Source organism: Mobula birostris, chromosome 13 (genome assembly GCF_030028105.1).
Source record: "Mobula birostris isolate sMobBir1 chromosome 13, sMobBir1.hap1, whole genome shotgun sequence".
NCBI classification, from domain to species: Eukaryota; Metazoa; Chordata; class Chondrichthyes; order Myliobatiformes; family Myliobatidae; genus Mobula; species Mobula birostris.
The window spans coordinates 100312539-100384627 of NC_092382.1; the positions used below are offsets into that span (position 1 = coordinate 100312539).

Genomic DNA, 72089 nt, shown 5'->3' on the forward strand with positions numbered 1-72089 from the left:
TAGGGTGGAAATGCCTTAAAGTTCAAAGGGGATGCGAGTGGAACGTATTTTTTTACACACATGCAGCTCCCCTGGTAGCCTCAGGGTCGCTCAGATCACTTTCGGCTCGGTGGAGCAGCCTTCGGCGTCGCTAAACTTGGTATATCAAGTTTGTGTGGATGGTCTCCCACACCGCCGAGTAACAGACAATACACCATATGCGATTAAATGTTTACACTTTCTAGATCTTACTGGAAATATGTAATTAATAGAGATAAAATATAAAAGGAAAGTATAAGGCGCCAAACTTATCAAAGTGCAACCACTTCGTGCACAACTGTTGGAACTCAGTTAACGGAGTCATTTTCCCACCTTTCCATTCCTTCCGACCACCTCCACCCGCCGCCTGTGACCAACTGCCGACCAGACGCTCCACACGAGTCTCTCTTCGTCTCCTCTCCCCGCCGAAGACCCTGGGCCGCGGACTCCAGCTCGGGGTCCGTCCCGCCGCCCAGCTTACAGTACCGCATCTCCTCTCTCCGTCCTCATTGCGCCTTCTGCCCCAAAGCCCGCGAAAACAATAGCTTAGAGACACACAAGAAAGAATAACATCTATTCCAATTGGTTCGTTCTTTCTTTTATCAATAATATACCCCAAACAAGCAGAGGCAGAGAGAGAGAGAGAGAGAGAGAGAGAGAGAGAGACAGAGAGAGAGAGAGAGAGAGAGAGAGAGAGAGAGAGAGAAAGTTAGAGAGAGAGAGAGAGAGAAAATTCTTTACATCGCAGTTATTATTACAGAAAAAGCCTTTTTATTCTGACATAAAAAAGAGGCCATTTTCATTCGCCTCAGCAGTAACACAAAAGAAGAAACCACTTCCGCACAGAGAGCGGAGGGTGCTTGTAATGTGCTGTCAAGAGCGGTGGAAGGAGACAAGCGTTTGAGAGGGTCTCATGGATGCGCGGTTAATGGAGAGGTTTTGGAAGTAAGGAGGCTGTTTTAATCGGTGATCCCTTTAATTGGCTTAATCTTTTCTGTTTTGTACTATTGCAGAGAGAAACCATCAGTCACTCGCTACCCAACTCGAATACTACCACATTGAAAGGAAACGACGTAATGATGAGGCTTTATGGAGCCTACTGAGGCCTCACTTGTGCACTGAAATTGAGAATAATCACCCCAATTACCAATAAATCAATTTAATTTACTTTCTTGTTTCATAACCCGATATACAGCATAGAACAGGGACCTCTGTGCATCACCGGAACAAGCTGTTTGGATCATGATGTTCTTCCTAATCAATTCAACAAATAATTTAAATTACATGTGAAGTAGACCCAGCTGCGTATTCCATGCACCTGTATTTCTGTGTCCCTGCAGTCTACAACTCCCCGCTGAGGTCGTGCGTTTACTGTGTATGTCGTAACCTGGCGGGAATTCCTGAAATACGATTGGTGAGGAGCTGAGTTACCCATCCCCCAACACGGCGATGAACAACCGCGAAGAGAATGGGACCATAAGACCACAAAGCATAAGACAAAAATGCAGAATTAGACAACCAGCCCGTCGAGTTTGCTCCGCCATTCCATTGTGGCTGATCCGAGACGCCACTCAACCTCATTCACCTGCCTTCACGCCACATCCTTTGCGGCCCGGACCAACCAGGTGTCAGACTCGCTTCACTTAGTGGCATGATCTCGTGGGTGGCTCCCCCTCCCCGACCAAACTTTATCTCTCTTGTTTGGGTGGATGCTGCGTGTTGTGTCCCCTGTGTAACATCAGTACCCCGAAATAATATTCACGACACAATGTGCCGTTACACGATTAAGAGTTTATATTTAAGTATTGGGTAGGTAGAGAAAAAAAACGGAAAACAAATAAAAGGCGCCAATAATCTCATGATCATGTCCAGTGCACAATCGTTGAAGCTCACTGTTTTCCTGTCGCTGATTCTCCTTCGCTCTTCGTCGACCCCTGGGCTCCCGTCCCGAGCCCAAGCCCAGCGGGTCCGGCAACCATCTCCTCAGCCCACCTCTTCTCTCTTCATCCTCCTCGCGCCTTCTCCCCCGAAGCCCGCGCGAACTAACAGCTTTCACACAGACAGGAAGAATGACATCTATCCCCCTTGGTTATCAAATGAATAAAAGTCCCGTTATCACTAATTATAACCCAAACATGCTGCTATAGACAACCACTGCCTCAGCAGTTAACAGTACAGAAAGCCATTGTATTCACCTTAGCAGTAACATAAAAGGAAAAAAAAACCCTTACACAGGAAACTAATAATTTTCGCCTTAAATGTACCTACGGTTTGGTCTCCACCGCAGTCTGAGGCAGAGCATTCCACAGATCCATAACTCTCTGGCTAAAAAGGAAATCCTCCTTAACTCTTTTCTAAAAGATGTCCCTCAGCTTTCAGGCCGTGCCCTCCAGTTCTGGATACTCCCACCACGGGAAACATCTTCTCCACATCCACCTTATCTAGTCCTTTCAACAATAGATGGGTTTCAATGAGATCACCACGCATTCTTCTAAATTCAGTGAGTACAGACCCAAAGCTGCCCAACGCCACTCAAATGTTAATACCCTCATGCCCGAAATCATCTCCCTTGAATCCCCTCTGCACTCTCTCTAATGACAACGCTTCCATAACATGTAGGCCGATTGAGTTTGCTCCGCAATTTCATCAAGGCTTATCCAATCTTTCCTCTCAGCACCAAACACCTACCTTCACCCCGTATCCCATCATGCCCTGACTAACCTGGTCTGCGACTCCCGTACCATAAGCAACATCTTATCCACATCGCATCTATCGAGGTCTTTCAATATGCGATAGGTTTCAATTAAGTCACCACTTGTTCTTCTGAATTCAGGTGAATACAGGCACAAAACCATCAAACTCTATTTCTCTCCTCCACCCCTCCCCGTCACCGCCACCCTCCCACCCCAACACCGCTCCCCATCTTCGTCACCCCTCCCTGCCCTACACTGCTCTCCGTCTCCGTCACCCCTCCCTCGCCTACCCTCCTCCACGTCCTTGTCAATCTCTCCCTCCCCTACATCCCTCCCCATCTCCGTCACCTTCTCCCTCCCCTGCACCCTTCCCCGTCACAGGCACTCCCCTCCCTCCCCAACACCCCTCCCGGTCTCTTCATATAACAAACTTTTCAAGCGCGGACTCATTTTCGTGAGCGTCCTTTGAACCCTCTCCAACGTCAGCACACCCTTTTCCTGGATAAGGGGCCCTAAACTGCGCTCAATACCACAAGTGGGGCCTCGCCAATGCTTTCCACAGCCTCGACATTCAATCCTTGGTGCTGTAATTTTGGCCTATCGAAATCAATGCTATCATTGCATTCCATAGAACCATAGAACACTACAGCACAGAAAACGGTCCATTCGGCCCATCTAGTCTGTGCCGAAACATTATTCCGCACCGCCAACCGAAACTGCAAATTAACCATCAGGGAATCTTGCACGAGGACTCCAAAGTTCCTTTGCGCCGCAGATTTTTGAATTTTATCTCCGTTTAAAAATAATCTACACTTACGTTTTGCTGTTCGAGCATTCTATTTGCCACCTCTTCGCCCATCCTCCTGTTCTGAAGCATCTGTGCTTCCTTAAAACTACCTGAACTCCGGTTATCTTCATTTCGTCCGGAAAAGAGGCCACACAGCCATCAATCCCATCAACCAAATCATTCGAGAGAGAGAGATACAGTTTCTTCAGGGATTGTTGTGCTGAGGGTAAAAGTGGCAAGGAGAGATAGTGGTCATAGTCTTAGTCATAGCCATAGTCATAGTCATACTTTATTGATCCCAGGGGGAAATTGATTTTCGTTACAGTTGCACCATAAATAATAAATAGTAATAGAACCATAAATAGTTAAATAGTAATATGTAAATTATGCCAGGAAATAAGTCCAGGACCAGCCCCTCCAAGGGAGGAGTTGTAAAGTTTGATGGCCACAGGCAGGAATGACTTCCTATGACTCTCTGTGCTGCATCTTGGGGGAATGAGTCTCTGGCTGAATGTACTCCTGTGCCCACCCAGTACATTATGTAGTGGATGGGAGACATTTACAGAGTAGGACAGAGCGACAGAGAGAGAGAGAGAGAGGCAGAAGCAGAGAGAGAAAGGAGAGGGAGAGAGAGAGAAGGAGATAGAGAGAGAGAGAGAGAGAGTGTGTGAGAGAGAGAGAGAGAGAGAGCGCGAGAGAGAGCTAAAGATACGGCAGATAACATGAAATTCAACGGAGTACTGTAGATTACAGTGTTTCGCACCGAATTACATTGACTGTCACATTGATTCCGATTGGTTACATCAGGAGAAGGGGCGTGTCTTAACTCCGATATATAATGTCACAACCATCGGTAAAGAGCGAATCTGCCTAATCCTACCTCCACCTTACCATCTCTTCTCCTTCAATACTGCGAAAGAATGAATCGAGGAAAGATGTTTCTGTTACTGTGGGTCACGTCCTCAATTGGCTGTCAGTTGATTTTGTTCGCTGTCTAATTTCTCCCCTCTCTCGCTTCCACGCCCATCAGATATTCTATTCTCGATTATTTTTCTTCCCGGGTCCCACCACCCAGCCGCTGACTGATAGTCTCACTGCCCTGTTACACTTCCGTCTCTTTCCGCCAGTCGCTGCTCCCCACTCGGTCAACGCGTCTCTTATTCCTCACCGGTTTCCCGCTCTCTGTCCGCAGGTGGGAACTCGGTGACCGTCCGGCAGACTCCGCCCGCACTCTCCGCCATGCCCGGCAGCGGAATGGAGTTGCAGTGCACGGCGGAAGGAGGGGGTGATACTGATACTATGTACTGGTACAGACAGTACCCGGAGAGTGGCCCTGAGTACCTGCTTTACTCGATGTCCAACACGCAACTGGTACCGAAGGAAACAGCGGACGGGTTAACGGCGAAGAGGCGGGACAACCAGTTCAATCTGACTTCTCAAAGCCTGACTGCGAGTCACTCGGCTCGTTATTTCTGCGCCTGGAGTTTACACAGCCGCCCGAACAGATGGTGGAACCGAACAAAAACCTCCAACGCTGGGGGAGGGGCGCGACTGTCAATAAAAAGAGGGCAGGCGCCCTCCGCACTGAGGGGCGTGACGACAGAGGCTGTCAGTCAAATGATGGGGCGGGTCTTCCGGTCACAGCAAGGATAGCCACGGCGCCCCCCTCTGGTTAGCCTTGGTTACAACGTTTAATGTGCTTTCGCTCCGGAGGATAATAAACGAATTTCGCACAAATACGAATGAACACTATACAGCCGGCACGGAGCGATGAGGCTGCAGGGTCCGGAGTTCTGCCGTATGTCCCTGACATTGTGACCGCGACCACCCGCCACCAGCCCCTCTTCAAACGGTTCCTCTGAAGAGCGAAAGCGTCCGTTCTGCTTATAATCAGCAACCAGCCCCACCGAGAACAAATGCTGTTTAACTATACAGAATGTGTACTCCCGAAGTGCAGCGTCCTCGTGTAATCCGGATTGAAGTCGATCTGCCGTTTCTCCGCTCCCGAAGTCCGGCAATGTTTGTAAATTTTTAGCAAATTCGGTGGCAATTTGCCGAATGAGAAACGGCTTATTGTCTCGGTCACTGCGCGGAGAGAGAAGGTTGTTTAACATTCTCTTCCCCTCGTCCTCTCTTTCATTGATGGACCCCGTCCCCGCTCTGACCAAAAGCGTTCACACCGTTTTTGTGACAGACTCTCTTTCCCTCCTTTGCCTCTCTTTGGACTACTACCTCCCCACCACCCCCACCACGTGCACAGTCACGCCCCACTGTAACGTCACCATCTCGTGACGGGGCCGTGTGAATCTACGGAGCGAGGGAAATGATTGGCAGTCAGACCGCTGGAAGTCAAATTGAACTGGTAGTGCTGCCTCCTGGCGGTTAATGAGTCCGCCGTCAGTTCGGCCACCGAGTAAATCAGGTTCCGATGTCCCTTTCCCGGGGAGTAAGGTATTTAACAAAACTTCTCAGGAAATCCAGGCCATGATCCCCAGTAATAAATCATCTTTCTTTGATCAGTGGTAGTTTTAGAACGAAACACATCAGATGTGAACAGACAGATTCGCTGTTTACCTCTTACTGGAAGGTACTGGAAATTATTCAAGCCTCTTCCCTCGATTTAACCGATCGGCATCGACGTGTCCATCAGCGGAGATCCGTCCGAACTCTCTCATCAAAATCTGGCAGCGTTTTTATCATAGAAATAGTGGGAGAAAGAGCAAAATTCTTGCTGTTGTGATCTACGTTTTCTACGGCATGTATTCGAACCCCTGTCTGTCACTGCATAAAATTCTCTTAAGGGTTTTGCACTCATTCCCTCCCCTTTCTTTCTGTCTCTGTCAGTGGGTGGGTGTGTGTGTGTGTGTGTGTGTGTGTGTGTGTGTGTCCACAATTTGCATTCTCCCCAACTCGCTCTTTGGGAACATATAGATTTTTACTCCTCCTGTTTATGAAAGTCAATTCAATTCAATTCATTTCAATTCAATTATTTTTCTCCACTCCCACATGTCTGTCTCTCTCTGTCCCTCTCCCCATCCCGCTTCGGACTTGATCTCCCCCTGGTCAATGAAGCATTTAGTGTTCGGAAAGATGGAGCACAGTAACCTCATTTTTCATCTGCCTTCATTTGCCACGACTTTCCAACGCTAATCCCCTCACTTATCCACCATTTATCTCTCCTTCGAAGCCCTGCGCACTCAAACGCCCGATCCGTCTCACCCCTCCTTCCCTTCAGTTCCATTTCCGATGCAGCGACGTCACGAACGTGTGCGGTTTGTTAATGCGGTGCCCCGAACGTGATGAAGTCGACAGGCAACTGCAGGAAACATAAAGTTGTGGTGGTAGGGGATTTTAATTTTCCATACATTGATTGGGACTCCAATACTGTTAGGGGTCTAGATGGTTTAGAGTTTGTAAAGTGTGTTCAGGAAAGTTTTCTAAATCAATATTTAGAGGGACCAACTAGAGCGGATGCAATATTGAATCTCCTGTTAGGAAACGAGTTAGGACAAGTGACAAAAGTCTGTGTATGGGGAGCATTTTGGTTCCAGTGATCAAAACACCATTAGTTTCAACTTGATCATGGACAAGGATAAATCTGGTCCTCGTGTTGAGGTTCTTAACTGGAAGAAGGCCAAATTTGAAGAAATGGGAAAGGATCTAAAAATCATGGATTGGGACAGGTTGTTCTGTGGCAAGGCTGTGATCGGTAGGTGGGAAGCCTTCAAAAGAGAAATTTTGAGAGTGCAGAGTTTGTATGTTCCTGTCAGGATTAAAGGCAAAGTGAATAGGAATAAGGGATATTGCAACTCTGATAAAGAAGAAGAGGGAGTTGTATGACATGTATAGGGAGCAGGGAGTAAATAAGGTGCTTGAGGAGTATAAGAAGTGGAAGAAAATACTTAAGAAAATAATCAGGAGGACTAAAAGAAGACATGAGGTTGCCTTGGCAGTCAAAGTGAAGGATAATCCAAAGAGCTTTTACAGGTATATTAAGAGCTAAAGGATTGTAAGGGATAAAATTGGTCCTCTTGAAGATCACAGTGGTCGGCTATGTGCAGAACCAAAGAAAATGGGGGAGATCTTAAATAGGTTTTTTGTGTCTGTATTTACTAAGGAAACTGGCATGAAGTCTATGGAATTAAGGGAAACAGGTCGCGAGATCATGGAAACTGTCAGATCGAAAAGGAGGAGGTCCTTGTTATCTTGAGCAAAATTAAAGTGGATAAATCCCCGGGACCTGATAGGGCGTTCCCTCGGACCTTGAAGGAGACTAGTGTTGAAATTGCAGGGGCCCTGGCAGAAATATTTAAAATGTCGCTGTTTACAGGCGAGGTGCCGGAGGATTGGAGAATGGCTCATGTTGTTCCGTTGTTTGAAAAAGGATCGAAAAGTAATCCGGGAAATTATAGGCCAGTAAGTTTAACGTCGGTAGTAGTTAAGTTATTAGAGGGTGTACTAAGAGACAGAATCTACACGCATTTCGATAGACAGGGACTTATTAGGGAGAGTCAACATGGCCTTCTGCGCGGTAGGTCATCTTTGACCAATCTGTTGGTGTTTTTCGACGATGTTACCAGGAAAGTGGATGAAGGGAAGGCAGTGGATATTTTCTACATGGACTTCAATAAGGCCTTTGACAAGGTCACGCATGGGAGGTTAGTTAGGAAAATTCAGTCGCTAGGTATACATGGAGAGGAGGTAAATTGGATTAGACATTGGCTGAATGGAAGAAGCCAAAGAGTGCTAGTACAGGATTGCTTCTCAGAGTGGAGGCCTGTGACTAGTGGTGTGCCACAAGGATCAGTGCTGGGTCCATTGTTATTTGTCATCTATATCAATGATCTGGATGATAATGTGGCAAATTGTATCAGCAAATTTGCTGATGATACAAAGATTGGAGGTATAGTAGACAGTGAGGAAGGTTTTCAGAGCCTGCAGAGGGACTTGGACCAGCTGGAAAAATGGGCTGAAACATGGCAGATGGAGTTTAATACAGACAAGTGTGAGGTATTGCACGTTGGAAGGACAAGCAAAGGTAGAACAAACAGGGTTAATGGTAAGGCACTGAGGAGTGCAGTAGAACAGAGGGATCTGGGAATACAGATACATAATTCCCTAAAAGTTCCGTCACAGGTAGATAGGGTCGTAAAGAGAGCTTTTGGTATATTGGCCTTTATTAATCGAAGTATTGAGTATCAGAGCTGGAATGTTATGATGAGGTTGTATAAGGCATTGGTGAGGCCGAATCTGGAGTATTGTGTTCAGTTTTGGTCACCAAATTACAGGAAGGATATAAATAAGGTTGAAAGAGTGCAGCGAAGGTTTACAAGGATGTTGCCGGGACTTGAGAAACTCAGTTACAGGGAAAGGTTGAATAGGTTAGGACTTTATTCCCTGGAGCGTAGAAGAATGAGGGGAGATTTGATAGAGGTATATAAAGTTACGATGGGTATAGATAGAGTGAATGCAAGCAGGTTTTTTCCACTGAGGCAAGTGGAGAAAAAAAACAGAGGACATGGGTTAAGGGTGAGGGGGGAAAGTTTAAAGGGAACGTTGGGGGGGGGCTTCTTCACACAGAGAGTGGTGGGAGTATGGAATGAGCTGCCAGACGAGGTGGTAAACGCGGGTTCTTTTTTAACATTTAAGAATAAATTGGACAGATACATGAATGAGAAGCGTATGGAGGGATATGGTCCGTGTGCAGGTCAGTGGGACTAGGCAGAAAATGGTTCGGCACAGCCAAGAAGGGCCAAAAGGCCTGTTTCTGTGCTGTTCGCTCTATGGTACTATGGTTCTATCGACAATAAAACGGTGTCACCGATGGCGAACTTGCTGCTCCATGTGGGGCCGTGGGAGAAATCCGATAGATGCTTATTCAGTTATGAGATGCATCCATAGGTTTGACAGTCGGCAAGTCTCCTACAGTGTGTAAAGTTCAGGTACTGGCGTTCATAGGCTTATAGGGTGAGAGTGCGGGCGGCTTTGGGCGACATCCTGAAGACGGTTCACAAAACAATGCCTTACATTTCTTTTACATCTTCATTTTAGTTCAGATATCCTTCTTTTCCTGGCAGAGCCTGTTAGCTGCACTCTGGTGTGTGATTTCGGGCCGATCGGGCGATCTGGCGCTTTGCAGGTTCCGAGAGTGCTCCAGGAGGTTGTGACCAAAGCGTGCGGCCTGGAGGCCAGGGGTTCCGGGAGACGGACGGGTCGCGATCCCATGATCGACTGTCTAGCGATCCCGCCGATTAAAGCGCCGAGGAAGAATAAAATCGTCTCAGCGGGCGCGGGGGGCGAGCGGGCCTTCGGCGCCATCTAGCGGCCTCTCGCTCGCTGCTCTACCGGAAAAGGTGGCTGCGTGTGGCGGTCGCTCGCTCGTTGCTCCCGAGGGAAGGCCCTCGCGTTCGTGTGATCTCGCTCTACCTCGATGCTGTCGGCGGATGGGATCGGAGGAAGCTTTAATTGATGGGGATTGCAAATTTATACTCGCACGTGTCTGAGAGAGAGAGAGAGAGAGAGAGGGAGAAGGAGATCGAGAGAGCGAGATAGAGAGTAAGAGAGTGAGAGAGAGAGAGAGAGAGAGAGATTGAGAGTGAGAGAGCGAGATAGAGAGTGAGAGTGAGAGAGAGAGAGATTGAGAGTGAGAGAGTGAGTAAAAGAGATGAAGAGTTATATTACATCGGGTCAGACCGCGATATTGGAGAGTGGTAAACAAAACCTTATGTCCCGGCTCGGCAGTCTCCAAACTGATAGCTTGAATATCGATTTCACTTTCCGGTTTAAAAAGCCATCCATCCCACTCCTCTCTGTTTATCTTCCCCACCCTAGCCTGTTATCTCTTCTCACCAGCCTATCACCACCACCCCCGCCACCTCACGTGTCGGTCCTCCTTTCCTTCAATCACCTCCCACAACAGATCCCTTCATCACCTGACCTTCACCTTTCTCACCCACCTGGCTTCTATCTATCGATTTCTCGCAACCGCTCTCCTCTTCCCCTTATACTTTAATTCTGGCTTGTTCTACCTGTCTTCCCTGTCCTGGAGAAGCGTCTCGGCCCGAAACGTTCATTTCCTTGGATCCTCCCTGCGGCGCTGAGCTCCCCCAACATTTTGAGTGCGTTGCTTTGGATTTCCAGCTTCCGCGGAATCTCGGGTCGCACTAATTACGTCATCGATTCCGATTGGATAACTCGGCGGAAGAGGTATGACTACAGACGTAGGTGTCTCCTTACGCGCAAAGGGCAAATCCGTCTGCTCCTACCGCCGCGATTCGTCACCCTCTCTTTCAGTATTGCGTTAAAATGGGCCACAGAGAAGCATTTCTCCCTCTGGGGATCACGGCCTGGTTTACCTGTACGTAGGTTTAAATGAATTTCTTACTTTCGTCTTCTTCTTCTTCGTCCTATTATTATTATTATTATTATGCTCTCTCGCTCATCTAACGTTGTTCAGATGGCGATTACTTTTCTATCTCTGTAACCGCACCCGTCGTGTCTCTCCCTCAATTCCTGTTTCATTCCCTACATCTCCTTTCATTTCCCCTTTCTTGTTCCACTCTCCGCCGCCCTCCTCCGGACGCCGGTCACTCAGTTTTTCTTCCCTTCTGTTTGTTCCTCTCCCGGTTCACAGGCGCGATGTCGGTGACCGTCCGCCAGACTCCCGCCGCGTTTTCCGCACTGCCCGGCGACGGGATGGAGTTGCATTGTACGGCGGAAGGAGGGGGTGATACTGATCCTATGTACTGGTACAGACAGTACCCGGGGAACGGACCTCAGGGTCTGATCTACTCGACGAACAAAATGCATCTGGATCCGAAGGAGACGGCGGACGGGTTAACAGCCGAGAGGCGGGAGAAGCAGTTCAAGCTGATTTCTAAAAGTTTGACTGCGAGTCACTCGGCTCGTTATTTCTGCGCCTGGAGTTTACACAGCCGCCCGACCGGATGGTGAAACCGAACAAAAACCTCCAACTCTGAAGACAGCCTCGACTGTCAATGGGAGCGCAGGTGCGGGGGTGGGGGCGGGTGTTTAAACTGGAGTGTCGGGGGGAGAACGAACCCAGAACTCCAGAATAGACAGTAGAGTGGTTGTGGGGACAGATTTTGTGCAACCTACCGACAAGGTCAGGAATAAATTAGGTTGGGCATGGTGGGTCTAAAGTTCTGAGCTGCGTGTGCTTCAACGCAAGGAGGATCATGGGAAGTGTGACGGAGTTATAGTTTGTGTCCGCACGTGGATTTACCGCATTGCCGCCTTCAGTGAGACTTCGTTGGAGGAGGTGCAGTACCGGCAGCTCTGTAATCCGGGGTTTCGCTGTTGTGGGCGTGATAAAGCCAGAGGGATTAACGGGGGGGGGGGGGGGTTGTAGCACGACCTGTCGGGGGAAATATCACTGCAATGCTCAGTCAGAACAGACTGCAGAGCTCGACCACTGAGGCATTATGCATAGAAGTGATTAATCGGAAAGTATAACCACGTTAACTGGATCAGATTATAGAACGTCCAACAGTACGCGAAAGTTACCGGAGTAATTTTCTTGAGAGACTTTTGCAAGAAACATAAGGTGGTGATAACAGGAGATTTTAACTGTCCAAATATTGACTGCGACTCCGTTCTGTAAAAATGCCATGATAGGAAGCAGTTTTTTTCTCAAATGTGTTGAAGGAAGTTTCCGTAACCAGTGCATCTAGGTTCCAGTCAGAGAGAGATTCTGCTGTCTCATTCGTCTCACATGCGCTTGTAAATCAGAGAGCGAAAGATAGAGATAGATAGATAGAGAGAGAGAGAGAGAGAGAGGGAAAAAGAGAGAGAGATTATGATCTTAGTTACAGGAAATTAGACCGCGATTCCGAGGGTGCTGAGCGACAGCTTATATCCCGTACGGGCAGCCTCCAACTTGGTGACAGCAATATCGAATTCACTTTCGAGTTTAAACAATTCCTCCCACTCGCCTCTTCCGCCCACTCTAGCCTCTTACCCCTTCTCACCTATCACCTCGGCAACCTCCCCCCCCCCCCCCCACAAATGCCGGGCTTCCTTTCCTTTCTCCTTTCAACAGGAGATTCTTTCATCACCCTACCCTTCCCTTTTTCACCCACCTGGCTTAACCTATCCATTTCTCGCAATTCCTGTTCCTCGTCCCCTTAGGTTTTAATTCTGGCTTTTTCTCGCTTCCTCCCAGCTGCTGGAGAAGCGTCTCGGCCCGGACCGTTCATTTCCGCTTCTGTTTCTGCTTGGTACTGCGCAAGCGCAGCCGGACGGCTGTTACAACGCGCAGTCGCTGTTAAAGCTTTGTTGACTGGATCCCCAAAATCGATTTGATTTAGTTTATCTCTTAAAATTAGTCATATCAGAAATACTGCTCAGGTCTGGCGGCAGAAGATTCCACTCTTTTGTTGATCTTGGGTAGAGGGAGTACTGGTAGCAAATTCTATTCAATGAAGGGGTTTCCAATATGTGAGGTCCAGTTTCCTGTCGAGTAGAACTGACCCCTGTGTCGAATTTGGATGTTTGATGGAGTGATGGTGTGCACTTCTTCGAAAATGAAAATTAACCGTAGTTTAATACGCCGGTTTTCAAGTGGTTCTCATTGAAGGTTAGAGAGCATGTTGTTGACACTGGATTTCCTGCTGTAATTGTTTCACACAAAGCGAGCAGCACGACGTTGGATGTTTTTCGATGAACTTTTTATTGTCAGCTTGATGGGAATCCCACAAGGCCGCGCAATTCTCAAGCTTTGGACGGACGAGTGTCTCGTACGCCATGTCCTTGACGGACTTACCACATGAGTGGAGGTGCCTTCTCAGCATACACGCCATTTTATTTGCTTCGGCTGCACTCTGATTGATGTGGGATGCCCAGTTAAGATCCGTGCTAATTTCAACACCAAGATATGCTTCTATTAACGCTGCCAGGCGTGCTGAGCTCCACCAGCATTTTGAAGGCGTTGCTTTGGATTTCTAGAATCTGCAGAATCGCTGGCGTTCATAACAAGTAAAACTTTATGATGCGCCGAAGGGGCCGCTTTAACTACGTCATCGAATCCGATTGGTTAACTCGGCGGAAGGGGTGTGACTGATATCCCATGTGTCTCCTAACGCGCAAAGCGCAAAGCCCTCTACTCTTACCTCGGCGATTCGTCACCATCCTCTCTTTCGGCATTGCGTTAAAATGAACCACGGACAAGAACTTTTCTTGCTGTGGATCCCAGCCTGGTTTACGTGTATGTAGGTTTTATTTAATTTCTTACTTTCGTCTTCTTCATCTTTTTTTTCTTCTTCTTCTTCTTCCTCTTCTTCTGCTTATTATTATTATTATTATCATTCTACTCACTCATCTAACGTTCTTCAGATGTCGACTATATTTCTTTCTCTGTAACCGCACCCGTCGTGTCTCTCCCTCAATTGCTGTTTCATTCCCTACGTCTCCCTTCATTTCCCCTTTCTTGTTCCACTCTCCGCCGCCCTCCTCCGGACGCCGGTCACTCAGTGTTTCCTCCTTCCTTTTTGTTCCCCTCCCGGTCCAAAGGCGGGACATCGGTGACCGTCCGCCAGACTCCCGCCGCGTTTTCCGCAATGCCCGGCGACGGGATGGAGTTGCATTGTACGGCGGAAGGAGGGAGTGATACTGATTATATGTACTGGTACAGACAGTACCCGGGGAACGGACCTCAGTACCTGCTTTACTAGGCGAACAACGAGCATCTGGAACCGAAGGAGACGGCGGACGGGTTAACAGCCAAGAGGCAGGACAACCAGTTCAAGCTGATTTCTAAAAGTCTGACTGCGAATCATTCGGCTCGTTATTTCTGCGCCTGGAGTTTACACAGCTGCCCGACCGGATGGTGAAACCGAACAATAACCTGCAACTCTGAGGAGAGCCGCGACTGTCAATGGGAGCGCAGGTGCGGGGGTGGGGGTGGGTGGTTAAACTGGAGTGTCGGGGGGAGAACGAACCCAGCGCTCCAGACACTAGAGTGGTTGTGGAGAGGGATTTTTTTAATTGTACACACAAGGTCGGGAATAAACATAGGTTGGGCATGGTGGGTCTAAAGTTCTGAGCTGCGCATGCTTCAACGCAAGGAGGATCATGGGAAATGTGACGGAGTTATAGTTTGTGTCCGCCCGTGGATTTACCCCATTGTCGCCTTCAGTGAGACTTGGTTGTAGGAGGCGAACTACCGGCAGCTCTGTATTCCGGTGTTCCGTTGTTGTGGGTGGGGTACAGCGAGAGGGATTAACGGGGTTACGTGGCACGACGTGTCAAGGGGAAGGTCACAGCAATGCGCAGTCAGGGCAGACTGGACAGCTCGACGAATGAGGCCTAATGGGTATAACTGAGGAACAAGAAAATATAAACACGTTAACCGGATTGTAATATAGATGATAGAATGTCTAACCGTCGGCAGCGGTTATAGGATCAATTTTGTCGTGTTATAAGACTGTGGCCGTGTAAGCTCCAAGCGCACAAATAGCGTGCGAAGGGATTGGCAGTTAGGTCGCTGGAAGTCAATTTCATCTGTTTTTTTAGCCTCTTGGGCGTTAATCTGCCCGCATTCCCCCTCGGCTCTCGATGCATGTTGACCATCCGATAAATGAGGTTCTGGGGATCACTTTCCCGGATACTTCCTGAACAATGGGGTGCAACCAGGGCTGCTCCCACCTTCCGCTTTGCCTGCAATTTCATTTTGGCGGCGGGCGGTGCGCCGAAAGGGTCCGGATTCTGGGCGCACTGTCACCAACCTCTCACCAGAAGTCAGAGAGTTGGATGAGAGTAGGAGAGGGTGACAGGCGTCCCAGTGACAAAGGCGTTCGTTGAAAAGGGAAAGGGAAGTCGGAGACCCCGGTGTGGACGGACAGCGACCGAGGCACAGACAAGCAGAGGCAACGACCCCCTGACGGGCAGTGTTCACCTCTGTGCCCGATCAGGAAGAAATCTTTGGGAGATCAAGACATCAGAAGAAACTCAAGAGAGAGAGGAGTAAGATATTTAGCAAAACTACTCACAGGCAATCCAGAACATGATCCCGAGTAAAAAATTATCTTTCTTTGAACCGTTGTCCTGTTAGGAGGAAACACACTAAATGCGATGCTGGGGTTATTATCAGACAGATTCGCGGTTGACCGCTCACTGGAAGGCATTAGAAATTCGACCAGCCTATTCCCTCGATTTGACCGTTCGGAATAGACGTATCCATCAGAGGAGATCCGTCCGAACTCTCCCAACAAAATTTGGCATCGTTTTTAACCTAGAAATTGTGGGGGAAAGGGCAAACGGCCTGTTTTGGTCTTCGAGTTCTACGGTCTGTGTTTTAGCCTCTGTTTGTCACTTAACAATATTCTCTTAAAGTTCTTGAACTCATTCTCTCCCCTTTCTTTCTTTGTGTCTCTGTTACTGTGCATTTGTGTGTGTGTGTGTGTGTGTGTGTGTGTGTGTGTGTGTGTGTGTGTGTGTGTGTCGCACCAGGGAGTCAACGCCAAGTTCACTCAACCTACTTCCATAAGACGCTTTCTCCAACCCGGGAAACATCCTCCTAAATCTCCACTGCACTCTCTCTGTAGTACCCATATCCCTTCTGTAATGAGGTGAACAGAACTGAGCAGCGTACTCAAGTCAACTCTAATTGACGTCTTATATCGCTGTAACATTACCTCACGGCTCTTAAACTCAAACCCACCGTTAATGAATGCCAACAAACCATACGCCTTCTTAACAACATTATCAACTTGCGTAGCAGCTTTGAGTGTCCTATGGACACGGACTCCAAGATCCCTCTGATTCTGCACACAGTCAAGAGTCCTGCCTTTAGTCTTCTACGCAGATTCAACACCTTCTATCGATGGAATTTCTCCCTCATCTGTGGTTTTAAAGGGACGTCCTTCTGTCCCAGGGCAGTTCTCTTTGCATCCGAGACTCCAACCCTCTTCAGACTGACCAGGATAAGGGGCATAAACGGACGGAAGGCGTCACAGGGATTGAGTGGGTTTCCCGACACTACGGTGAGCTCTGATTGCGTGCTGGATATCAGATACGGACCGTCCTTTGTCATCAGGGACTGGTGTCGATCTACAGGAAGAATCTTTCAGTCGCTTTCACCGTGAAAGTTGTGGTTCCCTCCCTAGCTCTCCTTTGATCGGAGTCGCAGCGAAAAGATAAATGCCGGCTGAAGGGAACAATTGCCCCGCTCCCGGGAGCGCAGCGGCCGGTGCAGCGCTCTGCAGCCCTCGCGATCGGCGTTCCATTCCCGCTGCTGTTTAGAGGTTTTCTCTTTTGCGAACGTCCTCTCCGTGACGGTGAGTGTTTCCTCGGGGTTTCCCCGGTTCCTTCCGCATTCCAAAAACAAAGTGGGTTATGGATACTGGCTTTGTAGGCGAGTTAGAAGAGTGGGCTGACAGATGGCAGATGGAGTTTAATACTGATAAATGTGAGGTGCTACATTTTGGTAGGACTAATCAAAATAGGACATACATGGTAAATGGTAGGGCATTGAAGAATGCAGTAGAACAGAGGGATCTAGGAATGATGGTGCATAGTTCCCTGAAGGTGGAATCTCATGTGGATAGGGTGGTGAAGAAAGCTTTTGTTTTGCTGGCCTTTATTCATCAGAGCATTGAGTATAGGAGTTAGGGTGTAATGTTGAAATTGTACAAGGCATCGATGAGACCAAATTTGGAGTACTGTGTACAGTTTTGGTCACCGAATTATAGGAAAAATGTCAACAAAATTGAAAGAGTACAGAGAGGATTTACTAGAATGTTACCTGGGTTTCATCTCCTGAATTACAGAGAAAGGTTGAACAAGTTGGGTCTTTATTCTCTGTAGTGTAGAAGGGTGACGGGGGACTTGATAGAGGTATTTAAAATTATGAGGGGGATAGATAGAGTTGACGTGGATAGGCTTTTTCCATTGAGAGGTGGGGAGATTCAAACAAGAGCACATGTGTTGAGAGTTAGGGGGCAAAAGTTTAGGGGTAACATGAGGGGGAACTTCTTTACTCTGAGAGTGGTAGCTGTGTGGAACGAGCTTCCAGAAGAAGTGGCTGAGGCAGGTTCCATGTTGTTGTTTAAAGTTAAATTGGACAGCTCTATGGACAGGAAAGGAATGGAGGGTTATGGGCTGAGTGCAGGTCGCTGGGACTGGGTGAGAATAAGAGGTCGGCACGAACTAGAAGGACCGAGATGGCCTGTTTCTGTGCTGTTTTTGTTATATGGTTATATAGTTTTAAACATCGTGACACTGTCAGGCTCCACCTCCTCCCCAACTCCACAATCCTCAGACGTCGACGCAAAACGACGCACGTGATAAGAAAAGCTGATCTTATCACAGATAAGATCTCAGCCGTCTCTCAGAGAGTCACGCCCCGCCCCCCTTTCAGCACTCGCGGTTTTTGTTGTACGGCGCCGAATCTCTGCGTCGCCGTGTAGACTCCAGGCGCAGAGGTACAGGGCCGTGTGGTTCATCCCCAGGCCGGAGGCCTTCAAGTTAAACTCCCGGCCGTTCGGTCTCTCGGCCGAGAGGCCTTCCGCCTCCGCTGCCGGGACAGCGTGGCCGACGGTTGTGGAGTAAAAGAGGTTCTCCGGCGCCTTCCCCGCGCGTTGCCTGTACCAAAGCATCGTGTTAGTCCCGGCACCCTGCGCAACACATTTCAGGGATATTTTCTCCCCGGGACTCCCAGAGAAGGTGTCCGGGATCTGATGGATGGTCACTGCGTTCGCCCCTAGAGGAAAAAAAAATGAGAATGCAAGAAATTAGCTACCGATTTGCAGGAGTCGATCTCTCAAGTCTGCCCCAGTACCGGTTATGACAATGGGCTTAGGGTTTAGTTACAAAGGTAATTGTGCGCAGATCTGTTCGTGACGCTACATGGAGAATTTCGCTTGCACAGGGTGGGCAGAAATGATCCTGATAGAAATATGCACCGCAGAGGGAGGACTTCCAGGACCCCCGGGGAGTGTTGTGGTACAGTGGGGCCCAGGCGTGGCGAAGTTTGGCGCGCTGGCCTTGATCCGTCAAGACGCTGAGTACGGGAGTCGGGAGGTCACGTTCCAATTGGGCAAGACGTCGGTGAGACCACGCTTGGGGTGCGGCGTTCAGTGTTGGTCGCCCTGCTGCAGGAAAGATGCCACCGAGCTGAAAATATTTCAGAGGGAGATATACGAGGATATTACCGGGATTCCAGGGACCAAGTTACGGAGAGAGGTCGGGAAGGTTGGGGTTTTATTCCTTGGAGCGTAGGGGTGACCTTACAGAGGTGTGTAAAACCACGAAGGGCACAGTCTTCACAGTTCAGCCACTGTACTATTGATACGGGTGAACGAGTCTCCCCTGTGCTCCGACAAACATCTGAAGTGTCGTGTATCGTTCTGGTCGCCACTTCGCAGGGAATGGTTTCCCTGCTTAGGAGCGGGTGGCGAAGCGGTTCACCGGCACTATCATGGCTGCCGCTTTCTGGACAAGAGGGTCAGAGTGAATCGGATAGGAAACAAGCGGCAGAGAGCGGCCGCGGGGCCGAGGAAGAAAGATGGACCGCCGATGCGTGTGCAGATGGAGAGGTGCGCAGATTTAGAGAGACCCCGAGAGGCAGCGAGGGAAAGCGGCGGCGAAAGGGCGATCGTAAACAGAGAGAGCAGAAGGTGAGAGTGAAACGTAAGATAAATCTTTTTAAAGATGACTTACAGTAGAATGAAGCTAGCAGCGGTAGCAATGGAAGCATCTTTTCTAGCGATTACTTCACCCCGGCCGTCGAGACAGGGAGCGAGACGCAATAAATCCGTGTACGGCTCCACCGGAAACACGACGAAGGATTACACGGGTTCGCCACGCCCGTGCATCGTAGTGAACCAATCAGATTCGACGGCGCTGTCAGTCCCGCCGTGACGTATGACTTCATTCGGATTTATATTCTGCACACATCTCCCGTTCTCCCTTTCCGCCGGTGACTGTTCCCTCTTTAGAAATGTGTTACTATTACACGTATATTAGTATCCATCTCCATCTGTTTGCGGAACCTCGCTCATTCAGGGAGTTACCTCTTAATTACTGCGTTAATATCGCAGTGCGTCTGCATCTGCTCACTTACCCTTGTTTCTGTCTCAGTCTGTCTGCCTGCCTCCCTGGTCATCGGCGTCTTCTTTTCTCTCTCCCCCTCTCCTTCTCCCTCTCGATTGTATAGAAAACATAGAAACATCGAAACCCTACTACACAATACAGGCCCTTCGGTCTACAAAGTTGTGCCGTACATGTCCCCACCTTACCAATTACTAGGCTTACCCGCAGCCCTCTATTTTTCAAAGCTCCGTGTACCTATCCAAAAGTCTCTTGAAGGACCCTATCGTATCCGCCTCCAACACCGTTGCCGGCACAGTTCCACTCCACAGTTTCTCTCCTCTCTTTCCCATTCTCCGCCTCGCTCTCTCGCCATTTTCCCCCTTGTCTCTGACCTCCATTTCCCCTCTTCCTGTTCCCCTCTCCATCTCGTTCTGCTTCTTTCTTTCACTCTCTATCACCTTCTGAACGAATCTTATTGTCGCTTACACAGTACTCGTATCTCTCTCTCTCTCTCTCTCTCTATCTATCTATCTATCTATCCATCTATCCATACAACTCTCTATCTATCTATCTATCTATCTATCCATACATCTCTCTATCTATCTATCTATCTATCTATCCATCTACCTACCTATCTATCTATCTATCGTCATGGCAAGGCGAGGTTGACTAAGATTTTAACATGTTGAACGAGATGAGGCTATTTCAACATTGGGTGCGGAGTGTATAAAGTAGAGGGGTTCAGAGATTGCAGCGGGATCTGTACCAGCTGAGAAAATCGGGAAGAAAATGTCAGACACAATTTAACGCATACCAGTGGAAGGTGTTGCAGTTTGCCAGGGCAAAGCAGGACGTGAACCACATAGCGAATGGACAAGCATCTAGGAATGCGGTAGAGGACAATCGTTTGGGAATACGGATCCCCATTTCCTTCAAAATGGCTTCACAGGTAGGAAAGGGAACGTTTAGCAGGTTGCCTTTCAGAGCTCAGGCACTTGCCTATGTGCTCCACTCAACTCTCCAATCAGATTCCCCGCTTCTCTCCCCCCACCCTCCATTTGGTTTCACTCATCTCTTTCTAGCTAACTTCCATCCCCACCCCTAACTTTTTATTCTGGCGTCTCCCCCACCCCCAGTTTTCCAGTCCGAAAGGAGGGTCTCCGCCCGAAACGTCACCTGCTTATTCATTTCCATAGATGCTGACTACCCTGGATAGGTTCCTCCAGCAATTTGCATGTCCGCTGCTTTGGATTTTCAGCATCTGACGAATTTATGAGTTCATTGGGGTGCAGGAGTTCGAATATCATGTTGAAATTTGCATTGTTGAGGTCCGTAATTCATGGGAAGAGGCATCACAGGCAGATTGCGGGCGTAAAGAGACTCTTAGAAAGGTACACGGAGCTGAGGGAAATAGAGGGCTATGCGGGGGCGAAATTCTGGGCAGTTTCTAGAGTGGGTTACATGGTCGGTACAACATTGTGGGCCGCAGGGCCTGTAATGTGCCGTAGATTTCTATGTTCTAAGCATCACCGAAAGCCTCTAATGTATCTGCCTCTACCAACACCCCAGGCTGCACATTCCAGACACCCAGCACTGTGTGGGAAGACTTGCCTCTCACATCTCCTTTTCACTCCCCCCTCCACCTTAAAAATGTATTGGACATTTTGACCCTAGAGGTGAAAGTCTATTCTGTCTGTGCACTCCGTAATCTTATAAATCCTTACCCTATGTAGAAACAAAGAGAGACAGAAAACCTCCTGGACAATACGGGCCTTTCGGCCCACAAAGCTGCACCGAACATATTCTTACTTCAGAAGTTACCTAGGGTTACCCATAGCCCTCTATTTTTCCAAGTTCTATGTTATTATCCAGCAGTTTCTTAAACGACCCTATCGTTTCTGCCACCACCAACGTCGCCAGCAGCCCATTCCACGCACTCTCCACTCTCTGCATGAAACACTTAACCCTGACATCGCCTCTGTAGCTACTTACAAGCACCATGAAACTGCGCCCTCTCATATTGTCCCTTTCACCCTCTGACTATTCACACGATCCATACCTCTCATAACCTTATACACCTCTATCAGGTCACCTCTATGCAGGAAGGTCGTAAAGAAAGCTTTCATAAATTGAGTACAGAAGATGGGATGTTATGTTCAAGTTGTACAAATGTAGAAGAGGCCTAATTTGGAGCATTGTGTGCAATTTGGTCACCTACCTACAAGAAACATATCAATAAGATTGAAATAGTGCAGAGCAAACATCGAACCACGTGGCCAGGACTTGACCTGAGTTACAAAGAAAGATTGAATACGCGAGGACCTTATTTCGTGGATTGCAGCATAACGAAGGGAGCTTTGAGCGAGGGAAACAAGACCATGAGGGGTATAGATTGACTAAATTCAAGCAGATTCTCTGTTTTGGAAATAAAGTTGGTTGACACTACATCCTTGGCTTCCTTATCGGGAGACAACTTCTTGCTGAGATATAACACGTAAGTATAGGAGTAAAGAGGTCCTTCTGCAGTTGTACAGGGCCCTGGTGAGACCACACCTGGAGTATTTTGTGCAGTTTTGTTCTGCAGATTTGAGGAAGGACATTCTTGCTATTGAGGGAGTGCAGCGTAGGTTCACGAGGCTAATTCCCGGGATGCGGGTCTGTCGTATGTTGAAAGATTGGAGCGACCAGGCTTGTATACACTGGAATTTAGAAGGATGAGAGGGGATCTGATTGAAACATATAAGATTATTAAGGGATTGGCCACGCTATAGGCAGGAAACATGTTCCCGATGTTGAGGGAGTCCAGAACCAGAGGCCACAGTTTAAGAAGAAGGGGTAGGCCATTTAGAACGGAGTTGAGGAAAAAATTTTTCACCCAGAGAGTTGTGGATCTGTGGAATGCTCTGCCTCAGAAGGCTGTGGAGGCCAATACTCCGGATGCTTTCAAGATGGAGCTCGTAAAGATAGCGGAGTCAAGGGATATGGGGATAAGTCAGGAACGGGGTACTGATAGTAGATATTCAACCATGATCACAGTGAATGGCGGTGCTAGTTGGAAGGGCCGAATGGCCTACTCCTGCACTTATTGTCTATTCTCTATTGTCTATAATTCAAAAATTATTTTTCAAAATAATCTCATCATTAAGGTACTGGAATATGTCAGCCGATACTACCTTGAGATTCATTTCGTACACATATCTCCAGAATAATAAAGAAATAAAACAGAATTTATGGAACACCATACATAAACCAAAGACTAGAGGCAACCAATGTGCAGACGAGGAGAAATCATGTAAATAACAGAGGTAAATAAATCATACTAAGAACCTGATTGGTAGAGTCCTTGAAAGTCAGTCCATTGGTTGTGGAGTTAATTTAGTGTTGAGGTGAGAAGCGGTCCGTTCATTTTATTACAGCTGCATGGACCAGGCATTACCCTGAACAGGGTTTTTTAACACGGCTCGAAAAAGCGAACGGTGCTTTAATAAGGCGTTCTCATAAAACAACTTCCCAGCTGCGCGCCCAAAAGGCGATGTGCGCGGGGGCATTTCAGTCACAGCCCGGCCGTGCACCCGCACAGCTTGGAGGTTACGGTGGAGCTGAGTGAAGACATCCGCGCTGGTTCAGGAGCCAGACGGTTGTAGGACCTGATTGTTCTTTGGTGAACTACAGGGGCGTTGCTCTACACAACCGAGAAATAGAGAGCGAAGGCGAGAGAGATAGAGAGCGACAGAGAGAGTGAGAAGAGTGAGGCAAACAGGAGAGAGACAAGGAGTAGGGAGAGAAAGATGGAGTGAAAGAGTTAATGAGAGAGAAAGACAGACGGAGAGAGAGAGAGACACCGAGAGAGAGAGAGAGAGAAAGAAAGAGAGATAGAACAAGAGAGCGGGACAGAGAGATAGCTAGAGACAGAGAGATAGAGACAGAGACAGAGCGATAGATAGATAGATGGATAGATAGATAGAGAGAGAGAGAGAGAGAGAGAGAGCGCTAACATATGGCAGGTAATATGAAAAGCAACGGAATACATTAGAGTGCTTCGGTCCAAATTACATGACTGTCACCTTGATTCTGATTGGTTATATCAGGAGAAGAGGCGTGGCTTACCTCTGATATATAATGTCTGCCTAATCCTACCTCCTATTTACCACCTCTTCTCCTTCAATATTGTAGAGAATTAACCAAAAAAGGGTATGTTTCTGTTACTGTGGATCACGCCTTGGATTGTCGGTTAGTTGATTTTGTTCGCTGTCTAATTTCTCCCCTCTCTCGCTTCCACATTCATCAGATATTCTATTCTCGATTATTTTTCTTCCCGGATCCCACCACCCAGCCGCTGACTGATAGTCTCACTGCCCTGTTACATTTCCGTCTCTTTCCGGCAGTCACTGCTCCCCACTCGGTCAACACGTCTCTAATTCCTCATCGGTTTCCCGCTCTCTGTCCGCAGGTGGGAACTCGGTGACCGTCCGGCAGACTCCGCCCGCACTCTCCGCCATGCCCGGCAGCGGAATGGAGTTGCAGTGCACGGCGAAAGGCGGGGGTAATACTGATACTATGTACTGGTACAGACAGTACCCGGAGAGTGGCCCTGAGTACCTGCTTTACTCGAGAGCCAACGCGCATCTGGACCGAAGGAAACAGCGGACGGGTTAACGGCGAAGAGGCGGGACAACCAGTTCAACCTGATTTCCAAAAGTCTGACTGCGAGTCACTCGGCCGTTATTTCTGCGCCTGGAGTTTACACAGCCGCCCGAACAGATGGTGGAACCGAACAGAACCTCCAACGCTGGGGGAGGGGCGCGACTGTCAATAAAAAGAGGGCAGCCGCCCTCCGCACTGAGGGGCGTGACGACAGAGGCTGTCAGTCAATAATGGGGAAGGCCTTCCGGTCGGAGCGAGGATAGCCATGGCGACCCCCTGTGGCTAGCCTGGCTTACCAGCGTTTAATGTGCTTTTGCACCGGAGGCTAATAGGGGAATTTCGTACAAATGGGAATGAACACGATACGGCCGGCACGGACCAATGATTATGTAATTATGAGAGGTGTTGATGAAGTTGATAGTCACAGACGCTTCCACAGTGAAAATACATGTCAGTTCCTGGTGTTCATAGTGCCACGCACTGCGTGACGGAATAAAGCACCAGCAGAGATGGAAAACACTTTAGAGTCCAGTATTGCTATTAACTAATAATCATTAATCAGTACTTACGCAATACAGTAATATAGATGTAGATAAATCAAACAGGTTAGCAATGATTATGTATAAGTAAGTAAATCAGTAAGTGTGGAAATGTATATGAAAAACAAGCTTCTTCAAGTATCGGAGTAAAAAGATACAGTCTTACGATGATGAGCAAAGTTCAGTTCAGTTCGTGGTGTTGAGTTGAGTAGTGGTGGGGAGAGAGAAGGGGGAGAGATTTGAGTCTTCAGGTGAGCCTGATGCCGAAAATCTTCCCGTTGTCCTCCAAAATCCTTTAGAGGTCACCGACTGTGTCCACAACAAAGGGGACCGTTCTTCTGTGGTTGAATTATCCACCCAGGCAAAGGTTAGATACATGGACAACTCCCCACCGATCAATCCCTTTTCTCACTGTAAGAGCTAAACTGATCGATTCGCCTGATAGATCCTCCAAAATCCCGCCTAATTTCTGTGGGCACATCAAAGCTCATTCAATGTCCAAAACATGTGTCGGAGGTCTACATCATCGGATCTCCTATTTATCTCACCGTACTGAGAACCAACTGTCATTCAAATAACTCCTCCTTCCCTTCTCTGTGTAAGAATGTACAAGCAGGCAAAATGTCCTTGGGAAGTATCAACACGCTGCCGGAAAATGGTAACATCGATTGTCCATCAAATAACGCCGCCTTCGGTCACCATAGCAACTTACGAGCTGCTCGGTGCCATCTTCAACTCAGCAGAAATCCGAAAGTTTTTTCAGTTCTTTCTCGTACATTAAAGTGACAGTCCATCAGTTAGTCTCCGTCTCTCTCCCTTTCTTTCTCTCTCTGTTTTCAAAACAACATGTCGTTGTTAAATAACTCTCTCTCTCTCTCTCTCTCTCTTTCTCTCTCTCTCTGTCTTCAAAAGCAGTCCATGGGGGTAGTCGAGCACAGTTCATCATAGGCATTAGGTGAGAGTGTGGAATGTTTTAAGAAAGGTTTTTCTTGCTCAGAGGACTGTGTGTCTCAGAAGCGGAAAGCCCGGGCTAGGTGTGGATGTGTTTACGATAGAGGTGTTTCGATAGACACTTTGATCTTTTTCCAACCGACCATCAGGATTAGCTTGAATCGGGTACATGCAGTGAAGCTAATACAACACAGGAAGAAACTTCTTTGCCCATCTGATCCGCGCCGGCCAAGATGTCCATGTACGCGATTCCACTTGACGGCCTGTGGCCCATGCCCCGAGAAGCACGATACATCAACCTTAGGGGCGTTTTCTGTGACCCGCTTTTAAAAGGCTATGGAACGCTTCCCAGTCGACTGGCATGGACTCGTCTCTTCACAGTTTACACAGTTGTCTTATTGACTGCCTGTTCGTTACTTTTCCTGTGACGGTACCGCTCCGTTCTGAATTCTGTTGTTGCTTTCCCTCGATTCACTGCTGTATCATGCTGTGATCTGTCTGCATTCAGTCGCATAGTGGATGAGAGATACGAATAAACAGAGAAAAAGAGAGAGAGGGGAGACAGAGAGGGGGGAGAGGGAGGGGACGGGAGAGAGAAAGAGAGAGAGGGAGGTGGTGGTAGGGGCGAGAGAGAGGGGGAGTGAGACAGAGAAATAAAGAGAGAGAGGTGGGAGGTGCGAGAGAGAGAGAGACAGAGACCGAGACAAAGAGAGGGTGAGGGGCGAGAGAGAGATAGAGATAGAGATAGAGAGAGAGAGAGAGAGAGAGAGAGAGAGAGAGAGAGAGAGAGAGAGAGAGAGAAAGAGAGGGTGAGGGGCGAGAAAGAGAGAGAGACTGAGAGCTGGGGGGAAGAGGAGAATGACAGAAAAGGTTTTACCTTGTAAGTCGCACGTTTACGTAGCAATTGTAATCACGGTTTGCGCGACGCTTTTGCAACTCCGGGAGTTCCGGAGTTCGGAGCTCAAATCCGGTGCCAGCTGTAAGGAGTGTGTACTTTCTCCACAGGTCTACGTGTGTTTACTGCCCTCCCCCCCCACCCCCACTCGACCCAGGTACTCTGGTTTCGCCTCTCAGTCTGATAACGTGCCGCGCTGTATCTCTAAATGGAATGAAATAAAAGAAATGTAATTGACAGCAGCACCCGGGTGCAGGAATCTCAGGGACTTCAGCAATTCAAAACAAAAGAAAAGATGTATTAAAGAAATTAAGTTGCAAAAATAACCAGAGCTCAGGTAAACTACAGAATCTTGAAGAATTCAAAGCATTCATGATACAGCGACAGAGCATAGAGGGATTAGCAAGACAGAGCACCCCCAACCCTTCTCGAAATACACCCGTAAGAACTCACGTAGGAATTGAAGACTACTTGGAGAACTTCAATGTCTCGGCGAAGCAACGATCCCCAAAGGCAACAACTGCAATGACGGTCATTGAGAATATCGTGCTCAGTTAATCCCTGCAAGTTAAATAAAACTGTTAAATACACAGAGAGCTTCAAACACTCCACGTGACCAAACGGGACTCCTTCGAACCACAGTCAAAACCCAGAGCTTGTCCAAACATAAACAATTAGTCATAATTGGTAAACGGTCGAAGGAACTGCGCATGCCCACGTGGTTACATCTAGATACTACAATCCACATACCAACTGGAGAGAAATAATCCTTTCTGTTTTTCTTCACAGCGACCCCTGGTGGTGACAAGCAGAAGAACAGGCGTTCCGTCCACGTCGTCTTCTACAAACAGGATGCTTAATTAAAGCAAATAACGATTGCCATTACCGATTCCCTCCCAATCGCCACACATGCACGTGTCTATGAGAGAGAGAGAGAAGAGTGAGAGAGAGAGAGAGAAAGAGAGAGAGAGAGAGAGAGAGATTAAGAATTAATTTACAACTGTCTCGACTACGTTGTTGGACCGACATCTTATATTCCATCTGGGCAACGCAAACCTGATAACATGAGTATCAATTTGAGGATCAAACAGATCCCTTCCTCACCTCACCTTCACCTTTCTCACCCACCTGGCTTCTCCTATCAATATCTCGCAATCCCTCTTCCTCTTCCCCTTACCTTTTACTTCTGGCTCCTTCTCCCTTCCTTTTCGGTCCTGCAGTGGCGTCTAGGCCCGTAACGCTCATTTCCCATGATGCTGCCATACGTGACGAGCACCCCCAGCATTTTGAGTGCGTTGGTTTGGATTACCAGCATCAGCGGAATCTCTGGCGTTCATGATAACGCCTGAAACTTCATGAGACGACGGAGAGTCTGCACTAACCACGTCATCGATTCCGATTGGTTAACTCGGCGGAAGGGGTGTGACTAATGTCCTCTGATTCTTCTGACGCACAAAGGGCGAAGCCGTCTGCTCCTGCCTCCGCGATTCGTCACCCTCCCTTTCAGTATTGCGTTAAAATGGACCACGGGCAAGCATTTCTCTTACTGGGGATCACGGCCTGGTTTACCTGTACGTAGGTTTTATTAAATTTCTTTCTTTCATTTTCTTCTTGTTCTTCTACTTATTATTATTATTATTATTATGCTCTCTGTCATCTAACGTTCTTCAGTTGACGATTAGTTTTCTACCTCTGTATCCGCGTCCGTCGTGTCGCCCCCTCATTCTCTACATCTCCCTTCATTTGCCCTTTCTTGTTCCACTCTTCGCCGCCCTCCTCCTTACGCCGGTCACTCAGTTTTTTCTCTTTTCTTTTCGTTCCCCTCCCGGTCCACAGGCGCGACGTCGGTGACCGTCCGCCAGACTCCCGCCGCGTTTTCCGCGCTGCCCGGCGACGGAATGGAGTTGCATTGTACGGCGGAAGGAGGGGGTGGTACTGACTATATGTACTGGTACAGACAGTACCCGGGGAACGGACCTCAGTCTCTGATCTACTCGATGACTAAAATGCACCAGGAACCGAAGGAGACGGCGGACGGGTTAACAGCCGAGAGGCAGGACAACAAGTTCAAGCTGATTTCAAAAAGTTTGACTGCGAATCAGTCGGCTCGTTATTTCTGCGCCTGGAGGTTACACAGCCGCCCGACCGGATGGTGAAACCGAACAAAAACCTCCAACTCTGAAGACAGCCTCGACTGTCAATGGGAGCGCAGGTGTGGGGGTGGGGGTGGGTGTTTAAACTGGAGTGGCGCGGGGGAGAACGAACCCAGAGCTCCAGAACAGATAGTAGAGTGGTTGCGGATACAGATTTTGTGCAACCTACCGACAAGGTCAGGAATAAACATCGATTGGGCATGGTGAGACTAAAGTTCTGGGCTGCGTGTGCTTCAGCGCAAGGAGGATCATGGGAAATGTGGCGGAGTTATAGCTTTGCTCCGCAGATGGATTTACCGGATTGTCGCCTTCAGTGAGACTTGGTTGTAGGAGGTGCAGTACCGGCAGCTCTGTATTCCGGGGTTCCGCTGTGGTGGGCGGGATAGAGCGAGAGGGATTAACGGGGTCTGTGGCACTACCTGTCAGGGGGAACGTCACGGCAATGCTCAGTCAGAACAGACTGCCTAGTTCGACTACTGAGGGTTTGTAGGTAGAATTGATTAATAAGTAAGTATAACTACGTTAATTAGATCATATTATACAACGTCCAACAGTCCGCGGAAGTTATCTTCTTTCTTATAGAGGAGGGGAGCAGAAGGGGCCATGCACAATCCTGATTTGATGGAGACAGACGTGAAGAAACACGGAAGAACATCTGTAGAAACTTCTGGAATGCCTTCTTCGCTGCCGCTGCTACTGTGCGATCGAGAATCTCCGGATGGGAAGGCCCCAAATCCTCGGCTTTGCCAATGGCCGGTTGCCGGGATCGGGGTCGAAGGGCTCGGCAGAGGCGGTGCTCGGTGCTCGGTGTCGGAGAGCTGGTCGGAGGCTCGAGGTTTTCGGACGGACTCGGAGTCGGGCTGTGGGCGGGTGCTTCCAGGTTGCAGCATCGGCAAGTTTGCGGTGCTGGAAGCTCATTGCAGGAAGCTGTTTTTTCTTCCTTCAACCGTCTGCGTGCGATGATGGGTCTTTCGAGAGACTTTGAGACTTTTTTTTACCGTGCCCATGGCCTGTTCTTCATCAAGTTACGGTATTGCTTGCACTGCTGTAACTATATGTTATAATTATGTAGTTTTGTCACTATTATTTAGTCCTGGTTTGTCTGTGTTTCTCTGATATCATTCTGGCGGACAAAATGTGTAACTTCTTAATGCATGCATTACTAAATGACAATAAAAGAGGACTGCGTGTCCTCATAATCATAACCACAATCTTACCTCAGATAAATATTATGTGGAGATTTGTGACAAATATGACTATATGATATATATGTGCAGTATCTGAAATACATCTCATGGAAATGTTTGTTTGATGATGAACTTCAATAAAAAAAATAAATTACAAAAAAGAATTTAAATCAGAACGCTGCAATGAATATCCACCTCGCTGAACAGAGCGCCAAAAGAAGCAGAATGTCGGGATCTTGTGGCTCTGGAGACTGGGGATTCGGAGGTCGGCACCTCTGCAGCCGATCGGTGTGCCATTGGAGACGGAAGATCTCTAGCTGTGTGCCGAGAGACCTGAGATCCTTGGGCACAGAGCTCGGAAAAAGCGCCGTAACGGACATCTAACATCATAAACCAGCGAGTTGTTTGCGGTGTCACCACTCCCGCTGTGAAATGGAGACAACTCTTTTTTTCCTTATTGGGGGGGGGGGGGGAGAGAGAGAGAAAGAGAGAGCCTGTGGTATGTCGAATACCGGGTGAACAATGAAGTCTTTGAAGAGCTGCCCTAAGATAGTCTTTGGAATCTTTGGAGTACTATCTTTGCTGTGGGTGCTCGGTGGGGGGTCTCGATGCTTTTTTTTGTTGGTGGGGGGAGGGGGGATTGTTGCTTGCTGCCGCTCACGCGCGGGAGGGAGGGAGCTGGGGGGGATTACTTTGGGGTTCTAACATTTCACTGGTCATTCTTTGGGGGCTCTCTTCTGTTTCCGTGGATGGTTGCGGTGAAGAAGCATATCAGGATGTATATTGTATGCATTTCTCTGACAATAAGTGTACCCTCGAAACCAAAAATGTATTAAAAGCGGTTCGCACGACGCATTTATAGTAGGGGTCGTTCCAGAGTTCGGAGTTGAAGTCCGGTATCATCTCCAAGGAAGTTTCAATTTCCCCCCTTGAAGCGGAAGTTTTAGCGGGTGCTCCGGTTTCCACCGACAGTCCAAACACCCAGCCGTTAGCAGTGTTAATTGGTAATTGTAAAGTACCGTGAGATGAGGCTGTTGGTCAAGAGGCGGGCTGGAGGGCCCGCTCCCCCACATAAATGAATTAAATCCGAGAACAGGACATGAAGGTCTGGTGTACTCCAAGGTCTTGCGGAATTCACAGTGTTACGTAGCAGCAGTTGTGATGGTTAGAGCTTAATTGTTGTCAAACAATTGACACTAGAACGTACAATCATCACAGCGACATTTGATGCTGTGCTTCGCTCTCCTGGAGTGCAAATCGATAGTAAATATTAAATATTTAAATTATAAATCATAAATAGAAAATAGAAAAGGGAAAGTAAGGCAGTGCCAAAAAAAACCTAGAGGCAGGCCGGGATATTTGGAGGGTAAGGCCCAGATCCGGGTCAGGATCCGTTCAGCAGTCTTATCACAGTTGGAAAGAAGCTGTTCCCAAATCTGGCCGTACGAGTCTTCAAGCTCCTGAGCCTTCTCCCGGAGGGAAGAGGGACGAAAAGTGTGCTGGCTGGGTGGGTCGATTTGTGCTCCAGGGAGCGCGAAGTGCAGAATCAAATATCGTGTGATGATTGTAAGCTCCAGTTTCGCGACAATAAAGTAAAATAAAGTAGGACGACGTTTCCGGTCTGTGATGTCACGCGTAGGGAGCAGATTGTCCTTCCTTCACTTCCCTGAACGCGCCATCGTCTTAACGGCCGTTTAGCAGGCTCTGACTGAAAGCCGCGCCCCTCCCTTTGAATGACAGGCTCACGCGATCACCGCGCGTCCCAGGGCGCCGGGCACCTGCCGCCTGTTGGTAATCGCGCCGTCCCTGAGCGTTGTATGTGTTTTTGTCGCTCTTCGCCGTCTGCCCGCCTGGCTGTGTGATCTCCAAGCGCAGAAATACCTGGACGAGTGATTCGTGGTCAAATTGCTGGAAACCAAGTTGAACTGGCGGTCCTGTCTCGTGGCCGTCAGCCCGTCCGACGTCTCCTTCGGCTCTACGTGCATGTAGTTCGTCGAGTAAAGCAGACTCCGAGGCTCCTACCCCGGGCTACCCACTCCTTCTGCCGTACACTGCAACTCCACTCCGTCGCCGGGCAGCGCAGTGAATGCAGCGGGCGTCTGGCGGACGGTCGCCCATCTCCCAGCTGTGGACACAGAGCGGAATTTAAGAAAAAAGTATGGAGAGACACAGAAACTTGAAGAAAACAGTTTTTAATTATTTATCTAAGGAAACCGCGCGCAACATGCAGTTCCGGCCCAACGAGACGTTCGGCCCAGCAGCCCTCCTGCTTACCACCGGACCGTAAGACCATAAGACAAAGGAGCAGGAGTCGGCCATTCGGCCCATCGACTCTGCTCCGCCATTTTTTCATGAGCTGATCCATTCTCCCATTTTGTCCCACTCCCCGGCCTTCTCACCACAACGAACCACAGGACGCTTTACAACGACCATTTCAACCAGTAACCGGTAGGTCTTCGGACCGTGGGGAGAAAGCGGAGCACCGGGAAAACCCCACCCGGTTCACGGGGCGGAACTTACAAACTCCTCCTCGAGGGCGCCGGAACTTAACTCCGGACCCCGGAACGCCCCAAGCGGTAATAGCAGCGCGCGAACCGGAAGGAGGACGGCGACTAGCTGGCGGGGTTGCGGTGATGGTGGCGTCCACCGGCCGGTCCCCGACCACCTACACGTGGACAGAGAGCGGAATAAAAAGTAGAAAGACAAAGGTGTAACGAGGCTGTACCTATCAGAGTTCATTTGGGGGCCCGAACAAAGGAATAAAACATAAAAACTGGAGAACATGACTGAGAAGGCGATTAGAGAATTCTGAATAAAACCCACTTACGACTCAATCAGGACACGATCCCCAGCAAGGCCAATATCTTCCCTTGAGCCAGTTTTCGACTGTTAGTGAAAGACAAGAGGTCGGTGGCGGAGGGAAGATCGAAGAGCTTTGCTCTTCACGGGCGGTTGGGAGATAAATCGGAGAGCAGACACGCCCCCTTATCCCGAGTTCACCAATCCGAATCGACCTGGTAATCGCCGGAATGCCGTCCGCCACGTCATAGATTTTCTAACCTCTCACTGAACGAGTTGTTATTTCTGCGCGGATCTCTCTCTCTCTCTCTCTCCGGAATTCGCACTTAATGCTCCTAACTCTCCAAATGTCTCCCGATACCACGCATTCTATCTATCTATCTACTGATCTATCTCTTTTACTCCCGTACGCACTGTCATCTCCCTTTCCTCTTTCTTTCTCTGTCCCTTTCACTCTCTCGCTCTTTCTCTCACTCTGTCATGATCCATTTCTCTCTCTTTCTCTATCTCTCTCTCTGTCTCTGTTTTATGAGGAAGTCCCACTTAATGCTCCTTACTCTCCCAATGTCTCCCGACACCACGCATCCTCTATATCTATCTACTGATCTATCTTATTTACTCCGTTATCCACTATCATCCCCCTTCCCCCTCTCTTTCTCTGTCCCTCTCTCTCTCTCTCTAACTCACTCTCTCCGTTTTACTGAGGAACTCGCACTTAATGCTCCCTACCTTCCCAATCTCTCCCGATACTACGCACTCTTTATGTCACTTTTCGAGGGGTGTCATCTCACAGTTCTACGTCCCTCTCTTTCTCGATCGACTCTTCTTTACTATTTCATTAGGATTTCTCCCTGCATTTCCCGATCTATTGGTCACTGCACGAGCAATTACCCGCTAAATGAGCCGAGCCATTGTTGAAAAGAAACTCACATGTAATCAGGGCTAGAGTTTGCCAGAAGACTTGTGGGAGATTCTGAAGTCATCTGGAAGAAGCTTTTATGGTCCGATGAAACCAAAATTGAGCTTATTTGGCAATCGGATTGAAACGCTATGTTTGGCGTAAGCCACATGCTCACATCATCAAAAACACACCATCCTAACCGTGAACCGTGGTGGCGGCTGCATCATGCTGTGGGGATGTTTCACTGTAGCAAGCCCTGGAAGGCTTGTGAAGGTAGAGGGTAAAATGAATGCAGCAAAATATAGGGAAATCCCGGAGAAAAACCTGATGCAGTCTGCAAGAGAACTGCGGCTTGGGAGGGGATTTGTTTTCTAGTAAAGCAGTGACCCCAGGCATAAAGCAAATACTACACAGGAATGGCTTAAAAACAACAAAGTTAATGTCCTGGAGTGGCCAAGTCAGAGTCCAGACCTTCATCTAATCGAGAATGTGCGGCTGGACTTGAAAAGGACTGCTCACTCATGATCCCCATGCAATCTGACAGATCTTGAGCAGTTTTGTAAAGAAGAATAGGGAAAAATTGCAGTGTCCACATGTGCAAAGCTGCTCGAGCCCCATCAACACAGACTCAAGGCTGGAATTGCTGCCAAAGAGGCATCTACTCGTACTGACTTGAAGGGGGTTAAAACTTGGACAATCAATTATTTTTTGTTTTATGTTTGTAAATAATTTAGATCACTTTGTAGCGACCTGATTTCACACGGAAGAGTCTCTTTCTGTCTATCAGTGTCAAACTAGCCAAACTGCATCCACACTGACTCAATGCTGTAAAACAAAAAAACATGAAAACTTTCAAGGAGGGGTGCGTAATTTTCGCAGGCACTGTGTCCGACCATAAATCGGTAACGTCGAGGAGCAGAATTAGGCCACTGGCCCATCCATTCTGCTGCGCTATTTCATCATCCATTTTCCATCTCATCCCCAATCTTCAGCCTTCTCACCGTATCCCTTGATGCCCTGATCAATCAACTATCTATCAAGATCTGCCTTAGATGTTCAGCTGCGTGTGACAAACAAGTCCACCGATTCACGACTCCCTATCTAAAGAAATTCCTCCCCATCTCCTTTCTGAAAGGACGGCCCTCCATTCTGAGGCTGTGCCCTCTGGTCTTAAACTTATACTTTATACTTTATTGTCGCCAAACAATTGATACTAGAACATACAATCATCACAGCGATATTTGATTCTGCGCTTCCGCTCCCTGGATTACAAATATTGAATATTAAAAATAGTAAAAATTAGTAAATATTAAAATTTTCAATTATAAATCATAAATCGAAAATGGAAAAACGGAAAGTAAGGTAGTGAAAAAAAAACCCAGATCCGGGTCAGGATCCGTTCAGCAGTCTTATCACAGTTGGAAAGAAGCTGTTCCCGAATCTGGCCGTACGAGTCTTCAAGCTCCTGAGCCTTCTCCCGGAGGGAAGAGGGACGAAAATGTGTTGGCTGGGTGGGTCGTGTCCTTGATTATCCTGGCAGCACTGCTCCGACAGCGTGCGGTGCAAAGTGAGTCCAAGGATGAAAGATTGGTTTGTGTGATGTGCTGCGCCGTGGTCACGATCTTCTGCAGCTTCTCTCGGTCTTAGACAGGACAACTTCCGTACCAGGTTGTGGTGCACCCTGTACTCTATTATACTCTACCACCATAGGTAACATCCTCTCCACGTCCACTCTATCAAGGTCTTTCAACAAGCTTCGATCAGATCACCTCTCGCTCTTCCGAATTCCAGTGAATACAGGCCCAGAGCCATCAAACACTCTTCATATGACAGACCATTCAATCCTGCAGTCATTTCCGCGAACCTCCTTTGAACCCTCTCCGGTTTCAGCACGAACTTTCTAAGATAAAAGGCCCAGAACTGCCCATAACACTCCAGGTGAGGTCTGGAGAGTAACCTTTAGGGAATCCTCCACAAGGACTCCCAAATCCCGTTGCGCCTCAATGTATATTTCTATTTTCTCTCCATATCGACCGCCAAAGTACATGCCCGTATATTTCGCGACACTGTATTCTGTCTGTAACTTCCTTGCCCATTTTCCGAAGCTACCTTCTGCACCTATTTCATTTAACCTTCCTGCCCCGCCACCTGCCTTTGTGTTGCCTGCAAACTTTGCAACAAAGCCAACAAGGCCATCATCTAAATCACTGACGTATAATGTACAAGTAACTGGTCCCAACCCGGATCCCTGTGAAACACCAGTAGTCACTGGCAGCCAATGAGAATAGGCTCCCTTCATTCCCACTCTTCGCCTCCTGACATTCAGCCACTGCCTTGTCCATGCGGGAATCTTTCCTGTCATGCCAGGGGCGTGTAGCCTACAGAGCAGCCCCGTTTACAGCACCTTGTCAAAATCCTTCTGAAAATCCAAGTATACCACATCGTCTGACTCTTTCTTGTCTATCCTGCTTGTTATTTCCTCAAGGAATTCCAACAGGTTTGTCAGGCAAGATTTTCCTTTGAGGAAACCATAGTCTCTAATGCCTACTCCATCGTGTGCCTCTAAGTACCCCGAAACCACATCCTTAACAATTGAGTCCAACATCTTCTCAACAACTGAGATCACTTGAGACTGGGGTGACTTTTCCAGTTTGCCAGTCTCCGGGAGTCATTCCAGAATCCAGTGATTCTTGAAAGGTCATTACTAATGCGGCCACAATCTCTTCGGCCACCTCACTCAGAACCCCTGGGGTGTAGACCTGCTGGTGCAGCCGACCTATCTCGCTGCAATCCTTTCAGATCCCCAAGGATCCTAAAGCACTTTCCGTGCATCTACCCCTCCACCATGTCTGCTAATTTCTTTCTCTCTCTCCCTCTTTCTCTCTCTCTCTTTCTCTCTCTCTCTCTCTCTTTCTCTCTATCTCTAGCTCGCTCGCTCCTTCTCAACAACAAAGAAAGACAGATAGATAGGTAGAGAGATAAGCAGGTAGACAGATAGAGAGATAGATAGATTAGATAGATAGATAGATAGATAGAGAGAGAGAGAATAGATAGATAGATAGACAGATAGACAGATAAGCAGGTAGATAGAGATAGATGGATAGATAGATAGATAGACAGACAGATAAGCAGGTAGATAGAGATAGATGGAAAGCTAGATAGATAGATATATAGATAGATAGATAGATAGATAGATAGATAGATAGATAGATAGATAGATAGATAGATAGATAGATAGACAGACAGATTGTTAGGGTCAACATTGCGGGCTATGTTTGGTTGACCTGCTTCCTTTCTACCCCATCCAGACTGCCCTTTATTTGTCAATACGCTTATTTGACAGAAATTGCGCTTTCAACAATTTCGCGGAGGAACTGAGAGCGGCAGAAGGGCCGGATCCTCTTCCTGTCGCTGCGGTTACCTCTCTGTCCCTGTTCCTTGGCGTGGCGGAGACGGTTGAATTCGGTGCTCCGATGTCGCCTCCTGCTGTTGCTGCAGGGAAACACCCACTTTGTCAACACCGCACAATGCACCCAAGTTCTTACTCCCGGTCAGTCCACCTGTCCCTTGATCTCGATCAACCAATCAATCTATCTATCTATCTTTTACATATCAATCCAACTGTCTATCTATCTATTCATCTATCTGCTGGTCTATCTACCTATAGTCATCTCTCTCTCTCTCTAACCGTCTCTCTCTCTATCTATTAATCTATCCATTAATTTATCTATATATCTTTTCGTCTATCTGTTTATCTATCTATCTATCCATCCTTCTATTTATCTATTTATCTATCTCTCTATCATTCTATCCATTAATCTATCTCTCTTTATCCATCCATTACACTCAGTCTAACTGTCTCTCTCGATCTGTCTATCGATCCATCCATTCATTTATCTATATATCTGTCTATCAATCTACCAATCTATCTCTATCTATCTAATCACCTACCTAGCTATCTATCTGTTTACCTTTATATAACTATATAACAAATACAGCACGGAAACAGGCCGTCTCGGCCCTTCTAGTCCGTGCCGAACGCTTAATCTCACCTAGTCCCACCGACCTGCACTCGGTCCATTACCCCCCATTCCTTTCCTGTCCGCATAGCTGTCCAATTATACTTTAATGACAATATCCAGCCTGCCTCACACACTTCTGCTGGAAGCACGTTCCACCCAGCCACCACTCTCTGTGTAAAGAAGTTCCCCATCGTTTCACCCCTAAACTTTTCCCCCTAACTCTCAACTCATGTCCTCTTGTTTGAATCTCCCCTAATTTCAATGGAAAAAAGCCTATCCACGTCAACTCAGTCTATCCCCCTCATAATTTTAAATACCTCTATCAAGTCCCCCCTCAACCTTCTACGCTCCAAAGAATAAAGACCCAACTTGTTCAACCTTTCTCTGTAACTTAGGTGCTGAAACCCAGGTACATTTCAGTAAATCTTCTCTGTACTCTCTCTATTTTGTTGACATCTTTCCTATAATTCGGTGACCAGAACTGTACACAACTGTATCCATCTATCTATCATTCCATCTAGCTATCTAGCTAAGTAAATTTTTTGCACCACTTCTACAAGAAAGAACCCATTGGTTTTCTTTGGCGATACACCGGGGAAAAAGTCCTTCCCGAACCCTTCAGTAACCCACCGATTGAACACCAGCCGAATCAGAGGGCAGTAACCAACTAACCGGCAGGTCTGGCCACTGTGACTGGGAAACCGGAGCTCCTGGTCACGGGAAGAGCGTGCAAGCTCCGTAGAGAGAGCGTCGGAATTGACCTCCGAACCCTGACGTCACGATCTGCAATAGCGTCGCGCTCACGGCGACTCAACCCTGGCGCTCTTGGATTATGTTTAAACTGGTGGTGTGCTTGCAAGTGCTACTTATGACATGCTAGAAGCTATTCATCGCGACCCTTATCCGCGCCTCCTTGAAACCACCCCGCGCGGAAGGCCCGGCCCCCTTCGTTTGAGTGACAGCCCCTTTCTCCCCCGCCTCTGGGGCACCTCTCCTATTACCAATGTGCAAGCCTCGCTTCAGCGTTGATCGTTTTTGTTCGGTTTCACCATCCGCTCGAGCGGCTGTGTAAACTCCAGGCGCAGAAGTAACGAGCCGAGTGGTTCTCAGTCAAATTGTTGGCAGTCAGCTGCAAATGGTAATCACCTCTCCTGGCCGTCAATCCATCCTCCGTTTCCTTCGGGCTGACGTGCATGCTGCTCATCGAGTAAAACAGGTTCCGAGGTTGTTTCCCCGGGTACTGTCGGTACCAGTACATGTAGTGACTGCTACCCCCTCCTTCCGCCGTACACTGCAAATCCATCCTGTCGCCAGGCGGTGCGGTGAATGCGACCGGAGTCTGGCGGACAGTCACCGACGTCCCGCCTGTGGAGAGGGAGCGGAGGCCAGGGTGAGGAGGGTACTTCGTGACGGACCTCAGGGGTGAGTGAGGCAGGATCTGAAGGAGGGGCGCGCCTGAGGGAGAGGGACGTTGTATTGATGCTGATCAATTGCGGCACACACTGAATATCAGAACTCCTCTGGGTTCAGGAATCATGGAAAGGAAAAGATATGTGGTGGCGAGCACAGGAAATGAAGATCACGTGGGGACAGAGAAGACAGACTTTATTTAATAGAACCCCCAAACACCGAAACCAGGTCAGGGTCAACAGCAAGACCAATGGCCTGCTTTGAGTCATTTTTACTGAATAATGAGAGAGAGATGTGAGAGAGAGAGGGAGAGAAAGAAAGAGAGAGAGAGAGAGAGAGAGAGAGAGAGAGAGAGTGAGCACGAAGACAAAAAGTGGCCACATTTCCCAGAGCTCCCTTGGGTGCAGGAACATGGGAAATAACCATGAGGAGAAGTTAGGTAGTAGATGAAAAAGAAAGCGGAAAGCAAGATATTAAATAAAACCCACTTTTTACTGTTAAACCAGGCAGCGATCCCCAGTAAGAGCACTGCCCCTCTTGGCTTCATTCTACGTAATAATAAAAGAGGGAAGGTTGAATGGCCGAGGTAGAAGTTTCGCTCTTTGCCGATGGTGTGGCGATATATCCATGATTAGACACGCCCTTTTCCTGAGGTAACCAATCAGAATTAGTGTGGTCGGTCGTATACCGTTTCATTGTCACATTTCACTCGTTCAACCGCAAGATGTCTCTTAAATCTCCCCAACTCTCACACTCACTCGACACCTTTTCTCTTTCCGTCTTGTTTAAGGTAGAGATCTCGTCATTTACCCATCCATCATCCATTTCTCTCTGTTAAGGGAGAACTATCGCGTTTTCCAAACCTCAAAGTGTCTCCCATACCCCCTCCCCCGTCGCATTACCATCAATCATACATAATACCTCACCACCACTCGCCTAAACATAATGAGACTCTTTCTTTTTACCATCTTTCGTTCTTTCATTCCTTTTCTTTCTGTCTTTTGTTCTATATTTCTTTCTATCCTCTATGTCTGTCTCTCCCTGTTTCTCTGTCTCTCTTCCCATCCAACAACCTGAAAATATAATACACATTTTTCGTTCTTTCATTGTGTTCTTTCTGTCTTTTTTTCTATCCTCTCTGTCTGTCTCTCTCTGATTCTCCGTCTCTCTTCCCATCAGTCAGTTTGAAAATATAATACATATTTTTCGTTCTTTCATTGTTTTCTATCCGACTTTTGTTCTGTCTCTCCTTCTTGCTTTCTATCCTCTCTCTGCCTCTCACTCTCTGTCTCTCTTCCTGGAATTATAATACGCACTTGTTTCGGAGTATTGGTTGTAATCTCTCCCCTCATCCCCACCCCCGCCCCCCACTCCCAACGGTATTTCTCACCAGGTTCAACGACTGCTTCATCCCCTCTGTGATCCGACTGTTGGACGGTCCTCTGGTACGATACGATGGAGGCTTGACGCATCCCGGTTCGGGACGGCGGGCTCGTGGCCGGCGAGACACCGGGGGAAAGTCGCGGACGCAGCCCGGCACGTCACAGGAGCCATCCACTCCTCCGCGGACTCTATCCACACTTCCCGCAGCCAGCGTCATCAAAGACCCCCCCCCCCCCCCCGACACCAGCCCGGGATATTCTCTTCTCTACCCCTCTCATCGGGCAGGAGATACAGAATCCCGAACGCCCGTCCCATCAGGCTCAGGGACAGTTTCCACCCCGCTATTATCAGACTATCGAACGACCCCCTCGGACGATCAGATGGACTCCTGACCTCACGATCTACCTCGCTATGACCCCCTTGCACCTGATCGTCCGCCTGCACCGCACATTCTCTGTAACTGCGGCACTTCATTCTGCATTCCGATTTTGTTTTCCTTCCTACTACGCCAATATCCTCCCGTATCTCGGAACTAGCGACAAGAACAAACAACTTACTAATTGCCAAGTATTTTTTATGCTGAGGGTGTCGTGGTCCGGTCCGAAGTCCGCATTCCGGTTCACGGTCCGGTCCGCGGACTCCGGACTCCGGGTCTTCCGGCTGTCCCTTGCTTCGATTGGACTTAACCATTAAGCACCTGATGCCCATCTTGGGGCTGGGAATGTAAGTGGCCCTGAGATCGAGTCTGGTTGCTGGGTCGTCTCATCAGTCTCCCCTTGGAGCAACCCACTGGTGGGAGGCTAGTGCAGTCATCGAGGTATGGATTTGGCTCTTCCGTAGCCCACCGAGGTTACCGGCCACCTCAAGTCTTGGAGCCACCCCGGACCTAGCTCCCTTCCTGCCCCTTGCCTCCGTCTGATAAGCCAGGCCGTTTGCCGTTACCCTGCGGTTGGGTCCATCCCTCCCTGCCCTTGCCACCGCGGGGTGGAGACAGGCGTGCTGCCCAGGAGTTGCCTCGAAGTACCCTTGCCCCGTCAAGCCCTCGTCGAGCCTCCAAGAAACCAAGCCTCGTCACATCTTCGCCTGGTCTCCAAGAATCTCCAATCCTCGTCACGTCTTCGCCTAGTTTTGTGGTCCGAGCCCGCGTCAAGACCAAGCTTCTGGGTCCTTGTCCGGTCTCTGGCTCGGAGTCCACGCCCAGGCTGCTTTTTCCCAGTCTCTCGTCCTGGTCCTGCTTCCCTAGCCTAGTCTGTGTTCCTCTCCCTACTCCTAGTCTGCGTCCTGTCTCGTCATTCAGTTTTGTCCGCTCCTGTTCCTAGTACTTCAGTGTCTGTGCCTTCTATTTGGGTCCGTTCCCAACGCCCCCCAATGTGACAGAGGGTGAAGGATGCCCGCTGCCAACTCTACCTGATCCTCTCCTAACCTTATAAACCCCTCTCAGGTCCCTCCTTAGTCCCCGTCGCTCCAATTCCCCCAAGTTTGTCCCACCTCTCTCTAGAGCTCATGCCCGCCCCCCGATCTAGGCGGAGGCGTTTCCGGACCGTCGGGCAGCGCGGGAGACGAATACCACCCTCGGTGCGGCTGGGAACGTGCTCAGTTCATCTGTGTTGTAAACACAGGGGATTCTAAAGATGCTGTAAATCCAGCGAAGCTCACTTAAAATGCCGGAGGAACTCAGCAGGCCATCCGGAATGAACAAAGGCGGTCGGCGTTTCGAGCCCAGAGCCGCAATCAGTTCCTTCGTCGTCATCGGAATATTCCTTTAGGACCTTCGTTGAGGACCCATCGACCCGCGTGGACCCGGGCCCACAAGATCCGGAGAACCGTGCAGCACAGGCCACACCCTTCGGCCCACGGTCTCAAACTTACCCCCTCCCACATAGCGCAGAGCTGATCCGGGCGGCATCGTGTTCAGCCGAACTCTCGTCGAAGCCTCCGAGCCGTCTCCTTATGGGGTGTCCAGAACAGAATGTGACAACCTAAATCTATCATAAGGAGACGTTTTCTAAATCTTCAACGAAACGACTTGACCCTTCAAAGCGTCTGGGGGCGGGGGGACCACCGGATTTGCACGTGATATTCCATTTACAGCGGAAGCAAGTTTTTACATACTTTGTACATGACATTGTGGAATAACGAACGTGGTCAGATGATGGAGTGTTGGGGGGGGGGCGGTCAGCGGGGCGGGCGGGAGTTGGGGGGGTGGGCTCCCCCATAAAGCTGCGACTGAAGAAGAAAATCAGACGCTCAGGATTGTTAGCAAGTTAGCATAAAAATTGCGGGCTATGTTTGGTTGACCTGCTTCCTTTCCACCCCATCCAGACTGCCCTTTATTTGTCCTGACTCTGGTTTGACCGTATTTGCGCTTTCAACAATTCCGCGGAGGAACTGAGAGGGGCAGAAGGGCAGGATCCCTTTCCTGTCCCTGCGGTTTCCTCTCTGTCCCTGTTCCTTGGCCAGTCGGAAACTGTTGCATTTGGTGCTCCGATGTCGCCCCCTGCTGTTGGTGCAAAGAAATACCCACTTTGTCAACTCCGCACAATTCACCCAAGTTCTTATTCCCGGTCAGTTCACCTGTCTGTTGATCTCGATCAATCTATCTATGTATCCATCTATTACATACCTATCTATCTGTCTGTCTATCTATTCATCTATCTGTCTATCTTTCTATCTATAATAATCTATCTCTTGCTCTCTCTAACTGTCTCTCTATCTGTCTATCTATCTATATATCAATTTATTTATCTATGTATCTACCTATCCGTCTGTCTGTCTCTCTATCTATCTATCCATTTGTTCATCTAACTCTTCCTCTATCCATCTATCTAGCTACCTATGTAGATATCTATCTATCTATTCATCTGGATATCCGACCACCTACCAATAATCGTCTCTCTCTCTCTCTCTCCTCTCTCTCTCTCTCTCTCTCAAACTGTCTCCCTCTCGATCTATCTATTTATCTGTCTATTTGTTTATCTCTCTATCTATCTATCTATCTAACTGTCTACCTATATATCTAACTATCTAATTTATCTATCTATCTATCTATATTATCTATCTGTCTCGCTCATTCTCTGTATATCTATCTGTCTTTCTCTGTTGTGGAGAAGGAGAGAGCGAGCCAGAAGGAGAGAGAGAGATAGAGAGAGAGATTAGCAGACTTGGTGGAGATGTAGATACACGGGTATACGTTTAGCTAGCCAGGTAAGCAGGTCAATGAGTATGATATAAGCGTCAGTTGCCACTGCATTAGATACCTGCTGTACCCAACAGACTGCCCACTGAGTGTAGGCTCATCGTCCTCTGCTGCCGTCGCCCATCCGCCTCAGGATTCGACGTGTTGTGCGTTCAGAGACGCTCTTCTGCCCACGGCTGTTGTAACGTTGGTCTTTGCGGGTAACCGTCGCCTTCCAGTCTCAGTGAGCCAGCCTGGCCTCTGTCTGCGGACCTCTCCCGTGAAGAATTCTTCTACAAGCGCAGAAATGCCGCTCAGCGGATACGTATCAGCTGTATCGCAGTAGATTTAATTTGGCTTTTTCCGACACTCATCAACTAAAAAAACTCTTCTGTGTCAAAGTGAAAACAGATCTCTACAAAGTGATCTGTATTGTTCACAAATACAGGTAGTTGCTTCCATTTGCTTTTTAGCAGGGTCAGCACAACATTGTGGGCCGAATGACCTGTTTCTGTGTTGTCCGGTTCTACATCCTACGGAGCTTGTTCGACCTGAATGTACTGTGTAATGATTTGTTCTGCATGTACAGAAAGCCTTTCGTTATATCTCGGTGGCGTGACAATGATAAACCTATTCCAATCCTTGCCAGAGACGGAGAACTCCTGCAGCAAAGTAAAAGGCCCCTCGGTCCATCCAGTTCCGGTTCTGTACCTAGGTCCGATCTGCTCCCGGAACCTTGGCAGAGTTGCTCTGCGGGGAGATCTGTTGGAGTTTTTGTACTGGCGCCCAGTATCTCTACAACGCTGTGCGCCATCGGTAGTAGCGCAGAAATAGGTCGCCGCGTCCGCGGCCTTCACGCCCTCGACCTGGAGGGTGAACTCCTTATTCTCCTTTGCCCTGGTGATGACGAACCCGCTCTTGAAGTCCTCCTCCCGCCGGGCCTCGCTGTTGAGGTAGACGGACCCGATCAAGGCCAGCCCGCCGGTGGACGGTTGGCGGTACCGGAGCATGTAGTCACGGTGCTGCCCCTTCTGAAGGCACTTCATCTCTGCCGGCGCCCCCTGGTGGACGCTGAGAGATCCGGGCCGCTGGTGGATCTCATCGGCCGGGCAGACACCTGCATAGAGAGAAGTGATAGGGGTTAGGAAAAACAGTGATGGACGGCGATGTGTTGCGCTGCATACACTAACCACGCGCAAAAAGGATTCATTTGGAGACTCGAGCTGTGGCGAAGCGGTTCGCCTTACGGTATTAAAACGCCAGCAACACGAGTTCAGTTCCCGCATCTGACCGTGAGGAATTAGTCCGCGTGGGTTTCGTCCGGGCGGCCCCACATTCAGAAGACTGCCGGGTTATCGGGTTAATTAGTCGTTTTGGGGGTGTAATCGGGCAGTTTGGGCCGCGCCGCAGCTCAACGAGAAGCGAGAGTCGGAACTCGAAAAGAGTTTGAGACATTTTGAGAGGAGGAAGCGGACAGCCGGAGAGCGAAGAGCACGTTCTCACGTACACAGAGCCAGAGAGAAGATCGTAGCAGAGAGGCAGCGCGCAGGCATCATTGCTACCGGGCCGAGGCGGGTTCTAGTTCTTCAGTTCGCTCGGCGGACTGAAAGGTAGGCGGGCGACGTCGGAAGCTGAGTGCGGGTCTCGGGTTATCACCCCTCCCCTTCCTAACCGAACGAGACGGAGAGACACTCGTCGTGGTGCGGTGGAGCGGCCGCTTCCGGGGGCCACGATCGTGGTTCGAACCTGACCACGGGCGCCGTCTGCTCATCGAGTTGCTGGGGAGTTTCCAAATTCCAAATTCTCTTTGCATAATTTGTTCACTTTGTAATGCATAGTCATTTCATTTATTTGCTCTGTACAGCTGTCGAAGAACAAGAAGTTCCACGACGTTGAACTCAGCAGTAATAAAACAGATTCCGTTCCACATAACATATATACAGTAGCATGCAAAAGTTTGGGCACCCCAGCCAAAATGTCTGCTACCGTGAATAGCTAAGCGAGGAAAACATGACCTGATTTCCGAAAGGCATAAAGTTAAAGACGACACATTTCTTTAATATTTTAAGCAAGATTACTTTTTTTTTATTTCCATCTTTTGCAGTTTCAAAATAACAAAAAAAAGCAAAAGGGGCCGAAACAAAGCGTTGCTATCTATCTATCTATCTACCTGTCTGTCTGTCTATCTGTCCATCTGTCTATCGAATATACCTGTCTGTCTGTCTATCTGTCTATCTATCTATCGAATCTACCTGTCTGTCTGTCTACCTGTCTATCTATCTATCGAATCTACCTGTCTGTCTGTCTATCTGTCTATCTATCTATCTACCTGTCTGTCTGTCTATCTATCTATCGAATCTACCTGTCTGTCTGTCTATCTGTCCATCTATCTATCGAATATACCTGTCTGTCTGTCTATCTGTCTATCTATCTATCGAATCTACCTGTCTGTCTGTCTATCTGTCTATCTATCTATCGAATCTACCTGTCTGTCTGTCTATCTGTCTATCTATCTATCGAATCTACCTGTCTGTCTGTCTATCTGTCTATCTATCTATCGAATCTACCTGTCTGTCTGTCTATCTGTCCATCTATCTATCGAATCTACATATCTATCCATCTATCTTTCAATCTCTCTATTTAACCGTCTGTCTATCTATCTATTTATCCATCTATCTATCTATCTATCCATCTAGCTAGCTAACTGTTCATCTTTCTGCCTCTCACTGCAGGCTCGTACTGAATTAGCTATTACAGAGAATGCAGGCTAACAGCGACATAACTCTACGATGCGTGATGAATAACGATAAGAAGGTCATTTCCATCCAATAAACACTTCTAGGGTAAATATGATTCAGGCGAACACAAACATCACAGTTTGAATGTCCCTTTAAGGGATGTTACATGTATGAATTTGCTGTTCGCCAGAAAGTAGTCATTTAAGGTACACTAGTATTAACTTAAATTGAAATTGCATTGATAAACTATATAATGGAAAATAAAGAACAGAGGCCCATCGTATATACACAAAATTTAGTCTGTAATCGGTGCACGTCATCGTTGGAGCTTATCGTTGCGTTATCCACCCGGTTTGAATCACGTCGTTTACTCACCGTGCCGACGAATTCTGCCTGGAAACCCCGGCAAAATCCAGGCGTCGAACTTTCTCCACGGTCACGTGATAACTCACCAACGAAGAGTTCTCTGCGCAGTCTCCCTGAGAGCACAGTCGGCCTGAGGACCTTCCGACGTCAGTCTCTGTACCTCCAGACGCGCCGCGTCACCACGTCCATCGCCCGTTTCCATTTTCCCTCTTTCTCCTTCTTCGATACCGCTCTCGCTCGAAAAAATGGCCGCCGCCCTCTTCCTTTTTCCCCACGCTCTCTCCAGCATGCACCGAAGACAATTTCTATCGTCTACTTCAATTGAGACTCACTTACCAATCACCGAATTTTATTTTAAACAGCATACATAAAATACTCTATTAATTAATGTAACTACAGGAAAATCTGCGGAAAGTAAAATGCACAACAACATAACTGAACATGAACATAGAGACATAGAAAACATACAGCACAATACAGGCCCTACAGCCCACAAAGCTGAGCTGAACATGTACTCACTTTACAAATTACCTGGGGTTACCCATCGGCCTTTATTTTTCAAAGCTGCATGTACCTATCCAGGACTCTCTTAAAAGACCCTATTAAATCCGCCTCCACCACCATCGCCGACATCACACTGTCTGTAAAAAATCTGAAGGTGAAAAGAGGACGGCTTCTACAACACACCTCAAAATCCACAATAGGCTACCACAAGAGGCACAAGTTGAAGGTTTTGCCATGGCCCTCACAGTCCCCTGACCTAAACATCATCGAAAATCTGTGGATAGACCTCAAAAGAGCAGTGCATGCAAGACGACCCAAGACTCTCACAGAACTAGAAGCCTTTCGCAAGGTCGAATGGGCGAAACTCTTAGCTGGCTACAGAAAGCGTTTACAAGCTGTGATCCTTGCCAAGGGGGGTGTTACTAAGTACTGACCATGCGGGGTGCCCAAACTTTTGCCTCGGGACCTTTTGTTTTTTTTTGTTATTTTGAAACTGCAAAAGATGGAAATAAAAAGAAGTAATCTTGCTTAAAATAGTAAAGAAATGTGTCATCTTTAACTTTATGCCTTTCGGAAATCAGGTTAGCTTTTCCTCGCTTAGCTATTCACAGTAGCAGATATTTTGGCTGGGGTGCCCAAACTTTTGCATGCCCCTGTGTATATGTTATATGGAACGGAATCTGATTTATTACTGCTGATCGTGCAACTTCTTGTTCTGCGACAGCTGTACAGAGCAGATAAATGAAATGACTATGCATTACAAAGTGAGCAAATGATGCAAAGAGAATTCGTAATTTGGAAACTCCCCAGCAACTCGATGAACAGACGGCGCCCGTGGTCAGGTTCGAACCACGATCGTGGCTCCTGGAGGCGGCCGCTCGACTGCACCACGACGAGTGTCTCCCCACCCCCCCCCCCTCGTTCGGATAGGAAGGGGAGGGGTGATAACCCGCGACCCGCCCTCGGCTTCCGATGTCGCCAGCCTTCCTTTCAGTCCGCCGAGCGAACTGAAGAACTAGAACCCGCCTCTGCCCGGCAGCAATGATGCCTGTGCGCTGCCTCCCTGCTGCGATCTTCTCTCTGGCTCTCTGTACGTGAGAACGCGCTCTTCGCTCTCCGGTTCTCCGCTTCCTCCTCTCAAAATGTCTCAAACTCTTTTCGAGTTCGGACTCTCGCTTCTCGTTGAGCTGCGGCGCGGCCCAAACTGCCCGATTACACTCGCAAAACGACTAATTAACCCAATAACCCGGCAGTCTTCTGAATGTGGGGCCGCCCGGACGAAACCCACGCGGACTAATTCCTCACGGTCAGATGCGGGAACTGAACTCGTGTTGCTGGCGTTTTAATACCATGAGGCGAACCGCTTCACCACCGCTCGAGTGTCCAAATGAATCCTTTCGCGCGTGGTTGGTGTATGCAGCGCAAAACAACGCCGTCCATCACCTTTTTTTCCCCAACCCCCTATCGCTTCTCTCTATGCAGGTGTCTGCCGGGCCGATGAGATCGACCAGTGGCCCGCATCTCTCAGCGTCCGCCAGGGGGAGCCGGCAGAGATGAAGTGCCTTCAGAAGGGGCAGCTCCGGGACAATATGCTCTGGTACCGCCAGCCGTCCACCGGCGGGCTGGCGCTGATTGGGTCCGTCTACCTGAACAGCGAGGCCCGGCTGGAGGAGGACTTCAAGAGCGGGTTCGTCATCACCAGGGCTAAGGAGAATAAGCAGTCTACCCTGCAGGTCGAGAGTGTGAAGGCCGCGGACGCGGCGACCTATTTCTGCGCTACTACTGATGGCGCACAGCGTTGTAGAGGTACTCGGCGCCAATACAAAAACTCCAACAGGTTTCCCCGCAGAGCAACTCGGCCAGGGTTTCGGGGGCAGATCAACCTAGGTACAGAACCGGAACTGGATGGGCCGAGGGGCCTTTTACTTTGCTGCGGGTGTTCAATGTCCCTGGCTAGGATTGGAATAGGTTTATCATTGTCACGCCACCAAGATATAGTGAAAGACTTTCTGTACATGCAGATCAAATCATTACACAGTACATTCAGGTCGAACAAGTTACGTAGGATGTCGAACCGGACAACACAGAAACAGGCCCTTCGGCCCACAATGTTGTGCTGACCCAGCTAAAATACAAATGGAAGCAACTACCTGTATTTCTAAGCAATACAAATCACTTTGTAGAGATCTGTTTTCACTTTGACACAGAAGAGTTTTTTAGTTGATGAGTGTCGGAAAAAGCCAAATTAAATCCACTGCGATACAGCTGATAACGTATCCGCTGAGCGGCATTTCTGCGCTGGTAGAAGAATTCTTCATGGGAGAGGTCCGAAGAGAAAGGCCTGGCTGGTTCAATGAGACTGGAAGGCGACGGTTACCCGCAAAGACCAACGTTACAACAGCCGTGGGCAGAACAGCGTCTCTGAACGCACAACACGTCGATCCCTAAGGCGGATGGGCGACAGCAGCAGAGGACGATGAGCCTACACTCAGTGGGCAGTCTGTTCGCTACAGCAGGTATCTAATGACGCTAATATCATACCCATTGACCTGCTTACCTGGCTACCTGAAGCACTTTCCGTGCATCAACCCCTCCACCAAGTCTGCTAATCTCTCTCTCTCTCTCTCTCTCTCTCTCTCTCTCTCTTTCTCGCTCTCTCCTTCTCCACAAGGGGGAAAGACAGATAGATATACAGAGAATAAGCGAGACAGGCAGATAGATAATATAGATAGATGGATAGATAGATAGATAGATAGCTAGATAGACCGATAAATTAGATAGATAGATAGACAGTTAGATAGATAGCGACAGAGAGAGAGAGAGAGAGAGAGAGAGAGATAAACACAGATAGACAGATAAATAGATAGATCGAGAGGGAGACAGCTTATTTCATACCCATTGACCTGCTTACCTGGCTAGCTAAACGTATATCCGTGTATCTGCTAATCTCTCTCTCTCTCTCTCTCTCTCTCTCTCTCTCTCTCTTTCTCCCTCTCTCTCTCTCCACAACAGAGAAAGACAGATAGATATACAGAGAATAAGCGAGACAGACAGATAGATAATATAGATAGATAGATAAATTAGATAGATATATAGATAGACAGATAGCTAGAGAGAGAGATAAACACAGATAGACAGATAAATAGATAGATCGACAGGGAGACTGTTAGAGAGAGAGACGATTATTGGTAGGTGGACAGATATCTTGATGAATGGATAGATAGATATGTACATAGATAGATAGATAGATAGAGGGATAGTTAGATAAACAAATGGATAGATAGATAGAGAGACAGACAGACAGATAGGTAGATAGATAGATAAATAAATGATATATAGATAGAGAGACAGTAAGAAAGAGCAAGAGATAGATTATTATAGGTAGAAAGACAGACAGATAGAAAGATAGATAGATATCTATATAGATACATGGAAAGATGGATTAATCAAATTCAAAAGACAAGTGTACTGACCGGGAGTAAGAACTTGGGTGAATTGTGCGGAGTTGACAAAGTGGGTGTTTCTTTGCAGCAACAGCAGGGGGCGGCATCGGAGCACCGAATGCAACCGTCTCCTCCCGGCCAAGGAACAGGGACAGAGAGGAAACGGCAGTGACAGGAAGGGGATCCTGCCCTTCTGCCCCTCACAGTTCCTCCGTGGAATTGTTGAAAGCGCAGATACGGTCAACCAAGAGTCAGGACAAATAAAGGGCAGTCTGGATGGGGTGGAAAGGAAGCAGGTCAACCAAACATAGCCCGCAATGTTGACGCTAACTTGCTAACAATCTCAACGTCTGATTTTTTTCTCCAGTCGCAGCTTTATGGGGGAAGGGCAAAGAGCCGAGCCATTGTTGAAAAGAAACTCACATAAAATCAAGGCTAGAGTTTGCCAGAAGGCTTGTGGGAGATTCTGAATCATCTGCGAGAAGATTTTATGGTCCGATGAAACTAAAATTGAGCTTTTTTGGCCATCGGCTGTGTTTCGCGTAAGATAAATGCTCACATCATCAAAAACACACCATCCTAACCGTGAAGCGTGATGGTGGCTGCATCATGCTGTGGGGATGTTTCACTGCAGCAGGCTCTGGAAGGCTTGTGAAGATAGAGGATAAAATGAATGCAGCAAAATACAGGGAAATCCCGGAGGAAAACCTGATGCAGTCTGCAAGAGAACTGCCACTGGGGAGGGGATTTGTTTCTCGTCAAGCGGTGACTCCAGGCATAAAGCAAATACTACACAGGAATGGTTTGAAAACAACAAAGTTAATGTCCTGGAGTGGCCAAGTCAGAGTCCAGACCTTACTCTAATTGAGAATGTGTGGCTGGACTTGAAAAGGACTGCTCACTCATGATCCCCATGCAATCTGACAGATCTTGAGCTGTTTTGTAAAGAAGAATAGGGAAACATTGCAGTGTCCACATGTGCAAAGCTGATCGAGACCCATCAACACAGACTCAAGGCTGGAACTGCTGCCAAAGAGGCATCTACTCGTACTGACTTGAAGGGGGTTAAAACTTGGACAATCAATTATTTTTTGTTTTATGCGTATAATTAATTTAGATCACTTTGTAGCGGCCTGATTTCACACGGAAGAGTCTCTTTCTGTCTATCAGTGTCAAACTAGCCAAATTGCATCCACACTGACTCAATGCTGTAAAACAAAAAAACATGAAAGCTTTCAAGGAGGGGTGCGTAATTTTCGCAGGCACTGTGTCCGACCATAAATCGGTAACGTCCAGGAGCAGAATTAGGCCACTGGCCCATCGATTCTGCCGCGCTATTTCATCATCCATTTTCTATCTCACCCCCAATCTTCACCCTTCTCACCGTATCCCTTGATCCACTGACCAATCAACTATCTATCAACATCTGCCTTAGATGTTCAACTGCGTGTGACAAACAAGTCCACCGATTCACTACTCTCCATCTAAAGAAATTCCTCCCCATCTCCTTTCTGAAAGGACGGCCCTCGATTCTGAGGCTGTGTCCTCTGGTCTTATACTTATACTTTATACTTCATCGTCGCCAAACAATTGATACTAGAACATACAATCATCACAGCGATATTTGATTCTGCGCTTCCTGCTCCCTGGATTACAGATATTAAATATTAAAAATTGTAAAAATTAGTAAATATTAACATTCTCAATTATAAATCATAAATAGAAAATGGAAAAACGGAAAGTAAGGTAGTGCGAAAAAAAAAACGAGAAGCAGGTCCGGATATTTTGAGGGTACGGCCCAGATCCGGGTCCGGATCCGTTCAGCAGCCTTATCACAGTTGGAAAGAAGCTGTTCCCAAATCTGGCCGTAAGACTCTTCAAACTCCTGAGCCTTCTCCCTGAGGGAAGACGGACAAAAAGTATGTTGGCTGGGTGGGTCGTGTCCATGATTATCCTGGCAGCACTGCTCCGACAGCGTGCGGTGTAAAGTGAGTCCACGGACGGAAGATTGGTTTGTGTGATGTGCTGTGCCGTATTCACGATCTCCTGCAGCTTCTTCAGGTCTTGGACAGGACAACTTCCAGACCAGGTGGTGGTGCACTCTATAATCTATCATACTCTCCCACCATAGGTAACATCCTCTCCACGTCCACTCTATCAAGGTCTATCAAAAGGCTTCAATCAGATCACCGCTCGTTCTTCCGAATTCCAGTGAATACAGGTCCACAGCCATCAGACACTCTTCATATGACAGGCCATTCAATCCTGCAATCATTTCCGTGAACCTCCTCTGAACCCTCCCCAGTTTCAGAACGAACTTTCTAAGATAAAAGGCCCACAACTGCACGTAACACTCCAGGTGAGGTCTGGAAAGCACCCTTTGAGGGAAACCTCCACAAGGACTCCCAAATGTCGTTGCGCCTCAATGTATATTTCTATTTTCTCTCTATTTAGAAAACAGGCAATGCTTTCATATCGTCTGCCAAAGTGCAGGACCGTACACTTCCCGACACTGTATTCTATCTGTAACTTCCACGCCCATTTTTCGAATCTGCCTCGTCCTTCTGCTCCTATCTCATTAACCCTTCCTGCCCCTCCACCTGCCTTGGTGTTGCCTGCAAACTTTACAACAAAGCCATCAACTCCACTATCCAAATCACTGACATATAATCTACAACTAACTGGTCCCAACCCGGATCCCTGTGGAACACCAGTACTCATTGGCAGCCAGTGAGAAAAGGCTCCCTTCATTCCCGCTAGCGGCCGCTCGACTGCACCACGACGAGTGTCTCCCCACCTCCCTCGTTCGGAAAGGGAGGGGCGGGGTGATAACCCGCGACCCGCCCTCGGATTCAGATATCGCCCGCCTTCCTTTCAGTCCGCCGAGCGAACTGAAGAACTAGAACCCGCCTCAGCCCGGCAGCAATGGTGCCTGCGCGCTGCCTCTCTGCTGCGATCTTCTGTCTGGCTCTGAGTACGTGAGAACGCGCTTTTCGCTCTCCGGTTCTGCGCTTCGACCTCTCAAAGTGTCCAAAAGTCGTTTCGACTTCCGACTCTCGCTTCTCGTTGAGCTACGGCGCGGCCCAAACTGCCCGATTACATTTCCAAAACGACTAATTAACCCACTGACCCGGCATTCTTCTGAATGTGGGGCCGCCCGGACTAAACCCACGCGAACTAATTCCTCACGGTCAGAGGCGGGAACTGAACTCGAGTTGCTGGCGTTTTAATACCGTGAGGCGAACCGCTTCGCCACCGAGCGAGTGTCCATATGAATCCTTTTTCGCGTGGTCAGTGTATGCAGCGCAACACATCGCCGTCCATCATTTTTTTTCCCAACCCCGATCTCTTCTCTCTATGCAGGTGTGTGCCGGGCCGATGAGATCCACCAGCGGCCCGGATCTCTCAGCGTCCGCCAGGGGGTGCCGGCCGAGATGAAGTGCCTTCAGAAGGGGCAGCTCCGTGAGAACATGCTCTGGTACCGCCAGCCGTCCACCGGCGGGCTGGCCTTGATCGGGTCCGTCTATCTCAGCAGCGAAGCTCGGATGGAGGAGGACTTCAAGGGCGGGTTCGTCATCACCAGGGCAAAGGAGAATAAGGAGTCCACCCTCCAGGTCGAGGGCGTGAAGGCCGCGGACGCGGCGACCTATTTCTGCGCTACTACTGATGGCGCACAGCGTTGTAGAGGTACTCGGCGCCAATACAAAAACTCCAACAGGTTTCCCCGCAGAGCAACTCGGCCAGGGTTTCGGGGGCAGATCAACCTAGGTACAGAACCGGAACTGGATGGGCCGAGGGGCCTTTTACTTTGCTGAAGGTGTTCTCCGTCTCTGGCTAGGATTGGAATAGGTTTATCATTGTCACGCCACCGAGATATAGTGAAAGACTTTCTGTACATGCAGAACAAATCATTACACAGTACATTCAGGTCGAACAAGTTACGTAGGATGCAGAACCGGACAACACAGAAACAGGCCCTTCGGCCCACAATGTTGTGCTGACCCAGCTAAAAAGCAAATGGAAGCAACTACCTGTATTTGTAATCAATACAAATCACTTTGTACAGATCTGTTTTCACTTTGACACAGAAGAGTTTTTTACGTTGATGAGTGTCGGAAAAAGCCAGATTAAATCCACTACGATACAACTGATAACATATCCGCTGAGCGGCATTTCTGCGCTGGTAGAAGAATTCTTCACGGGAGACGTCCGCAGAGAAAGGCCAGGCTGGTTCAGTGAGACTGGAAGGCGACGGTTACCCGCAAAGTTCAACGTTACAACAGCCGTGTGCAGAACAGCGTCTCTGAACGCACAACACGTCGAACCCTGAGGCGGATGGGCGACAGCAGCAGAGGACGATGAGCCTACACTCAGTGGGCAGTCTTTTGTGTACAGCAGGTATCTAATGCAGTGGCAACTGACGTTTATATCATACTCATTGACCTGCTTACCTGGCTAGCTAAACGTATATCCGTGTAACTACATCTCCACCAAGTCTGATAATATCTCTCTCTCTCTCTCTCTCTCTCTCTCTCTCTCTCTCTCTCTCTCTCTCTCTCTCTCTCTCTCCCCCCCCCCTCCCTCGCTCGCTCTCTCCTTCTCCACAACAGAGAAAGACATATAGGTATACAGAGAATGAGCGAGGCAGACAGATAGATAATATAGATAGACAGCTAGATAGATAGATAGATAGATAATATAGATAGAGAGATAGATAATATAGATAGAGAGATAGATAATATAGATAGATAAATTAGATAGATAGATAGACAGTTAGAAAGAGAGAGAGAGATAAACACAGATAGACAGAAAAACAGATAGATGGAGAGGGAGATAGTTTGAGCGAGATTAATATTGGTAGGTGGACGGATTTCTAGATATATAGATAGAAAGATACGTACATAGATAGATAGATGGATAGAGGAAGAGGTAGATAAACAAATGGATAGATAGATAGATAGAGAGACAGACAGGCGGATAGGTAGGTAGATAGATAATTAAATTGATATATAGACAGATATAGACAGATAGATGGACAGAGAGACAGTTAGAGAGAGCAAGAGATAGATTATTCGAGGTAGAAAGACAGACAGATAGATGAATAGACAGATAGAAAGATAGATATATATGTATGTAGATACATGGAAAGATGGATGGATCAAAATCAACAGACAGATGGACTGACCGGGAGTAAGAACGGAGTTGGCAATTGTGCGGAGTTGACAAAGTGGGTATTTCTTTGCACCAACAGCAGGGGGCGACATCGGAGCACCAAATGCAACAGTTTCCGCCCGGCCAAGGAACAGGGACAGAGAGGAAATCGCAGGGACAGGAAAGGGATCCTGCCCTTCTACCCCTCTCAGTTCCTCCGCGGAATTCTTGAAAGCGCAAATACGGTCAAACAAGAGTCAGGACAAATAAAGGGCAGTCTGGATGGGGTGGACAGGAAGCAGGTCAACCAAACATAGCCCGCAATGTTGACGCTAACTTGCTAACGATCTGAACGCCTGAATTTCTTCTCCAGTCGCAGCTTTATGGGGGAAGGGCAAAGAGCGAGCCATTGTTGAAAAGAAACTCACATGAAATCAAGGCTAGAGTTTGCCAGAAGGCTTGTGGTAGATTCTGAAGTCAGCTGGAAGAAGCTTTTATGGTCCGATGAAACCAAACTTGAGCTATTTTGGCTATCGGATAAAAACGCTATGATTGGCGTAAGCCACATGCTCACATCATCAAAAACACACCATCCTAACTGTGAAGCGTGGTGGCGGCTGCATCATGCTGTGGGGATGTTTCACTGCAGCAGGCCCTGGAAGGCTTGTAAAGGTACAGGGTAAAATGAATGCAGCAAAATGCAGGGAAATCCCGGAGGAAAACCTGATGCAGTCTGCAAGAGAACTGCCACTTGGGAGGGGATTTGTTTTCTCGTCAAGCGGTGACCCCAGGGACAAAGCAAATACTACACAGGAATGGCTTAAAAACAACAAAGTTAATGTCCTGGAGTGGCCAAGTCAGAGTCCAGACCTTAATCTAATTGAGAATGTGTGGCTGGACTTGAAAAGGACTGTTCACTCATGATCCCCATGCAATCTGACAGATCTTGAGCTGTTTTGTAAAGAAGAATAGGGAAAAATTGCAGTGTCCACATGTGCAAAGCTGCTCGAGCCCCATCAACACAGACTCAAGGCTGGAATTGCTGCCAAAGAGGCATCTACTCGTACTGACTTGAAGGGGGTTAAAACTTGGACAATCAATTATTTTTTGTTTTATGCGTATAATTAATTTAGATCACTTTGTAGCGACCTGATTTCACACGGAAGAGTCTCTTTCTGTCTATCAGTGTCAAACTAGCCAAATTACATCCACACTGACTCAATACTGTAAAACAAAAAAACATGAAAACTTTCAAGGAGTGGTGCGTAATTTTCGCAGGCACTGTGTCCGACCATAAATCGGTAACGTCCAGGAGCAGAATTAGGCCACTGGTTCATCGATTCTGCTGCGCTATTTCATCATCCATTTTCCATCTCACCCCCAATCTTCACCCTTCTCACCGTATCCCTTGATCCGCTGACCAATCAACTATCTATCAAGATCTGCCTTAGATGTTCAGCTGCGTGTGACAAACAAGTCCACCGACTCACTACTCTCTATCTAAAGAAATTCCTCCCCATCTCCTTTCTGAAAGGACGGCCCTCCATTCTGAGGCTGTGTCCTCTGGTCTTAAACTTATACTTTATACTTTATTGTCGCCAATCGATTGATACTAGACCGTACAATCATCACAGCGATATTTGATTCTGCGCTTCCTGCTCCCTGGATTACAGATATTAAATATTAAAAATTGTAAAAATTAGTAAATATTAACATTCTCAATTATAAATCATAAATAGAAAATGGGAAAACGGAATATAAGGTAGTGCAAAAAAAAACCGAGAGGCAGGTCCGGATATTTGGAGGGTACGGCCCTGATCCGGGTCCGGATCCGTTCAGCAGTCTTATCACAGTTGGAAAGCAGCTGTTCCCAAATCTGGCCGTACGAGTCTTCAAGCTCCTGAGCCTTCTCCCGGAGGGAAGAGGGACGGAAAGTGTGTTGGCTGGGTGGGTCGTGTCCTTGATTATCCTGGCAGCACTGCTCCGACAGCGTGCGGTGTAAAGTGAGTCCAGGATGGAAGATTGGTTTGTGTGATGTGCTGGGCCGTGTTCACGATCTCCTGCAGCTTCTTCAGGTCTTGGACAGGACAACTTCCAGACCAGGTTGTGTTGCACCCTATAATCTATCATACTCTCCCAGCATAGGTAACATCCTCTCCACGTCCACTCTATCAAGGTCTATCAAAAGGCTTCAATCAGATCACAGCTCCCTCTTCCGAATTCCGGTGAATGCAGGCCCAGAGCCATCAAACACTCTTCATATGACAGGCCATTCAATCTTGCAATCATTTCCGTCAATCTCCTCTGAACCCTCCCCAGTTTCAGCACGACTTTTCTACAGTAATGTGCCCAATACTGCTCATAATACTCCAGGTGAGGCCTGGAAAGTAACCTTTAAGAAATCCTCCACAAGGACTCCCAAATCCCATTGCACCTCAATGTATAGCTTTATTTTCTCTCTACTTAGAAAACAAGGAAAGCTTTCATATCGTCTGCCAAAGTGCAGAACCGCACACTTCCCGACACTGTATTCTATCTGTAACTTGCACGCCCATTTTCCGAATCTGCCTCGTCCTTCTGCTCCTATCTCATTAACCCTTCCTGCCCCTCCACCTGCCTTGGTGTTGCCTGCAAACTTTACAACAAAGCCATCAACTCCACTATCCAAATCACTGACATATAGTCTACAAGGAACTGGTCCCAACCCGGATCCCTGTGGAACACCAGTACTCATTGGCAGCCAGTGAGAAAAGGCTCCCTTCATTCCGGGTAGCGGCCGCTCGACTGCACCACGACGAGTGTCTCCCCACCTCCCTCGTTCGGAAAGGGAGGGGCGGGGTGATAACCCGCGACCCGCCCTCGGATTCAGATATCGCCCGCCTTCCTTTCAGTCCGCCGAGCGAACTGAAGAACTAGAACCCGCCTCAGCCCGGCAGCAATGGTGCCTGCGCGCTGCCTCTCTGCTGCGATCTTCTGTCTGGCTCTGAGTACGTGACAACGCGTTTTTCGCTCTCCGGTTCTGCGCTTCGACCTCTCAAAGTGTCCAAAAGTCGTTTCGACTTCCGACTCTCGCTTCTCGTTGAGCTACGGCGCGGCCCAAACTGCCCGATTACATTTCCAAAACGACTAATTAACCCACTGACCCGGCATTCTTCTGAATGTGGGGCCGCCCGGACTAAACCCACGCGAACTAATTCCTCACGGTCAGAGGCGGGAACCGAACTCGAGTTGCTGGCGTTTTAATACCGTGAGGCGAACCGCTTCGCCACCGAGTGAGTGTCCATATGAATCCTTTTGCGCGTGGTCAGTGTATGCAGCGCAACACATCGCCGTCCATCATTTTTTTTTCCCAACCCCGATCTCTTCTCTCTATGCAGGTGTGTGCCGGGCCGATGAGATCCACCAGCGGCCCGGATCTCTCAGCGTCCGCCAGGGGGTGCCGGCCGAGATGAAGTGCCTTCAGAAGGGGCAGCTCCGTGAGAACATGCTCTGCTACCGCCAGCCGTCCACCGGCGGGCTGGCCTTGATCGGGTCCGTCTATCTCAGCAGCGAAGCTCGGATGGAGGAGGACTTCAAGGGCGGGTTCGTCATCACCAGGGCAAAGGAGAATAAGGAGTCCACCCTCCAGGTCGAGGGCGTGAAGGCCGCGGACGCGGCGACCTATTTCTGCGCTACTACTGATGGCGCACAGCGTTGTAGAGGTACTCGGCGCCAATACAAAAACTCCAACAGGTTTCCCCGCAGAGCAACTCGGCCAAGGTTTCGGGGGCAGATCGGAACTAGGTACAGAACCGGAACTGGATGGGCCGAGGGGCCTTTTACTTTGCTGAAGGTGTTCTCCGTCTCTGGCTAGGATTGGAATAGGTTTATCATTGTCACGCCACCGAGATATAGTGAAAGACTTTCTGTACATGCAGAACAAATCATTACACAGTACATTCAGGTCAAACAAGTTACGTAGGATGCAGAACCGGACAACACAGAAACAAGCCCTTCGGCCCACAATGTTGTGCTGACCCAGCTAAAAAGCAAATGGAAGCAACTACCTGTATTTGTAATCAATACAAATCACTTTGTACAGATCTGTTTTCACTTTGACACAGAAGAGTTTTTTACGTTGATGAGTGTCGGAAAAAGCCAGATTAAATCCACTACGATACAACTGATAACATATCCGCTGAGCGGCATTTCTGCGCTGGTAGAAGAATTCTTCACGGGAGACGTCCGCAGAGAAAGGCCAGGCTGGTTCAGTGAGACTGAAAGGCGACGGTTACCCGCAAAGTTCAACGTTACAACAGCCGTGTGCAGAACAGCGTCTCTGAACGCACAACACGTCGAACCCTGAGGCGGATGGGCGACGGCAGCAGAGGACGATGAGCCTACACTCAGTGGGCAGTCTTTTGTGTACAGCAAGTATCTAATGCAGTGGCAACTGACGCTTATATCATACTCATTGACCTGCTTACCTGGCTAGCTAAACGTATATCCGTGTATCTACATCTCCACCAAGTCTGATAATATCTCTCTCTCTCTCTCTCTCTCTCTCTCTCTCTCTCTCTCTCCTCCCCCCCCCCCCCACCTCTCCCTCGCTCGCTCTCTCCTTCTCCACAACAGAGAAAGACATATAGGTATACAGAGAATGAGCGAGGCAGACAGATAGATAATATAGATAGACAGCTAGATAGATAGATAGATAGATAATATAGATAGAGAGATAGATAATATAGATAGATAAATTAGATAGATAGATAGACAGTTAGAAAGAGAGAGAGAGATAAACACAGATAGACAGAAAAACAGATAGATGGAGAGGGAGATAGTTTGAGCGAGATTATTATTGGTAGGTGGACGGATTTCTAGATATATAGATAGAAAGATACGTACATAGATAGATAGATGGATAGAGGAAGAGGTAGATAAACAAATGGATAGATAGATAGATAGAGAGACAGACAGGCGGATAGGTAGGTAGATAGATAATTAAATTGATATATAGACAGATATAGACAGATAGATGGACAGAGAGACAGTTAGAGAGAGCAAGAGATAGATTATTCGAGGTAGAAAGACAGACAGATAGATGAATAGACAGATAGAAAGATAGATATATATGTATATAGATACATGGAAAGATGGATGGATCAAAATCAACAGACAGATGGACTGACCGGGAGTAAGAACGGAGTTGGCAATTGTGCGGAGTTGACAAAGTGGGTATTTCTTTGCACCAACAGCAGGGGGCGACATCGGAGCACCAAATGCAACAGTTTCCACCCGGCCAAGGAACAGGGACAGAGAGGAAATCGCAGGGACAGGAAAGGGATCCTGCTCTTTTACCCCTCTCAGTTCCTCCGCGGAATTCTTGAAAGCGCAAATACGGTCAAACAAGAGTCAGGACAAATAAAGGGCAGTCTGGATGGGGTGGAAAGGAAGCAGGTCAACCAAACATAGCCCGCAATGTTGACGCTAACTTGCTAACAATCTCAACGTCTGATTTTTTTCTCCAGTCGCAGCTTTATGGGGGAAGGGCAAAGAGCCGAGCCATTGTTGAAAAGAAACTCACATAAAATCAAGGCTAGAGTTTGCCAGAAGGCTTGTGGGAGATTCTGAATCATCTGCGAGAAGATTTTATGGTCCGATGAAACTAAAATTGAGCTTTTTTGGCCATCGGCTGTGTTTCGCGTAAGATAAATGCTCACATCATCAAAAACACACCATCCTAACCGTGAAGCGTGATGGTGGCTGCATCATGCTGTGGGGATGTTTCACTGCAGCAGGCTCTGGAAGGCTTGTGAAGATAGAGGATAAAATGAATGCAGCAAAATACAGGGAAATCCCGGAGGAAAACCTGATGCAGTCTGCAAGAGAACTGCCACTGGGGAGGGGATTTGTTTCTCGTCAAGCGGTGACTCCAGGCATAAAGCAAATACTACACAGGAATGGTTTGAAAACAACAAAGTTAATGTCCTGGAGTGGCCAAGTCAGAGTCCAGACCGTAATCTAATTGAGAATGTGTGGCTGGACTTGAAAAGGACTGTTCACTCATGATCCCCATGCAATCTGACAGATCTTGAGCTGTTTTGTAAAGAAGAATAGGGAAACATTGCAGTGTCCACATGTGCAAAGCTGATCGAGACCCATCAACACAGACTCAAGGCTGGAACTGCTGCCAAAGAGGCATCTACTCGTACTGACTTGAAGGGGGTTAAAACTTGGACAATCAATTATTTTTTGTTTTATGTTTGTAAATAATTTAGATCACTTTGTAGCGACCTGATTTCACACGGAAGAGTCTCTTTCTGTCTATCAGTGTCAAACTAGCCAAATTACATCCACACTGACTCAATGCTGTAAAACAAAAAAACATGAAAGCTTTCAAGGAGGGGTGCGTAATTTTCGCAGGCACTGTGTCCGACCATAAATCGGTAACGTCCAGGAGCAGGATTAGGCCACTGGCCCATCGATTCTGCCGCGCTATTTCATCATCCATTTTCCATCTCACCCCCAATCTTCACCCTTCTCACCGTATCCCTTGATCCGCTGACCAATCAACTATCTATCAACATCTGCCTTAGATGTTCAGCTGCGTGTGACAAACAAGTCCACCGATTCACTACTCTCCATCTAAAGAAATTCCTCCCCATCTCCTTTCTGAAAGGACGGCCCTCGATTCTGAGGCTGTGTCCTCTGGTCTTATACTTATACTTTATACTTCATCGTCGCCAAACAATTGATACTAGAACATACAATCATCACAGCGATATTTGATTCTGCGCTTCCTGCTCCCTGGATTACAGATATTAAATATTAAAAATTGTAAAAATTAGTAAATATTAACATTCTCAATTATAAATCATAAATAGAAAATGGAAAAACGGAAAGTAAGGTAGTGCGAAAAAAAAAACGAGAAGCAGGTCCGGATATTTTGAGGGTACGGCCCAGATCCGGGTCCGGATCCGTTCAGCAGCCTTATCACAGTTGGAAAGAAGCTGTTCCCAAATCTGGCCGTAAGACTCTTCAAGCTCCTGAGCCTTCTCCCGGAGGGAAGAGGGACGGAAAGTGTGTTGGCTGGGTGGGTCGTGTCCTTGATTATCCTGGCAGAACTGCTCCAACAGCGTGCGGCGAAAAGTGAGTCCAAGTTTGGAAGATCGGTTTGTGTGATGTGCTGGGCCGTGTTCACGATCTTCTGACGCTTCTTCGGGTCTTGTACAGGACAACTTCTGTACCAGGTTCTGCTGCACTCTATAATCTATCATACTCTCCCACCATAGGTAACATCCTCTCCACGTCCACTCTATCAAGGTCTATCAAAAGGCTTCAATCAGATCACCGCTCGTTCTTCCGAATTCCAGTGAATACAGGCCCACAGCCATCAGACACTCTTCATATGACAGGCCATTCAATCCTGCAATCATTTCCGTGAACCTCCTCTGAACCCTCCCCAGTTTCAGAACGAACTTTCTAAGATAAAAGGCCCACAACTGCACGTAACACTCCAGGTGAGGTCTGGAAAGCACCCTTTGAGGGAAACCTCCACAAGGACTCCCAAATTTCGTTGCGCCTCAATGTATATTTCTATTTTCTCTCTATTTAGAAAACAGGCAATGCTTTCATATCGTCTGCCAAAGTGCAGGACCGTACACTTCCCGACACTGTATTCTATCTGTAACTTCCACGCCCATTTTCCGAATCTGCCTCGTCCTTCTGCTCCTATCTCATTAACCCTTCCTGCCCCTCCACCTGCCTTGGTGTTGCCTGCAAACTTTACAACAAAGCCATCAACTCCGCTATCCAAATCACTGACATATAATCTACAACTAACTGGTGCCAACCCGGATCCCTGTGGAACACCAGTGCTCATTGGCAGCCAGTGAGAAAAGGCTCCCTTCATTCCGGGTAGCGGCCGCTCGACTGCACCACGACGAGTGTCTCCCCACCCCCCTCGTTCGGAAAGGGAGGGGCGGGGTGATAACCCGCGACCCGCCCTCGGCTTCAGATATCGCCCGCCTTCCTTTCAGTCCGCCGAGCGAACTGAAGAACTAGAACCCGCCTCAGCCCGGCAGCAATGGTGCCTGCGCGCTGCCTCTCTGCTGCGATCTTCTGTCTGGCTCTGAGTACGTGAGAACGCGCTTTTCGCTCTCCGGTTCTGCGCTTCGACCTCTCAAAGTGTCCAAAAGTCGTTTCGACTTCCGACTCTCGCTTCTCGTTGAGCTACGGCGCGGCCCAAACTGCCCGATTACATTTCCAAAACGACTAATTAACCCACTGACCCGGCATTCTTCTGAATGTGGGGCCGCCCGGACTAAACCCACGCGAACTAATTCCTCACGGTCAGAGGCGGGAACTGAACTCGAGTTGTTGGCGTTTTAATACCGTGAGGCGAACCGCTTCGCCACCGAGCGAGTGTCCATATGAATCCTTTTGCGCGTGGTCAGTGTATGCAGCGCAACACATCGCCGTCCATCATTTTTTTTTCCCAACCCCGATCTCTTCTCTCTATGCAGGTGTGTGCTGGACCGATGAGATCCACCAGCGGCCCGGATCTCTCAGCGTCCGCCAGGGGGTGCCGGCCGAGATGAAGTGCCTTCAGAAGGGGCAGCTCCGTGAGAACATGCTCTGGTACCGCCAGCCGTCCACCGGCGGGCTGGCCTTGATCGGGTCCGTCTATCTCAGCAGCGAAGCCCGGATGGAGGAGGACTTCAAGGGCGGGTTCGTCATCACCAGGGCAAAGGAGAATAAGGAGTCCACCCTCCAGGTCGAGGGCGTGAAGGCCGCGGACGCGGCGACCTATTTCTGCGCTACTACCGATGGCGCACAGCGTTGTAGAAATACTGGGCGCCAGTACAAAACCTCCAACAGATCTCCCCGCAGAGCAACTCTGCCAAGGTTCCGCGAGCAGATCGGAACTAGGTACAGAACCGGAACTGGATGGGCCGAGGGTCCTTTTACTTTACTGCAGGAGTTCTCCGTCTCTGGCTGGGATTGGAATAGGTTTACCATTGTCACGCCACCGAGATATAGTGAAAGACTTTCTGTACATGCAGAACAAATCATTACACAGTACATTCAGGTCGAACAAGCTCCGTAGGATGGAGAACCGGACAAAACAGAAACAGGCCCTTCGGCACACAATGTTGTGCTGACCCTGCTAAAAAGCAAATGGAAGCAACTACCTGTATTTGGGAACAATACAGATCACTTTGTAGAGATCTGTTTTCACTTTAAACGAAAGAGGCTTTTTCTGTTCATGAGTGTCGGAATAAAGCCAAATTAAATCTACTGCGATACAGCTGATACGTATCCGCTGAGCGGCATTTCTGCGCTTGTGGACGAATTCTTCATGGGAGAGGTCCGCAGAGAAAGGCCAGGCTGGTTCAATGTGACTGGAAGACGACGGTTACCCGCAAAGTTCAACGTTACAACAGCCGTGTGCAGGTGAGCGTCTCTGAACGCACAACACGTCGAACCCTGAGGCGGATGGGCGACGGCAGCAGAGGACGATGAGCCTACACTCAGTGGGCTGTCTATTGAGTACAGCAGGTATCTAATGGACTGGCAACTGACGCTTATATCATACCCATTGACCTGCTTACGTGGCTACCTAAAGCACTTTCCGTGCATCTACCCCTCCACCAAGTCTGCTAATTTCTCTCTCTCTCTCTCTCTCTCTCTCTCTCTCTCTCTCTAGCTCGCTCGCTCCTTCTCCACAACAGAGAAAGACAGATACATATACAGAGAATGAGCGAGACAGATAGATAGATAGATAAGCAGGTAGACATGGAAATAGATAGATTAGATAGATATATAGAGGGAGAGAGAGAGAGAGAATAGAATAGATAGATAGAATAAATAGATAGATAGATAAGCAGGTAGACATAGAGATAGATAGATTAGATAGATATATATATAGAGAGAGAATAGAATAGATAGATAGAATAAATAGATAGATAGATAGATAGATAGACAGACAGATAAGCAGGTAGATAGAGAAAGATGGATAGATAGATAGATAGATAGATTGATAGATAGATAAGCAGGTGGACAGAGAGATAGATTAGATAGATAGATAGAGAGATAGGTAGATAGATTGATAGACAGACAGATAGATAGATAGATAGACAGATAGAGAGAGAGAGAGAGAGAGAGAGATGGATAGACCGATGGATAGGCAGAGAGATAGGGAGAAAGATAGATAGATAGAATGAGAGAGAGAGAGAGGGAGAGAGAGAGAGACTGATTGACTGATGACAGACAGGCAGACAACCCTGCAGGCAGATAGTTGGATCAACAGACAGGTGGTCTGACCGGGAGTTTTTAGAGTGAAATATGCGGAGCTGGCAATGGGGTGTTCCTTCACAGCAACAGCAGGGGGCGCCCACGGAGCAACACTCTCCGCCCGGCCACAGAACCGGTCACAGAGAGGGGGAATTACGGGGACAGGAAGGAAACCTTGCACGTCCGCGTCTCCCAATTCCTCCGAGAAACAGTTGAAAGTGCAGCTAAGGTTACAGAATGCTAAACGGCAGTCTGAGGCGGTGGACAGGTGGAGCAGCCATGAAACCCAGGCAGCAATGGTGACTTCCAGACGAGCGAAAATTCTCCTCCTTTGTGCACTCCCCTGCGTGATGTTTCGACCTCTCGATCTGACAGTTTGAAGGGCGCTCTTTGCTCCTTTCATCAATATATCTGCCTCCCGATATCCCTCTACCTGTCTAACAATCGGTGTTCCTGACTATCTGGCTGTCCAGCCCACTGCCTCCATCCCTGTTTCATCCAATCATTCATTTATCTGTCTATTCGTTCATCTGTCTGTACCCATCTCTCAATCTAGTTTCCTATCTATTTGTCTTTCCGTTGATCTCTCTGTCTGCATCAGCATCTGTCTACCTATTTATCAATCCATCCATTTATCAACATCCCCATCGATATCGCTGTCTTTCTTTCTCTCTGATTGCCTATCTATTTATCTATCAACCTGTCTAACTATATACCTATATAACTCTCACCTGTGGCTGCCCTGTAGCTGTTTGCATGCGACAGCGGCCACTCCCCGGGCAACGGCTTCGACAACCAGGTGAGGGTAGCCGACGGGTCTCTAACCCTCGCAGATATCGGGATTTGTCTCTCCCAGCCTGTGAAGACAGACTCCGGCGGACTGAGCGGACGAGACTAATGGTCAAGAAGGCGGATTCTGCAAGCGTCGTAGAGCAGGTCAAGAGACAGAAGACGTCCTGGTCATCCTCTCCGTCTAGTCCCATCTCCAGCCGTCTGGAATCTTGTCTTGCCACTGGATCCAGATTCCAATTGGGAGAGAGGGTGAGGCTGACGCTGCGCAATTCTCCCTCACTTAAATCCAAATCAAGCCCTCGTCTCGACACAATCATATAATGGTGTCGAGGTCCTCAATCGAAGTTGACGATAGACGAAAACATTGAATACCTATATACAGTGCCCAGAAAAAGAATTCACCTCCGCTCTGCCCGCCTTGGATTCTTTCAAGTTTTATTGTTTTATAAAAATGAATCACAGTGCATTTAATTTGGCTTTTTTGACACTGACCAACAGAAAAACGCGCTTTCCTGTCCGAGTTAAAACAGATCTCCACAAAGTGATCCAAATTAGTGAAAAATATAAAACACAAGATAATTGATTGCATAAGTTCTAATCACCGAATTATAGGGAAGATGTCAACAAAAATTGAGAGATTACAGAGGAGATTTACTAGAACTTTGACTGGGTTTCATCTCCTAAGTTACAGAGGAAGGTTGAACAAGTTGGGTCTTTATTCTCTGGAGCATAGAAGGTTGAGAGGGGACTTGATAGAGGTGTTTAAAATTATGAGGGGGATTGATAGAGTTGACGTGGATAGGCTTTTTCCATTGAGAGTGGGGGAGGTTCAAACAAGAGGACATGAGTTGAGAGTTAAAGGGCAAATGTTTAGGGGTAACACGAGGGGGAACTTCTTTACTCAGAGAACGGTGGCTGTGTGGAACGAGAAGTGGTCGAGGCAGGTTCGATGTTGTCGTTTAAAGTTAAATTGGATAGATATATGGACAGGAAAGGAATGGAGGGTTATGAGCTGAGTGCAGGTCGGTGGGACTGGGTGAGAGTAAGCGTTCGACTCGGACTAGAAGGGCCGAGATGGCCTGTTTCCCTGCTGTAATTGTTATATGGTTATGTAAGTATTCAACCCCCTTTAATATGACACACCAAATCACCACCGGTGCAGCCAACTGGTTTTAGAAGACATATAATTAGTTAAATGGCGATCACCGCGTGCAGTCTGGGTGTTTCAATTGACTGTAGTAAAAATACACCTGTACCTGGAAGATCCAACTGCTGGTGAGTCAATACGCTGCCAAAATCTGCACCATGACCAGAATTAGACCATTCAGTCCATCGAGACTGTTCTACCGTTTCATCATGGCTGATCCAATTTTCCTCTCAGCTCCAATCTCCTGCCTCCCCCCCCCCCCGCCCCCACAATTCCCACCCGCCCACGAATTTCTACAACGTCACCTAAATTAAATTCATCTATAAGCTACTACGTCGACTCAGGCCTACGGGGCAGGCGTCGGGCAACGCCTATCTGTTATAAAACAGAAAATAATTAATTGCATATGTATTCACCACCTTCAAGTCAGTACTTAGAAGATGCACCTTTGGGAGCAATTACAGCCTTGAGTCTGTGTGGATAGGTCTCTACCAGCTTTGCACATCTGGACACTGCAATTCTTCCCCTATTCTTCTTTACAAAACTGCTTAAGCTCTGTCAGATTGCATGGGGATCGTGGGTGAACGGCCCTTTTCAATTCCAGCCACTAACTCTCAATTGGATTGAGGTTTGGACTCTGACTTGGTCAGTCCAGGGCATTAACTTTATTGTTTTCAAGCTATTCCTGTGTAGCTTTGGCTTCGTATTTGGGGCCTTTGCCTTCCTCGAAAACAAATCTTCTCTGGAGTCGCAGTTCACTTGCAGACTGGATCAGGTTTTCCTCCAGGATTTTCCTGTATTTTGTTGCATTCATTTTACCCTCTACCGTCACCAGCCTTCCAGGGCCTGCTGCAGTGAAGCATCCCCACAGCGCGATGCCGCCACCACCATGCCTCACGGTAGGGACGGTGTGTTTTTGATGATGTGCGCTGTTTGGATTACGCCAAGCATGGCGTCGAGTCTGACAGCCATGAAAGCTCAATTTCGGTTGCATCAGAAAGTAGAACCTTCATCCAGCTGACTTCGGAGCCTCCCACATCCCTCTGGCGTGATCTACCGGAGATTTCATGTGCGTTTTTTTTTTCAACAGTGGCTTTGTCTTAGGTCTCTTAGTGGCCTCCCTCACCCGTCCCCTTCTTGCACGGTCACTCAGTTTTTGAGGACAGCCTGCTCTGGGCAAACTTACACCTGTGCCATATTCGTTCCATTTCTTGATGATTGACTTAACCGTACTCCAGGGGATGTTCAGTGACCTGGACATGTTCTCGTGTCCATCTCCTGACTTGTGCTTTCCAACAAACTTCTCGCGGAGCGGCTTGGAGTGTTCTTTAGTCTTCATGGTGTAGTTGTTTGCCAGGATACTGACACACCCGAAGTTCGACCTTCCAAAATGCAGCTGTATTTTTGCTACAGACAATTGAAACAGGCTGACTGCACACGCTGATCTCCTTTTAGCTAATTATATGCAGCAAGTGACTGCACCAGTGACGATCTGGTGCGCCATATCAAAGGAGGAGGGGGTGAATACTTAACGCAATCAATAATTTAGTGCTTTATATTTGTAATTAATTTCGATCACTTTTTTTTCTGTTGCTCAGTTTCGGGAAAAAAAAGCCGCAAATTAAATCCACTGGGATTCAATGTTGTGGAACAATAAAACATGAAAACTTCCAAGGGCGGGGGAGGGTGGGTGAATATCTTTTAGAGGTTCTGTACCGCTACCTATCTATCTGTCTATCTGTCTATCTGTCTAGCCGTCTGTCTATCCTGGTTCCTAAGCTGTAACAGACCAGAATCATCCACCAGAACTGCGTAAATCATCTTCCGGCGTTTCCCTCGTATCCTTTTGAGACAAACGTTTTCCTGCCATAGACCCTCCCCTCCCCTACCACCACCACCGCCAGCAGCGGCATTAACGGAAGCTGGTCACACCTCTCCTTATAGTCCCTACCTACCTCCAATGTGGGCAGGCCGGCTGGTGGCGCAATGACATCAGCGCCGGACTCCGGAGCCAAGGTTCCCGAGTTCGAACCCAGTCGGGGCCGCTCCCGGGCACGCTTTCCATCGTGCCGGGTTAAGTGTCGAGCGCTCAAAAAAAAAAAATTCGGCGCTCTGAGAAGGACGTGGGGGACCACTCACAGACTCACAGAATATTTCCTCCAAGACAACCACTTGAAAAGTGGTCACCGAGGCTCTGACAGAGTATGACAACGCAAAATAAAAAAAAATAAATGTGGGCAGCGTCCTTTTGAACCACTTCAGCACAGAGATGTCAGAGGTTTAGTTAAAGAATAACAGATCCCGGATGTGCGTGACAGACTGGTACCTATCCTGGGGATTGGGGGGGTTTTACAGAGTAAAACAGATCCCCTCCGGGAGTGGGATACATGCTGGGATCTAATCCGGGAATTCAAAGGGGTTTAAAGTTAAATGTTGAGATTCTTTTTCTGCCGGCGTACTTGGCAAATCTATATGAAAGCAACTGCGAACTGTAAACACTAAAATCTGTAAACAAACCGTGCGAATGTAGATACAAATAAGTAGCAATAAATAATAAATAATGCAAAAGAGAATGCAGAACGGACTACTGTGTTCGTAGATTGGAAGCCCCCGCGGCTACAAGCGGAATGCAGCATCTCCACACACAAACAGCGGCAGAGGTCAGGTTCGAACCATGATCGCGGCTTCCCTGAAGCGGCCGCTCGACTGCACCTGGGGGAATGTCTCCCGCCTCTTTCTTAAGCGGAACGGGGCGGGTTGGATAGACCGTAACCACTCCCCTCCGCTTCCGATATCACCTCCCTCCCTTTTACATCGCCTGCCGAGACGCAGGCGGCGGCTCGGCTCGGCGGCAGCGATGCTCCGGCGCTCCCTCTCGGCGGCTGTCCTCTCTCTGGCTCTCTGTACGTGAGTACGCCAAGCCTCCGCGCGTGTAGGTATATCGAGCGTAAACCATCCTCGCCCGTCTCTTTTTTTTTCCCCCAACCCCTATCCCTTCTCTCTTTGCAGGTGTTTGCCGGGCTGATGAGATCCACCAGTGGCCCGGATCTCTCAGCGTCCTCCAAGGGGCGCCGACCGAGATGAAGTGCCTTCAGAAGGGGCAGCTCCGTAACAATATGCTCTGGTACCGCCAACCGTCCACCGGCGGGCTGGCGTTGATCGGGTCCGTCTACCTCAACAGCGAAGCCCGGATGGAGGAGAGCTTCAAGAGCGGGTTCGTCATCACCAGGGCAAAGGAGAATAAGCAGTCCACCCTCCAGGTCGAGAGCGTGAAGGCCGCGGACGCGGCGACCTATTTCTGCGCTACTAGTGATGGCGCACAGCGTTGTAGAGATACTGGGCGCCAACACAAAAACTCCTACAGATCTCCCCGCAGAGCTTTTTACAACCGGAGCCTCGGGCAGATCAAACCCGACCAGTGAGCGTCACGTCACAGCGAGCGCTAGGTATGTCCACAAGCATTGGTCCGAACCGTTTGCGTCTCGACCCACAGCGGGAGGATACATTCGTCGGGAAACGGAACTGGATTCGGAATTGGAGTAGGACTGCCCGAAGGGCCTGTTTCTTTGCCGCAGTGGTTAATGCATCTCGTTGTAACTAAAACGGGTTTCTTATCTTTCCCCCTACCGAGACACAGTGCTCTTGCATACTCTTCCTGCGGCTGAAACCATTCCTCAGCGCATTGAGGGGGAGCAAGGTGCGCAGAGCACAGAACCGTACAGCGCAGGATCAGGCCCTAAATGCCTTGTAAACTCCACGCATTTCCGACCCCTCTTCGCATTCGTCGGCACATTGAGGGAGAACAGGGCACGCAGAACATAGAACGGTACAGTACAGGAACACAATGATGCATCTGTTCACAGTTTATGATTTCATTTCTGCGCACAAGAGCAGCTCAATGTCGATATACTCCATCATTCTCCTCATGCAGATAAAAGCCCTCTTTTTCGAAGTACACTCTCCTTGATATGTTTTCAAGCTGGTCAATCACGTGTCCACAACCTGTACCAGAGTCGATATATCGAGATTACCACGGGCCCTGGCCATTACGTTTGTGTTACTGGTC

The 72089-nt window shown here is 48.3% G+C and overlaps 1 protein-coding gene and 3 gene segments (V, D, J or C); 3 read left to right on the forward strand and 1 right to left on the reverse strand.

Annotated features, from left to right (window-relative positions):
- Positions 1 to 26751: 26751 nt before the first annotated feature.
- Positions 26752 to 45188, reverse strand: LOC140207209 (T cell receptor beta variable 2-like). The segment is given in 4 exon segments: positions 26752 to 27138; positions 27328 to 27496; positions 43690 to 44724; positions 45115 to 45188. Coding segments are annotated over 2 exon segments (633 nt in total).
- On the forward strand, positions 28097 to 28733 carry LOC140208101 (T cell receptor beta variable 30-like). The segment is given in 2 exon segments: positions 28097 to 28148; positions 28414 to 28733. Coding segments are annotated over 2 exon segments (372 nt in total).
- A 3040-nt stretch (positions 45189 to 48228) lies between the features above and the next one.
- On the forward strand, positions 48229 to 53561 carry LOC140208102 (T cell receptor alpha variable 17-like). The segment is given in 3 exon segments: positions 48229 to 48305; positions 48698 to 49102; positions 53419 to 53561. Coding segments are annotated over 3 exon segments (597 nt in total).
- A 17136-nt stretch (positions 53562 to 70697) lies between these two features.
- On the forward strand, positions 70698 to 71445 carry LOC140208104 (uncharacterized). The gene is made up of 2 exons (XM_072276602.1): positions 70698 to 70926; positions 71033 to 71445. The coding sequence occupies exons 1-2, from the start codon at positions 70698 to 70700 to the stop codon at positions 71443 to 71445; spliced, it is 642 nt and encodes a 213-aa protein (XP_072132703.1).
- Positions 71446 to 72089: the final 644 nt, after the last annotated feature.

Coding starts and splice junctions, on each gene's coding strand:
- LOC140208104 (XM_072276602.1), top strand. CDS start 70,698: ATGATCGCGGCTTCCCTGAAGCGGCCGCTCGACTGCACCTGGGGGAAT. Junction 70,927..71,032: donor TGTCCTCTCTCTGGCTCTCT/GTACGTGAGTAC, acceptor CTCTCTTTGCAG/GTGTTTGCCGGGCTGATGAG.